We start from the raw sequence: 71,666 nt of genomic DNA on the forward strand, positions 1-71,666 counted from the left end.
TAACCCTCCCGTGACCCAAGCCCGCTCTGTATCTCCCATTTATTACCCTGCTGCTCTTCACAGCAAAACTCCACTTTTTCACCTTCCCTCTTACTCTGATAAAATCACCTCTTGCCAAACCAGTGCCCAGTTTGCAGTCCTTCTCTTATTTGATCTCTTAGGGGCTTATGGCAGAGCCCACTTGACCCTTTCCTTCATTCGGCCTCTGGGATCTTTCTAGCTCTTCTCCTGTTCTCTGGCTGCCCTCTTGATTTCCTTTCCTGTCTCCTCCTCGTTGGGTGCCTAACTTCTAAATACTGGAGTCCCCAGGGCTGAGCCAGGGCACCCTTTTCTTCTCTGTGTATTTGTCCCCTCAGGTGACTTCATCCAGTCCATGGCTTTCAATAACATCTGTATGTAAAAAGAGAGCTGTCTCCAGTGTTCATTTTTTTAAATTTCTTTTTTATTATACAAGTAACACATTTAGTTATAGAAAATATGTAAAAGTCAGAAAATGCAGATGATCCAAAAATAGGAAGATAAAATCAGCCATAAACACACAACCCAGAAATAATCACTATTATCATCTTGGTGTATATACTTTTTCTTCATCCATTCACATATATGTAAATATATATATATGTGTGTATATATATACACATATATATATACACACATATAGTAACAAAATAGAATCATACTGTAAATATTATTTTGTAACTTGCTTTTTCAGTTTAAGAATGTTTTTGTGGATGTCCTTTGATAGTAATATAAACCTGTCTTCAGCATCTTTAATCTTTTTTAAAACATTTATTTTTTATTTTTTTAAATAAAAAAACTCTGTGGGTACATAGTAGGTGTATGTATTTTATGGGGTACATGAGGTGTTTTGATACAGGCATGCAATGTGTAATAATCACATCATGGAGATGGGGTATTCATCCCCTCGAGGGTCTATCCTTTTGTTACAAACAATCCAATTACACTCTTAGTTATTTTAAAATGTACAATGAAGTTATTTTGACTATAGTCACCCCTGCTGTGCTATCAAATAGTAGGTCTTATTCTTAGCATCTTGAAATTGCTACATAATATTTTTATAGTATGTGTGTTTCTACAATTTATGTAACCTAACTCTTTCTTGTCAGAGTTGTTTCTAACTGTTTGCTATTACACAAAAAATAGTGGTGCTGGCGCTTGGTTTGTCTTTGGACCATTCTGAGTGACACCCCAGGATGTACTTCTAGGAGAGGCGACTTGCTGAGTCGGAGGCGCACACTTTAATGTGCACTGTCAAGGCTTGCTGGGGTCCCAGGGCTCACGCACCCCTTTTTCTCGCTGAGGGCCAGTCCACTCACATCAGCCGTCAGTCCCGGTGCCAGCCCGGAACGGGAGGGTGCCCAAGCCCGCAGCACCCGGCGCCCTTTGTGTGGCCCGAGCCCCGGAGAGGCTGAGGGCGCGGCGGGCATGTAGCCTGCGGATGGCCCTGACCCGCACCTGCCAGAAGTGTGTCGCGTCGACCCGGTGCGGGGCGGCCCCGCTGCGCTGCATAAATGCACAACCCGCCGGAGCGGGCGGCCTTTGTGCATGCCAGACACCAGATGGGACACCATTAAGGATGTGACAAGCAGGGCCGAGGGCAGGCTCCTCGTGGACCTGCTGCTGCTGCTACTACTACCGACATTTTGGCGGGAAGAGAAAATCATTTAAAAACAAAATAAATAAAAGAACGTCTTGCCTGTGACAGGCCCTTCGGACAAACGTCTTTTTGACTTTGTGTGTGCTCGGGGGCGGGGTTGCCGCTCAGAACCGGCTCTTTCCTCTGGGATAAAAGGCTTTTGCTCTGTCAGATCTGAGGCAGCAAATGAGGGGGAGTTTCCATCTGGCCTTTGTGGGCAGAGACTAGAGCGATGTTTGCACTCGGGTGAGCGCGGCTGGCCCCGGGCCATTGTTAGAACTCTTCAATGCAGGGTGTCAGCCAGGATGGATCTGCGCTGCATCCTTCTGTCCAGGGCCCGCCCCAGGAGCGCCCAGGGTGTGTGCATCTGCAGACAGACAGGACGCCGGGACCCCCAGAGAGAGTCTCCCAAGGTACCTCTTGGCCCAGTGTTCCCGCCCTGAGAAAGACCTGGCAACTGGGAGGCATGCGCCCACCCCTGACCAGGTGTGGATGTGTGGTGTGTGTAGGGGAGGGAAGTAGGACACAGGCAGGCAGAGCCATGCTCTAGCTGTAGCCACACGTCCCCTGACCTCTGCCACCCCTGGTGGCCGTTTCTTCAGATCTGGCAGCAGAACTGATGATAGTAAGCATGATTTATCTAGGGCTGCAGCTTGACCACCGTTTACACATATTGGGAAATGCCCCGTTTGGATTTGAATGGGGTGTTCTGTTCTAGAACACCAAGGTCCTGGGCCAGTAGATGTGAGGGAAGCTGTATGAAGGCCCCTTCTATGTTCTAAGCATCTGCTCCACTGCCTTGTCCTCTTCAGGTCTAGGTGCTCTCTCCAGAAGGCCCTGGTTACATCTGTGGTGGTGACCTGAGTCTATTAGCTCGCCTCATCCCTTTAGCAGGGACCAGTCATTACATGCAGGCAATGACTCTTGGCCCAAAAGTACACTGAGGCATGAGAACCGGGAGAGGTCTGCAGTTAGGATGAGAGAGAGAGAGGACAGGCAGACCTGGGTGAAAGCCCAGCAGAGGGTCCCTGCTGTGGGTGGTGGGGCAAAGAGAGAAGGCTCCACAGAGGAACCCCAAAAGCCACTTCTGACATATTTGCCCACAGCGAGCCTGTTTGGATCTCACCTTCCCACCCAATCCTGCATTTCTAACACAGCATCCTGGGTGGTATGCACAGATGTCCATCTGTGTTTGCATGGTGTGTTGTTGCTCTTCTAAAAAGAGAGTGATGGCCAGGTGCAGCGCTGAGTGTCTGTGGTCCCAGCTATTCAGGAGGCTGAGGCTGGTGGATTGCTTGAGCTCAGGAGTTCCAGGCTGCAGTGAGCTATGATCGCACCACTGCACTCCAGCCAGGGTGACAAAGTGAGATTCTGTCTCAAAAAAAAAAAAAAAGGAAGCAATAGGTAAATCTACCAATGACCTTTATGCCTTATTTAACTGGCATTTCCTTTTTTCCTTTATATCAAAGCATAAGACAGTTAAGCCCTTAGGAGATATTTTGACATTGTGAGACCTGTGGCCACAACTTGGAGAAAGAGATGTCCTTCTTTCCCTCTTGAGCAAAGGTAAGCCCCAAATACTTCATTAGGAAGGATTTTACTGCCCTATACAGTGATTCTCCACCAGCATTCTGCAAAGAGAGAAAAACTCCTTCTCACATCCCTGAGAAGCAACTGAGCATGTCTCACTTAGCTCCATTCCTCCCAAGAGAAAGCCATTTCACACCAATCTCTTTGTACTTTGGTGTAGGCCAAGCAGAAGAAGTTGCATTTTCTTAACACAAAGTTCTCTTCTGAACAGTTTAAAGTCCTGTTGCATGTCGGTTTTTATGAGTGAAAACAGGCATCTCAGAACACAGGATGGGAATCAGGATGGGGTGGGGACATCCAGGCTGGGTTGTGCAGGCAGGCAGCCTACTTGTGGTCAGAGGCACTCTCCCCCACCCCGGTACCGTGTGTGGAGGCCCTTTACCCCTGGCCTGCAGCCCAGAATGAGGCTGGAAATGGCCCTCCCCAGCTTGCAGCAGTCTAGAGGGCATGTGTGACAGAGAAGCCCCCACTTTCAAGAATGGGAGGATGCCAGAGACGCTCCTCCAGCTTCATGTTTGATATGTTTTTTTATTTTTATTTTTCACAAAGGCCCTACTCTAGGCTTGGCCAACTGCAGAGCTAGACAAGTCATTTGGCCTCTCCATTAAATAGGGAAGCTGTGAGCAAAATGGATCCTAAAGTTCCATCTAGTTCCCAAGTCTGTGTCTACCATGAGAAAGAAGCAGCAGCAGTGTCAGAGGAATCAGATTCCTAGAAAAGGGAACTGAATGTTTCTTCCTAGAACAACGCATACCCAGAAACAAACACAGGTAGAAGGACAGATTTGACTGTCAAATGAGGTTTCTTATCTGATCATCCTCTCCTTTTTGACGACTATGCCCAATGATAACCATTAAAACCCCGGACTTGAGTAAATCAGTGGCTTTCATACTTACCGTCTTTCATACTTACCATCCTAGCTTCCCCGGTCTCCTTTGACTGTCTTCCTGGGAACCAAGCTCGGGTGACTTCCCAAGCCTCAGACAAGGCCTTAGTAGGGGCTGGACTCAACTCCAGCCCCGGTAACTTGGATGCTGCATACTTGCTGATCGCATGGCTGGCAGGAAGGCGGAGGTTAGTGGGCTAGAAGAGAATAACTATGTCTTCAACTAGGAGTGGTAGGGGAGGATAGGAGAATTTTTTTTTTCTTTTTTTTTTTTAGACAGAGTCTCACTCTGTCACCCAGGCTGGAGTGCAGTGGCATGATCTCGGCTCACTGCAACCTTCACCTCCAGGGTTCAAGTGATTCTCCTGCCTTAGCTTCCTGAGTAGCTGGGATTACAGACATGTGCCACCACATCTGCCTAATTTTCGTATTTTTAGTAGATACGGGGTTTCACCCTGTTGACCAGGCTGGTCTCGAATGCCTGATCTCCGGTGATCCACATGCCTTGGCCTCCCAAAGTGCTGGAATTACAGATGTGAGCCACCGTGCCCAGCCACAGGAGAATTCTTAACCATCCCACTTACTCCCTGACCTGCCAAGAACTCCTGGCGTACAAGAGCTCCAAAGTCCAGACAAGATCATGTCACTCCTCCACTCAAACCCTTCGGTAACTCCTGCTACTCACATTTGGGCACTAGGGGCCACCGTGAGCTAATCCCAAGCCTTCCTTTCTGGCTTGCTTCCTCACATTCCCCAATCAGATCTTTTCATCTCCTCAGAGAAACCCTTTATCTTCTCACCTCTATTCTTTTTCTGAGCTAGATGCCCTTATAAAAATGCCCTAACCCCATAGCTCCCTCTTCAAATCCTAATTATCATGCAAGGCTCAAGGCTCAACTGGTTCTGCTGCCTCCTTCATGAAGTCTTCTTGGATCTCCTGAGCCAGAATTTTCTCTCCCTTATGTCAACATTCACAGTCTTTGGTTTGTACCTCTCTTTTGATACTACTTGCTTCCTACCTATTCTTATCATTATTTCTACTCATCTTCGATTATGACTTAATGTACCTTGGAATATTTAGCTCATGCAATGTATTTAGTAAGTAACTGAACAAGTGTCCCTTGATTGACATATGAAATGAAGCTGGCACAAACATGCCTGCCCTGATATTGATGAAGCATGCAGCATTACAGCTATGAGGCAGGTGAAATGGAGATCTAAGAGCAAATGACCCCCCAACCACCTCAAAGCACATGGGCTTTATTTTCCACAACTGAATCTGCTGCTAGCTTGCCAACCCTGTCTGCCTTCCAGAAAGGACCTATTTTCTTTCCTCTTCTCTTTGTTTTTTCCTTCTTATTTGAGGCCCACACACCTGCATACCTCTCAGGTGGAATAACGGAAGAGTTGGAAATACAAGATGTATTTAAGGAAAAGAGGTACTAATTTTGAAAGATTATATTGTGGTTAGGTTAATCTCACAATACAAGGAGTGTAGTTTTGATCACTTTCTGCTTATTATTTATTTTTTTCTTAGACTATTTACAGCAAGCTTTAAGGCCTCATGGGCTGCAAACCAGTGCTTCTCAAACTTGAATGTGCATACACACCACCAGAGGATCTCATTAAAATGCAGATCCACTTTCAACGCCTGTAATTTTGCATTTCTAAGGAGCTCCGGGGTGGTGCCTTTGCTTTGGTTCCGTGGGCCATACCTCAAAAAGTAAGGATCTAGAGATAATTTTCCAATTTTGTACAGTAATTAAGGTTCTCAAATCACCTTTCTCACTTTGAATTCCCTTAATATCTTGTTTGTGTTGTTCTAAAGGCCCATGTAGCAGATTTCATTTTATTATAGCCATGCCATGCATTAGAAGTAAACTCCTTGAAGACAGGAGCCATCCCTTTCTTATGTCTCCATATTTCTCCTTATAGCTTTCATACTGCTGGCACAGAGCAGGTCTTCACAAATGTTTGTTAAATGAATGAAAAAATGGGTGAAATAATTGGCAAAACAAAACTATAAGACTATATTCCAAGCTGGGCGCAGTGACTCATGCCTGTAATCTTAGCAATTTGGGAGGCTGAGGCAGGAGGATTGCTTGAGCCCAGGAATTTGAGACCAGCCTGGGCAACATGGTGAAACCCTGTCTCTATACAAATTTAAGAAGTTAGGCTAGACACAGTGGCTCATGTCTGTAATCCCAGCACTTTGGGAGGCTGAGGCGGGCGGATCACCTGAGGTCAGGAGTTTGAGACCAGCCTGGCCAACATGGTGAAACCCTGTGTCTACTAAAAATACAAAAAAATTAGCTGGGTATGATGGCATGTGCCTGTAGTTCCAGCTACTCAGGAGGCTGAGGCAGGAGAATTACTTGAACCTGGGAAGCCGAGGTTGCAGTGAGCCGAGATGGTGCCACCGAACTCCAGCCTGGGTGACAGAGTGAGACTCCATCTCAAAAAAAAAAAAAAAAAAGAAAAGTAAGAAATTAGCTGGGTGTGATGGTGTGCATCAGTAATCCCAGCTACTTAGGAGGCTGAGGCAGGAGGATTGCTTGAGTTCAGGAGGCTGAGGTTGCAATGAATTGTGACTATGCTACTGCACTCCAGCCTGGGTGACAGAGTAAGACCCTATCTCTAAAAAAAAAAAAAAGAAAAAAGAAAAAAGAAAGAAAAGACTGTATTCTTTATTCCAGGGCATGATTGTGCCCTTCAGAGAAAGCTAAGTCCAGGAAAAGAAAGCAAGATGTTCTATGGAAGCCTCCCTCCCTCAGGAGCTGACCTCACTGCCTAGGAAGAGAGTCCATTCTGGATGGCCTGCACTGAATGCTTGTTTGGATGCTGTAGGTTCCTGGTCACAGTTTGGAATGCGCCACCAGGGAGGACACCTGAATTAGCATATGGCAGTCACCTTATATAAGGGGCCTCTGGAGGCTTCTCCCTGTAATCCCTGTACATGGATTCATGTGATTATTCAAGTGCTAATTATAGAACCTATGGAGCATCCAGGCTTTTAGCATTTCTTTTGTTTTTCTCCCTCCTTGTTTTTTTCAGTCACTCTCAACATGTTGGCACTATCCATCATGTCATTCTCAGAGCTGCCAGTGAGGGCTTTTCTGAGAGATCTCCTCAGAGCACCTCACTTTTCTTGTGAGCTTCCTATGACACCCCACTGCCAGCCAGAGTCAAAATCATGGGCTTAGCATGGCATTCCAAGCCCCTCCCCTTCTCAGCCTTGTTGTCCACCCATCCCCATCATGCACTTTTCTCCTGTCAAATGGACCATTTTCCAATCCCCGAACACATTCTCTGTCCTCTGTGGTTTTGTTTATGCTCTTTGCTCTGCCTAAAACACCTTTTCTTTGTCCACCTAGTGACCTCTTACTCCTGGCCCTGCCCAAGCCCAGCTCCCCCGGGTCCTCTGACGCCCCAGGCAGAACTCATCAGTTCTCCTCCCCAGCCCTGCCTCTTTGCTCCTCTTGGGTTTCTGCAGTGATCACATTGCATCATCGCGGGAGCTCAGTCCGTCTGTCCACCTGCCTTCTCCTTTGTGTCTTTGGCATCCAGTGAGCGCTCAACTATGGTTGTTGAAGAAATGAAGTCAAGAGGAGAGCACTTTAACTGACTGCTGTTTATTATGCTTCTTCCTTTCTCCTGGCAATCAGGAGTTCCCATTGTTCCAGTACCTACTGTGTGCCAATGCCATTACCTCACTATCTTATTTTGTGCCTCACAATTTCTCTGTGCAGTAGGTATTATCTTCATTTTACACAAAGACACAGACACCGAGAGTCAGGGAAGTTAAAGCACTTGCCCCAGAGGTTTCTGAAATGTTTGACTGCAGACTTGGGGCCCAGAAATCAACGTTCCTCTAGAATTTGGTGCTCTGGAAGCCCAAGTTCCATTAAGTGTGCACTGATTGCCTGTGACTTCTTCATAAGGGCCGGGAGCTGTCAGTGGCCTCTGAGTCACTCATTCCTGAAACAAGACTTCAGATGTTTAATGGAATTTCCCCTTCCGTTCCTGTCGCTGGCATATTCATGACTCAAGTGGAGGGTACAGTTAGTAGGGAGCTTGCTGACTTGATAGGTACAGCATTGAGGGTGGGGCAATGTGTCTAAACCACAAGCAGCCAAATTATTTCCCCTTTCAAGAGAGGTTTTTGCTGGCCATGCTCATGTAGTCATCTGGTGCAAACATTTTCAAAAGGTTTTTGTTTTTTTTTGCTTTCTCTATTAATTTTAAATACAAGTGATTTCACGCTTTCTTGTTTAGAGTTTCAGATAGGTTGCAGCTGTAGGGTATTGGACCGATACGGGATCAAAGCAGACAGCAACACACTTAGTGTCTGTGTGACCTTGAGCAAGTTATTGAACCTCTCTAAGCCTCCAATTTCTCATTTAGAAAATGAGGTTGCTCGGAGGACTACATGAGAATGTGTATTTGTGAAAACAGGGGATGAGCCAATACCAGCCACTCACAAATATAAGGTCCCCAATCTTCTAGTTTTCCCTAATATGTATCTCTCATTGCGATCCTGCTCAAGCGTTGACTGCTTCAACAATTCCAGAAACAGGCAAGATATAAATTATAAGTAAATATTCAATGATGTGTCTTACTATTTAAATAAGGCTGTCCTTTAGGATTCAGCTTCTTTTCCAGAAAAACATGGGCCATTGTGAAATGAAATGAAAGTGTGAAATGAAGTGAAAGTGAAATGAAGGCAAGTGAAACTCACTCACTCACTGACAATTTAGGGCCAATTGGACCGATAGCATCTGAATTCCTTGTGGGTTTTTTTTTTTTTTTCTCCACCCTAACCTATGATAATCTGAGATAGGGACCCAGGAATTTGTATTTCTACAAACTCATCAGGTGATTCTTGTAAAGATTAAGGCTTTAGGGTGACCCAACTGCTTTTCCTAATCCTGAAAAACTCACTAACAAAAGGTGCTATAGGCTGGGCATGATGGCTCACATCTGTAATCCCAACAGTTTGGGGGCGGAGGTGGGAGGATTGCTTGAGCCCAGGAGTTTGAGACCAGCTTAGGCAACGTGGTGAGACCTGGCCTCAACAACAACAACAACAAAATTAGCCGATTGTGATGGTTTGTGGCTGTATTCCAAGTTACTTGGGAGGCTGAGTTGAAAGTATTCCTTGAGCCCGAGAGTTCAGGGCTGCAGTAGCTATGACTGCATCACTGCACTCCAGCCTGGGCAACAGAGCAAAACCCAGTCTCTCTCTCTCTCTCTCTCTCTCTCTCTCTCACACACACACACACACACACACACACACACACACACGTGCGTGCCTTATTCCAGACAGCCAATCTCCTTGCTCTGGTCATGTCACAGCCCTTTCTTTAGGAGACCCCAGACCCACATTTCGCGCTTGTCATACCCCTTGCAGGTTTCTGGAGACAAACCTTTCAGTCCTGAAGGGAGTTAACATGTGTTTTGGTGGGAAGATGATGGAGCTGTAGAACTGATCTCTAATCACCACAGCTGCCTACAGCACCAGGGTTTTAAAGCACAGCATATAAGTAAAAGCAAGAGAAAGATTGAGTTTGATAATTCTGGTATTGATATCTGGCATTGATTTTGATAATTCAGAAATTCTGATAGTCTCTAGAGGGAATGCATAATGAGTGAATCTGCTCTGTTGGGGTGAGCATTTAATCCTGTGTGTGTGTAAAACACGACACATATTATGGGGCCACAGTATACCTGAATGTTTGATCCCCTCTGCTGCACACTGGCTTCCCACTGTGAAAGGTCCTTCCCCCTGTGCATGCCTCTGTTCCCTCTCCTTGGAGTGACAGGTGGGCTAGCATCTCATTAAGTCTGGGAGGGCACCTGGCATTTTGACATTGTCATTTTGGCACAAGCATATTTGATACAGCCTTTTAAAAGAAGCCTAAAAAAGTCATTAAAAAACCCCACACAACACTGATTTTTTCAACTGACTTTATTATCCATAAAGGAAGAGCTTCATCCATCCCAAGCTCCATCTGGTCGCTGAACCTCCCCTCCATGCCAATGCCCCGGATGCCTCTGAGACAGGGACTGGGGAAGGCGGGGACCAGGGCTGTGTCAAGTCCCCGGAGCAGGCAGTCTCTGATGGAAAACCACGAATAACAACACCATGATTGTGTTTACCACATGTGTGCCCTCAGGAAGTGCATCATTATGCTTGGTGAGGGTTGCTTCTTTTCTGAGAATCTGCTTGAGTCCTGAGAATTCTACATCTCACGTCCTCTGATTTTGCTCTTTGAGTTGCAACACCCATATTTTATGACAGATTTGCAAATCTGTCTGTTTTTTCTAAGTTTCTTGGATATGTCAGTGGAATTATTTTTCAGACGCTAGAGGGGGCAGGGGGTAGGAGGCAAGGATACTGGAGACAATGTGATCCTTTTTCCTTAGCAACAGGCTGCCCAGAGAATGCTCAATTACATTTCTAACAGTTTTCTCAATATATTTTGTATTGGCAATTAGTTAATAGGTTACATTCCTTTATGATGACGGTTTGGAGGAGGGGCGTCCCCTGAAAAGCTAACCTAGTTTGAATGGACTTTTCAAAAATATTCTTAACATTAAAACAATTTTTTTAATAAGTAAAGATGCACAAGTTAAAACAAAAATCAAAGGCAAAACTATGGAGACGATAAAAAGACCAGTTGTTGCCAGGGGTCCAGTGGAGAGAGAAAGGAAGGGAGAGATGAACAGGCAGAGAGAGCACAGAGGGTATTTATGGCGGTGAAACTAGTCTGTCTGATCCTGAAATGGCAGATACATGTCATTACACATTTGTCGAAACCCATAGAATGTACAACATCAAAGGTGACATAATGTAAATTATGGACTTTGTTTGTTTGTTTTTTGAGACAGGACCTTGCTCTGTTCCCCAGGATGGAGTGTAGTGGTGCTATCATGGCTCACTGCAGCCTTGATCTCTTGGGCTCCCCTACCTTAGCCTCCCCAGTAGCTGGGGCTACAGGCTTGCACCACCACACCTGGCTAATTTTTTTGGTATTTTTTGGTAAATGTACATGTTGCCCAGGCTGTCCTCAAATCCCTCTGCCTGCTTTGGCCTTCCAAAGTGTTGGGATTATAGGGGTGAGCCACCTGGCCTAGAGGACTTTAGTTATTAATGTACCAATATTGGCTCATCAATTGTAACACATGTACTACACTAATATGAAAGATATTAATAATAGGGTGTGGGAGGGGTGAGTGAGTATGTGAGAGCTCTGTGTTCTGCCCATCTTTTCTGTAAATCTAAAACTGCTCACAAATAAATTTTAAAACAAGATTAAAATCAGATGCATTTGATACAAAAAATATTCAGAGTTCAAAAGGGTGTATCTTGAGCAATACAGTTCTCACTATACCTCCTCCCAAGTCCCTAAGATCCCACGCTAGAGGCAATGAGTACTGCCCGTTTAGAAAGCATCCATCTGGGCCGGCCTGTAATCCCAGCATTTGGGAGGCCAAGGGGGGGCGGATCACCTGAGGTCAGGAGTTCGAGACCAGCCTGGCCAACATGGTGAAACCCCGTCTCTACTAAAAGTACAAAAACATGGTGGCACATGCCTGTAATCCCAGGGAGGCTGAGGCAGGAGAATTGCTTAAACGTGGGATGTGGAGGTTGCAGTGAGCCGAGATCGCGCCATTGCAGTCTGGGTGACAAGAGTAAAACTCTGTCAAAAAGAAAGAAAGAAAATATCCATCTAGGGAGTTTCTCTAAGTACACATCAAAGTGATAGCCTACCTTTTTTTCACACAAATGTTGCATGTTATTTATACATTTCATTAAGAATAAATAAATTAGATGACTAATATGGAACCAAAAGCAATAGAAGGAGCAAAAATCCTCTATAAACCATGGTGGCCAGAGGCAGAGCAAGCATCAGGGATGCTTACAGGGTTCTATGACACCAGACGGAAGGAGGCTCCATTTCATGGAGCAGTTTCCATGAGGCTCTGCCAAAATAGCTGTCCTGTCAAAATAACTGCACCACAAACACTGTAAACAGCATGCTCCGTCTCTGATTAGAGACTCGTAGGGGGATTGTATGAAACCTGTGGGGTCTAATGAGGGCTGTTCTCTTTAAAACCGTGGCAAGCAGTCCATTCATTCCGGTGACGTCATCTCCCAAATGTCTTTGGAACCTCTCCTTTGTAATCGCCCTTCAGAGTCTGCAGAACAATTTGTTTTCTTGCAGTTTTTTAAATAGCAAAGCCCTTTTAGACCCTAAGAGCGCAAGCCCTGAGACACCTGGTAGATCTGCTTGTGCACCTGAATTTGCCAATGTGGTCATTCTGTTATTTGCTTTTCTTGTTACATAAAAAGCAAACAAATCAACCATCCTAGCCTACTCCTACCACCTGCAATGTGGTATGAAAAATGTAGATTCAGATGGTTGCTTTGCATTTGAGAAAATGAATACAAATATGTCAGCCTGATTTACTTGTGACATTTTTTCCAAATTAAATTAAATGAAATCCAGGGAACGAAGACATTAGACCTGTGCTGTCCAATGCTATTGCTACCAGCCATATGAAGCTGTTGAATACACTTGGACAATAAACAATGTACTTATTTATTTGTTTATTAATTATCTGTCTCTCCTTACCCCTACCTCAGCCCCCTACCCCACCCACTAAAATATAAGCTCCAAGAAGTCAGAGATCTTTGTTTTGTTTACTTATGTACTTAGAATAGCATTGGCACATAGTAAATTCTCAATAAATACTAGTTGAATAAATGAATGAAAGGCCTCACCTCTGTGCATGAAGCGCTTTCATTTTGGTTGGGAAGGGAGCAAATGTACATCCATGAAACGTGTAGGGAAAAACTTGGAACATAAATAAAATTAGGCTGGGTGCAGTGGCTCACGCCTATAATCCCAGCAGTTTGGGAGGCCGAGGCGGGTGGATCACTTGAGGTCAGGAGTTCGAGACCAGCCTGGGCAACATGGTGAAACCCTGTCTCTACTAAAAATACAGAAATTAGTTGGGCATGGTGGCGGGCGTCTGTAATCCCAGCTACTCTGGAGGCTGAGGCAGGAGAATCGCTTGAACCCAGAAGGTGGAGGTTGCAGTCAGCCGAGATTGTGCTATTGCACTCCAGCCTGGAAGACAGAGTGAGACCCCATCTCAAAAAAAAATAAACAAATAAAATTAAATTTCAGATTGTGTGGTGTAGATTATAAATGCTATTAGAATTCATAGGAGGGAAATAGCAGTGAGGTCTGGAGACAGACTTGAGCTGAAACTTGAAGAAAGTGTAAGACTTGAGTCTGGAGTTTGGGTGGGTGTCAAGAAAGGAGATGAAATTTGAGTTAGATAGATGAAAGGTAGTGGTATGAGGGTTCATTCTCCAAGAGAGTGATTGTAATGCAGGAGGAACAGAGGGCTGAGGCCTCAGTTTTAGGGGGCACCTACAGTCACAGCCTGGAAGCAGGAAGAAACACCAGCCAAGGAGCCAGGAAAGAGGTCAAGGAGATGAGGGGGACCCAGGAGTGCCCTGCAGCAAGAAGCATGGGAAGAAGAGTTTGAAGAAAGGGGATGTGTGTTCTCAAGGGTCCCATGCAAGAGCAGTGCTGGAGTACAGACATTGACTTGAGGGGCAATTTTCACCAGAAGGGAGTTCCTATTTGTTTTCACTTCATAGATTTTGGGTTGCCAGGCTGTTTCTTGGTGTAGCGTTTACAATTTGGGTAGCGGCCAGTATAGGTGCTACCTTGCTTAGGTTTGATTGATGCATGAATAACAGAGATCACAGATCACCCTACAATTCAGACTCATAACATTTTCTTCTAAAAATATATTTCTTTTATAAAATAGGCTATTTATGGTTGGGTGCGGTGGCTCATGTCTATAATCCCAGCACCTTGGGAGGCCGAGGCAGGCAGATCATTTGAGGTCATGAGTTCAAAACCAGCCTGGGCAACATGGTGAAACCCCGTCTCTGCTAAAAATACAAAAATTAGACAGGTGTGGTGGTGGGCGCCTGTAATCCCAGCTACTTAGGAGGCTTAGGCAGGAGAATCGCTTGAACCCGGGAGGTGGAGGTTGCAGTGAGCTGAGATGGCGCCACTGCACTCCAGCCTGGGCGACAGAGCAAGACTCCATCTCAAAATAAATAAAATAAAATAAAATAGGCTATTTATGATTAATTTCTGCTTATAAACAAAAACTACATAATTTAAAGTAACTCAACATTAGTTAAAATCCCATTGTTGTTAAACTCAATTATTATTAGTCACCACTTAGCTAAATTTTGGCTTTCTTTCTTTTTTTTTTTTTTGAGGTGGAGTCTCGCTCTGTCGCCCAGGCTGGAGTGCAGTGGCGCAATCTCGGCTCACTGCAAGCTCTGCCTCCCCGGTTCACGCCATTCTCCTGCCTCGGCCTCTTCGAGTAGCTGGGACTACAGGCGCCCGCCACCACGCCCGGCTAATTTTTTGTATTTTTAGTAGAGACGGGGTTTCACCGTGGTCTCGATCTCCTGACCTCGTGATTCACCTGCCTCGGCCTCCCAAAGTGCTGGGATTACAAGCGTGAGCCACCGCGCCCGGCCGTATATTCTTACTCTAACTTTGCAGAAGGGCAATTATTATCCACATTTTTATGGGTAAGTAATCTAAGATGAGAGCCTATATGCAAAGTACAGTCAAAACCATTCTCTCTCTCTTCCCCAGTCCATATCCCCTTGAGTTCTGGCTGACCTATATTTCACAAGCTCCTTGCCAAAGGGCCCAGGCATTTTGCCCAGGGATGCTCCCTGTTCTCACAGTAAGAGAAATCTTCCCGAACTGGGTTGTGTCGCCTTTTCTTCTAGTGCTTTCTTTCTTTCTTTTTTTTTCTTTTTTTTTTTTTTGAGATGGAGTCTCGCTGTGTCTCCCAGGCTGGAGTGCAGTGGTGTGATCTTGGCTCACTGCAAGCTCCACTTCCTGGGTTCACACCGTTCTCCTGCCTCAGCCTCCCGAGTAGCTGGGACTATAGGCGCCTGCCATCGCACCTGGCTAATTTTTTGTATTTTTAGTAGAGATGGGGTTTCACTGTGTTAGCCAGGATGGTCTTGATCTCCTGACCTCGTGATCCTCCCACCTCAGCTTCCCAAAGTGCTGGGATTACAGGCGTGAGCCACCGTGCCCGGCCTCTTCTAGTGCTTTCTAAGTGACTTGTCTTTGGAATGCCCTTAGGCCTTTGCCCTTTCTTTTCTTGGCAAAACTTGTACTTATCTTTCAATACCCAGCTCAAAAGTCCCCAAATCTCCCAGTCAGATACTGACTGTATTTTCCCTTTGCAAGGTAAACATGTCTAACACAGATCACATGGTTTTCTTGTTTGTTTCTGTCAGTATCTTCCATTAGACTGTTACACTGGCCAGGAGCAGGAGCATTTCATGTTTACACTCCCAGTGTGCAGCATGGTTTACTGAATAATGAGTTAATTGTGTCTGAAATCATCTAAGCTGCTTCAAGCTCTTCCCTTTTCTGTTCTTCTTTCTGATCGCCAGCTCAAATTCCCACATCTAATTCCCAGCTCACTTCTTCTAGTACATAACCTCCTCTTCCTTTTGCCTGCCCTGTAAGTCCAACTTAGGCACTGCTGAATTCTGTGTTTCCTGAGGGTGACGTTTGCTTTTTGTTATAGGAAACACAGGATGCCGGGCGCGGTGGCTCACGCTTGTAATCCCAGCACTTTGGGAGGCCGAGTGGGCGGATCACGAGGTCAAGAGATCGAGACCACGGTGAAACCCCGTCTCTACTAAAAATACAAAAAAAAATTAGTCGGGCGTGGTGGCGGGCGCCTGTAGTCCCAGCTACTCGGAGAGGCTGAGGCAGGAGAATGGCGTGAACCCGGGAGGCGGAGCTTGCAGTGAGCTGAGATCGCGCCACTGCACTCCAGCCTGGGCGACAGAGCGAGACTCCGTCTCAAAAAAAAAAAAAAAAAAAAAAAAAGGAAACACAGGGTTTGCATTTCAAAACACAATATTAAATTGTGGAGGAGGGTGTGTTTCTTAAATCCTTGTCATAAATCTAGATTTCATGGTGGTGAAGGGGACCTCTCATTCTGGAGCTTCCCAGCACTAAAATAATCACTTGAGTGGGAATTAGGCTCATGGCTTTATTGACTGCACTTTCAGGCAGAGGAAAGAGACTAGAAATGCCCCCAGGCTGGAGAAAGAAAAAAAAAGCCTACCTGTTTTTTTTCCCTGTGCCCTGCTCCTCCCACTGCACAGGCTTGGGAGATTTTATGTTGGGGAGGCCAGGGCGCTGACCTGTATGGCTCCGCACTGTTGTGCTGGTGCCCCGGACACTGGGATGAAAGTGAGCTACTGTCTTTCGCAAGCAGCTCACCTGCCGAGTAAGGGGCTGGCTGAGGGCCTGCCTGGTCCTCCTGCCTCCCTGAAGCCACAGGCAGCATTTCCTCCTTCTGAACATGAGCTGTGGTTCTGGTCAGGAACACTGAAGTCTCCACCCTTCTTTTGGTCCTTAGAATGAAAAATTGTGCAATAGTAACAGATCATTGAAAATGGGGAAAATATCTGTGGCCTTTGTCCTGAGTCGAGAGAGACCCAAAACAATTCAAGAGCAGGTAGGCACAATCTTCATGACGTGGAAGTTGTGCAGGGACCACACTCTGATAGCCTGGACATTCTTGGGTTGGGGATGCCGCTGTTGGACTTGGCACGTTCTCACCCCTCTATCCCTGCCACGTTTCTCCATCACTATTAACCAGGGCCAGAAAAGCCCCTGCGTTATGGACAGGGAACCCGGAGTACAGAACCAGTTCTTTTTTAGAGTGGTTTTCTATTGCAATCAATAAAATGTGAAAAGACCCTGGCAGGCATTTTTGCCTGGGGGATGGTGTGTGGATGCAGGGCAGTGAGTGTCTAGGAGGTAGAGAATCTGGAGTTGGAACTTCAAGGTGCAGGGCTGGGGGAGGAAGGAGACCTGGGGGTGGACCCCACCACTCCCAGGGAGCTCAGAGCATAAATAGGGAATGGAGCATTTCCAGGCAGCTTGGCTTGGGCACACGTCCCACACGTTTTTACTTTAGTGCCTCTACAGCAGAGAAGATATACCCTGGGGGGGTCAACCTAGGAGCAACTTTTCTTTGAAGACTTTTTTTTTTTTCTGATTTGTTTTCTTGTTAACTTAAAAAAAAAAGCTAACTTTGAAGCAATCCTAAGCTTACAGATAAATCGAAAGTATAGTTCAAATAACTTTTTCCCATCTGAACCATTTGAAAGTCAATCATATACGTGTTTGTGTTCTATAAAAATACCACTTTGATAGCAGTGGTGACCTTTGAGAAAGGGGCTGAAATTGAAGGCGTTAACACATAAACTTTGGACAAATTAAATTTAACAGAGTTTAATTGAGCAAAAAGCTGTTTGTGAATGGGGCAGTCCTCCACACCAGAATAGGTCTGGAGAGACTCTATTGGTATTGCCGTGTGGTTGGAGGGCATTTATGGAGAGAAAAAAGGAAAGTGATGTCAGAAAATGGGAGTGAGGACCAGACACAGCGGGATTCTTGCCTGGTACAGCTACACAGGGTACAGCTGGGCCTTTGCATTACTTGAACACAGTATGAACGGTTGGCCGTCTGTGATTGGCTGAAACAAGAGTAGGTTATAGTCTGTTTATATGTCCAGTTTAGGGTACGGTTCACTGTGTAGGGAGAAACCTTTAGGAAGATGTAAGGAGGCAGCCGTAGGCTAAACTCAATTTAACTCGATTTAACAGAATATTAAATTAGTACCAAAACACCAATAACAATATGTAATTATATGACTACATAACAGTTACATATAGTTATAGAGTGTATGTATATAACTATATGTATATAATTATATGTAACTATGTAACTACATAACAGTTACATATAGTTATATAGTTACATATAGCTATTGGTGTTTTGGTACTAACACTGCCAAACAGAACTCAACCTTTAACTGAAATATTCAAGTAAATTTTGCCACTTTAGGAAGCTGACCCCTCGAAGCAAGTGGACAGTGCTGTCTTTGAGTGGAGGCAGTGCCCATGCACACAGCACTTGCTGCTAGTAGGGCACCTTCGGGCAGTGTACAAATTGGACATCTACCTGCAGTGGGCTCTGCAGTCCAACATCCTGAGTCCATCTCTGGGCCGCCACCCATAGCTATGTGACCTTAAGCAACCTCATGAACTCTCTAAGCCTCTGTAAACCAATAGGGTAAATGAAAGAGCCATCCTTTGGCGTTGTTTGGAGGATTGCATGAGCTAAGGCACATGATGCACTTGGCACAGTGTCCGGCACATGTAAAGCATAAATGTTAGCTTCTGTTAATACAGTTGTATTTGTCTTAATGTGATAAAGTCCACCGTGGCCCAACTGGAGGGCCCAGGAAGATGTGTGGGTTTAACCTATAGCTTCAAGTAGCCTCCAGCACACAGGTGGGTACCTGGTGGGTGCATTTACCTAGTTTCAGAGACAGGGTGGCTTTCTGCCCTCTCTCTTCTCAGGGTGGAGGATCAGGGAATAAACAGCGAGGACTTCCAGGCCTCTCTTCTTCCTACTTCCTTCCCCAGTCTCCACCTCTCACCACATCCTGAGGAAGAACAAAGCAGCAGATGGGGGAAATGAAATAGGACCAGGCTGACTGGTTTTGCAACAGGGCCCAGCGCTTAGCTCCCAGCTCTGAGCTCCAGCTCTAGCTCCCAGTGGCTGCCAAGGCACCATGCTGTCACAGAGCCTGGCCAGGACCCGAAAGAGCCAAAATGACAAATAGTTTCTGCTTTGTTCTGCTTTCTTTCTGTGGTGGCAACAGAGCAGGACCCACAGAGGGCAGAGACCCTCTGCACTGCCCACTCCTTGCTCCTGGGATGGTGGTATCTTTAGGCAGCTGGAAAAAAGCTCCCTCCCTGCTCCCAGCCTGCTTCTCAACTGGCTACCTGCTCCCTTTACAGGGGAGTGCCTCTTGGGGATTTTTCATGACACGCTGAGTCCGGGATATATGGGGATGTGGGATTTGTGTGTGAGATGGAGGAGCCTGCTTTCCTGGTGAGGTCACTGTTCCTTGAGTTATTACCTTGCTTTCCTTGGCCTGAGCTAGCAGCAGAAATGCCTTGAAGGAATGTTTGTTTATGAAACATCAAGTCTCTGCCTAGTTACACCCACACAGGCCAGCTTGCCCCGGACCTTGATGTCTCAGTAGTGCTTAGTCCTGTGGGTACCGGCCCTGTTACCTGCCTCAAAATAGGAGGGCTGGGGCTCAGCTAAGGCAGGATGAGCAGGGGACACTTCCCTCGTGGGGCTGGAGCATGCAGGCAGCGCCTGTGGTCTCCTGGGCCAATGTGCTTTGTAGGTTTCATCCGTGGGCTAATTTTGCTGGTAGGAATGCAGGCAAGAAGCCAAAAGCCGCATTTGGCAGCAGGCAGGCGGCTCCAGGAGACAGAGTCATTTGAATTCAAAAAACTGGTCATCATCCTCCACTTCTTGCTTGTGAGCAGAGGTCGCTGGACTGCACTGACCAGGCGGGGCGTCTGGCCACCTCGGGCTGCAGCACTGGGGAGCAGGTAACTGGGGCCTGGCCAGCCTGGAGCTCCTGCCTGCCAGCCGCTGGCGAGCCTGGTCCCGGGAACCTGGCACGGGAGCTCTGAAAACGGTTCTATTTTCAGTCCCCGCCTAGCTTTTCAGCCCTCACTCCTGTCTTGAGCTGCCTGAGTCACTTCTCCCCACGCCCAGCTCTGCTTCTTTCTGAATGGAGTGGATTAGCATAACACCATATGTTAGAAGTGCAATTCACAATTTACAAAGTCCTTTTATATACCAGCTCTCTTCTGATCTTTCATCAGCCTGTGAGGTTGGCTGGGCAGGTAATTTAATCCACATTTCACAGATGAGGGGAAATAGAGACTCAAAGAAACTCAGGCAGCTTGACCAATGACACACACACACACACACACTCTCTCTCTCTCTCTCTCTCTCTCCAGTAAGTGTGGGGCTGAGTCTTGGGGCCAAGCATTCTGCCTTGAATCTGGAGCTCCTTCGCCATCCAGGGTCCAATGTCCCACCCATCTACGCTGTCCTGGGTGTCCGTGGTGTCTGTGGCTGGCGAGTGGGACTCTGCAGCACCACCTGTGGGGCCCATTTCCCTTCTTCTTCATGGAGGACATCTGCTTCCAGGGAGTATTGCACCTTGAATCTAAGGAATTTAAAATGCTGGTGGGGAACAAGTAGGGCTTGGAGGATAAGTAGGGCTCTTGGCACTGAGGAGAAATAGCCTGAAGTTGTTTCCCCATTTGGGCTCTTAACCCTTCCTTCCCTTGGTATTTCACCTCCTTCCTTTCACCTTACCTGCCAGTCCCTACAAAAACCTCCTCTCCATTCCTTCATTCACTTACTCTAAGGTATAAATGACTGATGACAGTTTAAGGGGTGACCCCTCTCTACCTTAGCCTGCCTGATAGTTATGTGGTCTATAATTCAACTTACAAGACAGGTGCACCCAAATGCATTGCTTCCAGAGGACAGTCCAAATTTTTAACACGAAGAGCATGGACAAATGACCAATGAGGACAAATGCCAGCCACCATGCTGGGCAGGTCCTGAAACCACCCTCGTCTTGCTGCTGCCCATCGCCCCCTCAACATTGTGCCAAGCATTACCCACAGCTGCTGATCCCTGGGGAGGTCAGCGAGAGTCCTGGGGAGGGTCTGGGTAATCAGGCCAACAGGGGACAGGGGATGCTTCAGGGAGCTCTGGGATTGGCTGGTACCAGCCAGTGTTGAGGCATGCGGACATTTTCACACATGTGCAGTCGTCCTGGTGTGTACCAGCTGCATGTCAGCATTGATTATTTTACTTAATCTTTCCTAGGACATTTGGAGAAAGATACAACATTTCCTTTTCAACTCCTGAGGGCTGGGTGTGGTGGCTCACACCTGTAATCCCAGCACTTTGGGAGGCCAAGGCGGACGGATCACTTGAAGCCAGGAGTTCAAGACCAGCCTGGCCAACATGGCAAAACCCCGTCTCTACTAAAAATATAAAAATTAACTGGGCATGGTGGTGGGCACCTATAATTCCAGCTACTCGGGAGGCTGGAGCAGGAGAATTGCTTGAACCTGGGAGGTGGAGTTTGCAGTGAGCTGAGATAATGCCACTGCACTCCAGCATGGGTGACAGAGTGAGACACTGTCTCAAAAAAAAAAAAAAAAAATCATTCTTTCCAACTACTGAGGAAACTGGGTTTCCATGACGTTCAACAGCATCTGAACCTCTCAGAGCCAGTGAGTGTTTCTGGCAGTTGGAAGAAAGTTCAGAGCCTGGGGCACCCGGGATGGAGGCCCCGAGTGGGAAGGAGGAGGTGGCAGCCCTGGCAGGCAGAGGACATGGTGAGGGCTCAGGCCCTGCCAGAGGTCAAGGAGCAGAATGTGGGGGAAACCAGGGAAAGGAACAGAAAGAAAAGGGGTGTGTGTGTGTTTTGAACAGGGAAGATGGGGGACTGTGGGGTGTGGGTGAAGACACTGAGAAACTGAGAGCAAGCCTACCCTCAGCAGGGTTTGCTGTGGCCAAACTAATCCTGGCGAGGCAATAAAACCATTCCCACTGTTTGCTTTCCTGCTTGCCTTTATCTGAATGTTGTCACCTGGGAAGTGTGGTCACACTTGGAGCAGTCACCGGGGCATTTGTGATATTAGAAATAGCTGTGTCTTGTCCACTGGGGGCTGCTGATTAACTCCCGATGTCCCCAGACCCTGTGCCAATCATTCAATTGCCTGGCTGAGGTGAATCCTGAGCTTGGTGAGTCTGGTTAAAGATGAAGTGGGGCCTCTCTCTGAAGAATGCCCCGGGCTCAGGCAGTTGAATAGAAAACTCAGTGTGCTTCTCTGTGGATCCAGTTCAAAGCGTTGATCAGCATTTGCTCAGAACTCTGGGTACTCCTGCCTAATTGGGGCCAGGCAGGGTCCACATCCTGGTCCTTCCTGGAAAAGTGAGGCCCCTCCTATCCCACCTTGGGCTCCTCTGGGCAACTTTTCCGGGGCAGGCAGATGAGCCTTATGGCAACTGTGCTCCAAGGGGCCTACCCAGGCCTGGGGAGATGGTGCTTGGCTCTCCAGAACTGCCCAGGTCCTGAGAAGTCTGAGGGGTGTGGGAAAGGCCCGTAATGGGGGCAGTGGGATCCTCTTGGCTTGGCTTCCCGACGAGGACATAGGGACGTGGCTGGTGCAGCTCAGCTACCCAACTGATGACCTGCTGCATGTCAGGCTCCTTCTGCTGCCATTCCTCACCCTCCCTGCTCCCTCCCGACCAAGGGTATTAAAAGGTATGAATCTTGTCCCAGGTCCAAAGTAACAAAAAATTTAAATAAATTTCTAGGCATGTGGCCTGATCTGCAGAACGAGAGCCTTCTTGCTGTGCATTGTGGTGATGGATTCAACCACAAAGCTCTCAGTGGTTTGCAAAACTTAATGCAAATTCTAGTCCTTAGGAGAGTCATCTTTCTGCCTGTGTTTTTTCCTTGCTTGTCCTTCGGTCTCTGCCAATTTCAAGGAGACAAAGTGTCACATGATTCCTTTTAAAGTCGGGCTCTGGCTGGTGCTGCTTTTCCTACCCACTGCCCATCTGCCAGCTCAAAAGACAACCTGAGTGCCGGGTGGGGTGGGGGAACAGCCACAGTGAGTGCTCAAAAAGTAAGAACAGAAATATTTGACTGGACTGGGTCCTAACAGAGGCGATTTTATTACCCTAAATGTCCTGGAAACCCTGTTGCCTCTGGCTCGAGAAGACTCCAGGCTTGGTCATTCCCGGACAGCCTGCTGCAGCGAGCCTTGGCGTCCTTCTGCAAGTGGCTGTGACATGAGTCATGGGGGCAGTCTCTAGAGAGGCTGAACAAGAGGTGGGCACAGAGCAGGAAGGTTGCATCTTCCTCCCATCAAGGGTGAGAGACTAGCAGGCTGGCAATAGCCACTGGACCCCCTGGGGCTTATGGTGGGGACCAAGGAGTCAGCATCAGCAGGAGGAGGCTGAGCCCAGGGAGGACAGGTCAGGCCAGTCCAGGCCCTGACAGAAGTGACCCTGCTGTTAACTGCTGAGCAGTGCCCGTAACATCAAAACCAGACATTGCCTTAGGATGGAAAGAACACGCTGGGTTCTTTCTTACCATCCCTCTCATTTAAGGGAGCAGTGAGGGACAGGCTCCTAATTCTTTTCCTTCGTGAAAGTTGCCTCTTTTATTCAATAAGGGAGCCTCAGGCATGCTCTTACGGTGGTGCATTAATGTCACAAACAAAGCCGACTTTACTTTTATTTGAATTGGCCAAGTAAAATGTTCTATACAAGGCAAACAGTTCAACATGAAATATTTAAATTAAAAATAAATTACTTCCATCCTATATAAATCTCTAGCTGCCACATACAAATGAAAGACACCAGTTATAAATGAAATAAGTTAAAATAAATGGTTGTAAGGAGCTAGGTGTGGTGGCATGTGCCTGTCATCCCAGCTTTCAGGAGACTGAGGTGGGAGGATGGATCCCTTGAACCCAGCAGTTTGAGACCAGTCTGGGCAACATAGCAAAATCCTGTCTTAAAAACAAACATAATTGTAGTATCCTCTGTTGCGACTAGCATAGGTTACTGGTTTGTTCCCTAACTTTGTTGGACTCCAACATCTCTATTGAATAAGAATATTGAACAGTCCTTTGAGATAGCCCCTTCTTAAAAGAGCACTTGATGCCCAGGTCTCCAAATCACTTTCAGATATGAGAATCTCGTGTTCAGAGTCTGAAACAATGGTTGAAGAGCAGAGATAGCAAGGTGGAATCCCAGAAGCCCAGGCCTCTCAGCCACCCTCTGCCTTCTTATGGTTCACCTGGAGATATGGAAACAGGGAACTCAGCAAAAAAGCAAGACATAGGCACAGAGCTGCAGTCACACATAGCAGTTGAGTCCGAGACCTGTAATGTGGCCAAACACTTCTTTGTACCAACATATGGCAATTTCCAGCCCTGTCTTAAGCTAAATTTCCCATGGGATCTCTGGTTTCATTAAGTGGGCTAGATTAATTTAAACCTCTGAATTAGAAAACAAACCTTCAGGGGCAGAGTTTAGGCCACAGATGACAAATATACAAGGCATGTGTCACTAATCCCTCCATGGGCAAGCATTACTAATTGACCACTGCATTCTTCTATCTCAGATTCCATCTTTACACAGTACTTCGGGCAGCCTCTACCCATCAATCATGTTTAGTGTTTGGGATGAAAATCACTTATTAACCTTGGTCCTTCTCTATGTTCTGAACTATTCTGTGTGAAGGAGTAGCTCTAACACAGGCATTGAAGCCTGACACTCACATAAGTTAGGTGCCTTAGTCTAATCATTTAACCTCTTTGAATTGGCATCTATTAAATGGATAGGGCCACCTAATAGAGTTGTTAGAAAGATTAGGATGATATATGTAAATTGCCTAGTATCATGCCTGAAATATAGTAGGCATTTAATAGATGATAGCTATAACTATCATTATCATCATTATTATTATGTTATTGTTTTAAGGCTACTAATGTTGACAATGGAATTGATGATGACATTTTCATTGACAGAAGAAAAGCATAGTATCATATATGAGTTTGAACCATATAAAACTGATGCTCAATTGTTTTTGACCTACAACAATGGCAACTTTTTCTGGTTCAAGCTAACATATAAGATATAATAATGTATTTCATTCAAATCCCTTACTTGTTCCAACATTATCAGAGTCTTCTTTTCAATGGTTGCCCCCAGAGACGCACTCTCACCATTTAAAAACTTCCCCAAATCAGTTGCTAGAGAGTAGGCAAAGCAGGGAGTCCACTGGAGAGAAGTTAAGGAGCTGCTATCTGGTTCCACTACCTGGCATCTGGTCCTGTAACCTCTGAAGGCCCCCATTTCCCCCTCTGCAGATTGGGAATAACTGTGCTTTCTTCCACAGAGCTTTTGTGAAGATAAGAGATAATGGATGAGAAAGCACTTTCAAAAGTTCAAATTATTATACCAAAGCAAGGGATTATTGATTCCACTAGACTATGCCACTTCAGAAAACATTAGCAGTCAATATTTAACCTTTAATGTTTTTCTACAGAAAAACTGCACATAAAAGAATAGAGAATTCATGCAATCATGCCAAATGGCCATGAAAATCAATCTTGAGTATACTCTCAAGCGGATATTAGAACTACTAACTTAATATATAGTGCTTTGTCCTTGAAAATTGTACCTTGTCAAGGTGAAGTAAATGCAGTAATGGAAACAGTAAGAACCATTGTGTTTTACAAGTGCCTCAAAGTCAATTTACACTAGAAAATCACACACTTTAGAGCAACTCACAAGGAAGACAGAGGAATTGCTTTTTTCCTTCCTTGGAGGTCTTTAAAATGAACTGGGAAAGTTTAATTTTTTGCTTAAAGATAGAGATACAAACTTTATGACCTCCCAAAGTCACTTTCAGACCAACGGCTTTAGCAATTCTAAGAAGGGGCAGTTTTATGTTGCCTTTGAGGGACATTTCTTTCCTGTGCCCTATCCCAGGGTGATCAATGAGTGAGGGAGGATAATGGGTTTGGACCAGCCACTAGCGGAGGTGCGTGTGGCTCAGTTTCAATCCTGACGGTTTTTCCTCTTGTCCGGGGAACCTCGGCCAAAACAGGCACCTGAAGAGGGTCCCCTTTAGTCGGCCTCGAAGGCGCTGTTGGTGGCTCCCACATATTCAGACTTCTTCTTGTGCCTTGTCCACATTTTCCGGAGGATGCCGGGGACGCCGCAGGAAGCACTGCCCGTCAGTGGTAGAGAGGCTTCCGCTCCTTGGGGAAGGGCTGGATACTCTTCAGTCATCTTCTTGAGATGTCTGGATCTAAAGAAAAGCCAGGAGTGGGTGGGGAGGGTGGTCCGCTCACAAGCCAAACTTCATTTTTGCCCTCGAGAAGAGTGGCCAGAGCTCTCTCTCCTCTGCTCCTCCTCCATGACGGGGATCCACATAGCTGTAAGGTCACTGTTGGGACCCTCACAGGAACGGCTTCCCTTGGGGAAAGCTTCCCGTGGCATGAATGGAGGAGGTGGCCCTGGACACACTGGTCATGGGATTTCAAGTTCTGCTCCTGTCCCGGTGCTCTGGGTCTGGTCTTGCCAAAGGCTCTGCATCCCCACCCCTTCAGCCTCTATGTGAACAAACTTGCTGGAAAGGACAGGTCCCCAAGTAGTAGCTATTGAAAGAATATGAGGTCTGGGATGGAATCCTGCTTCCCATCTGCTGTGTGACCTCAGGCAAGTGACTTAACTTTTACCAGCCTCAGTTTCTTCATGTGCAAAATGGGGATAATCTCATCTAACTCATGGGGCTTTTTGGAGGAGGAAAATGAGAGAGTGAAGCATCTGGCACATTGTGGGCCTCAACATTGTGTTCACTCCTTACCCCCTGCTCCCCTTAGGTGAAAGAAATGGTGGCCTTACTTTTCTTTTCTGTAACTAGGGTCCAGGAACAAACTGAAATGACAATGACTGAGTTTAGAGAGAAGGGGGCCATTTAGAACCCTTTGCAACGCAGCCATGTGGACCGAAAGGTTGGCCTCCGTCACGGCACAGTGAAGTTTTTGCTGGTTTACACCAGCAGCCAGCAACAGCTATTGCCACTTAAAAATTGTACCTCATTAAGGTAAAATAAATATGATCCGATCTTTTTGGATATTTATTGGATATAATAGAATCAAAGAAAATTTTTTTTTGTTTGTTTTCTTCAATTAAGTCCCCATACATTGAGTAACACGACTTGGTTTTTATAATTCTTTCTAGCCGATCTTCTGTCATTCAGAAGTGCTCCCCACTAGCCTGTTCTTGCTCTGACCTCCCAGTGCTTTCAAAGGGTGCAGCGCTCAGGCCGACAGTGTAGTCTGGAGCCCCGCCTGCTTGCATCCAACATGTTCCCAAGTGCATAGCTTCCCAACTACTACATAAGTTTCCTGAAACACGTTGACAACAGCTTGTGCTAAGCTCTCCACATATTATCGCTTTCAATTCTCAGGCCAGGTGTGGAGGCTCATGCCTGTAATCCCAGCATTTTGGGAGGTCAAGGCAGGCGGATCACTTGAGGTCAGGAGTTTGAGACCAGCCTGTCCAACATGGCGAAAACCCAACTCTACTAAAAATACAAAAATCGGCTGGGCATGGTGGCGGGCGCCTATAGCCCCAGCTACTTGGGAGGCTGGAGAATTGCTTGAATCCCGGAGGTAGAGGTTGCAGTGAGCCAAAATTGCGCCACTGCACTCCAGCCTGGCGACAGAGTGAGACTCCCTCTCAAAACAAAACAAAACAAAAACCAAAAAATTAATTCTCACCACAACCCCCAAAGATGGGTACCCCCTGTGATTCCTGTTTTACCTTTTTGTTTTTGAACAGATGGGGACAGGAAGGCTGAATAACTTGCCTGAAGTCATGGTGGGTTGGTGGCAGTTCCAGGCTAGAAAGCAGATCTGAGAAAATAACCCAACCCTTCGCCACCCTGAAACGCCTTTTCTGCTGCCTGCGGTGTGGAGGACGTAGTCCGGGGCATACAGGTATGTGCTGAATCGAGTTGAAGACTCACTGTCTTGGTGCAAGGCAGAAGGCAGTGTCACTGAGGGGTGTCGGGGGTTATCCGCTCCTGCCTCCTTAGCTGCTGGTTCTGGATGAAAGTGAGCAGTCACACTGCAGTTGCAAGTGTGGTTTGAAACCTTTGTACTTGACACACTTCTTAACCAGTGGGCAGGGGATCCTGAACTTACTCATGAGACATTTCTGATGCCTGCATGCCTACGGGAGGTTTTGAATATGGCTCGTGATTACATTCATCCAATTAACCAAAAAACCTCCCAAATGACTTCTCCAAGCCTAAAGAGTGGCGTTAATGAAGTGGAAACCATGAAAAACCCTCCTGCTTAATCCTAGGGAAACAGTTGATGAGGCGCTGCAGAGACCCAGTATTATTGGCCTCATTAAAAGGTAATTTGTAGCTGGCATGGGTTTGTGTCAGCCTCTCGAGGGTCTATCAACCAGGTGGCCTGGTGCTCTTCTGGGGAAGGAAGGATCAGGACAGTGGGAGGCCACAGGCGGTGGGGCCAGAGATGCAGCACTTACCCTCTCATCAGAACAGCTCCCTTCTCTGTACCCATGGCTGTTGCCTCCAATGAGGCAGAGGCCGAAGTTTTCACTGAGATCCGGGGCACTGGCGGAATCTGTCATGAGGAAGTGGGAGGGGGTGTGAGGATGCATCTGCCTTCCCACTCTGGCCCTGACTGAGGCTGTCTGCAAGTGGGGGTGACTGAATGGAACCACCACCGCCTGGGCATAGTCCTCATCATTCAGCAGGTGTGGGACTGCCCTGGAGGGCTTGATAAACAGTGCCGGGCCGCACCCCAGCTTCTGAGTCCGCAGGTCTGCTGTGGGCCTGAGAATCTGCATTGCTAACAATTCCCCAGGTACGCTGGTGCTGCTAGTCCTGGGACTCCACTTTGAGCCACTGACCTAGAGAAACTCAGGAGAGAGAAACGAGAAACTGGAGACTGCGCAGCTCAGTCTTATATGGCAACTGCCACCCTCACACCTCCATCATCACTGCTGTCCAGTTTGTTACAAAATCCTGCAGATTCTTGCTTTGATTAGGCTGCGTAGGGTAGGGCCAGCCCAGCCTCTCCGTTTCCTCCGCTGCAGCCTTCAAGGGACAGTGACCTCGGATCTCCTTGATTCCGACCAGATCCACCACATTCCTCATGCCCCTCCTTGGACTCTAGAAGCATAAGGCACTCCAACCCCGCCCACCCACCTTGCAGGGCAGATCGACTCTGCAGCGGCTCCTCCAGGCTCCTCAGCACAGGACGCCCTCTATCTACGTAGCTTGGCCTCCCATTGGTCCCCGTGTGTGTCAGTAGCTCCGCTCCCAGCAGCGGGTGCTCCCTTCTCTGATGCTCGCACAGCAACATCTCCTCCTTCACCCTCTGGCTTGAGGCCTCATCTGTCTCCCCTTCAAGGCTGTTTCCTCTAGGAAGCCTTCCCTGAGGCTGGTGGCCCCAGTTGATCTTTCTCTGTCCTCAGGTCCCCACAGCACTGATTGTCTATGTGGATAACAGGGTCTAGGACTGGACCCCTTGGCAGCCCTCCTCAGCCCTCCCAAAGGAGTGACAAGTACTCAGGAACATGGAGAGTTAACTGAAAATTAACCAATGGCCTAAACAGGGCTAAGTCCAGAGGCTGCTTAGACAATAGACACACTCTGTGCTGTGTTCTTCCCCCTAAGCCCTATCCAAGGCTTCAAGTCACCACATTCCTAAAATTGCTGGAAATTCCCGGTCAAGGGCACCTTCTTCACCCCTCCTCCCACCCCAAGCTGGCCGACTGTGGGCAGAGCTGCTGTGCCACCTTGTGGTCTGCCCAAATGCTTCCTTCCCATTATGCCATGGGCTGGTGAACTCCTGCACCCCCTTATCTCTGGGTGAAAGGACTTGTTCCCACTCTTTTCCCCTTTCCTTAGGCCTATCTCACCCAGCACACTTCGCACTGACTTGGATTTAGCCGTGTGGGCCCTGGATTGCTCTCCCATGCTGGGGTCACAGATTTCTGATAAGCTGTGGGACCCTAGCCCCACTGTCTCCAGGCCTGAGGAAGGGTCTGTTGTGCTGCCTCCTCTTCCTCTTCATTCTTTTTTTTATTTTTTGAAACTGAGTTTCGCTCTTGTTGCCCAGGCTGGAGTGCAGTGGCAGATTTTGGCTCACTGCAAACTCTGCCTCCCGTGTTCAAGTGATTCTCTTGCCTCAGCCTCCTGAGTAGCTGGCATCACAGGCATGGCTCACCACGCCCGGCTAATTTTTGTATTTTTAGTAGAGACAGGGTTTCACCATGTTGGCCAGGCTGGTCTCAAACTCTTGACCTCAGGTGACCACCTGCCTCCACCTCCCAAAGTGCTGGGATTACAGCTGTGAGCCACTGTGCCTGGCCTCTTCCTCTTCATTCTTATTCCCTCCCTTTGTAACTACATCCCCATCACCACCCTATCCCCTCCCAGCTTCCTCTGGACTCCTGCTGTCACTGCCTGTCTGCCAAGGGCACTGTCTGAGGCCAGCTTAAGGGCTTGGGCCAGGCAGTCCAAGATCATAAGCTACCTGCCTCCTCTTGACCTTGCTTTTTCTCTGGCTCAGGTGAGGGCAGCTGTTGGAGCTGTCATAGCCTGATAATCTTCCCTCGACATCAACTGCCCCGACCTCCTGGTTTCCCCTAAGTACCAGGTTGGGGAAGGGGAAACAGCTCTGTGTGTGGTTTTCCTAGAATAGTGATGACCTAAATGAGATTCCCTGGATTAGGTCTCCCGCCCAGAACAGGAGCGAAGCACCCATATCTCTGTCCAATTTGTTTGTGACGATGAGGGCCTGGCACAATAACTTGGGTCTCTTCTGGTTCTCACATTGCACCACCTATGGATCTTGACAGCAGATACTCAAAGAGTCTAGGATGCCTGAGCTGACCTCACCTCCAGCCACTGCTGACTCTGCTAACCGAGAGGGAACCCGATATTCATGCCCAGAGATGAGGGAGATGTACTGACAGGCCTGAAGATGTGCCACCCCATCCCCTTCAAGGAAGGACAGCTGCCCAGCTGTGGGAGGGAAGACAACAGGGTGGGTAGCAGAAAGCTCTTAGTTCCTTCAGGTGGGCTTGGCTGTAGAGGGCCACCTTGTCAAGGTCACACCCTTCCTGGAACAGCCCACATGCCTTGATGGAGTGAGAAGGGAACATAAAAGCTTGGTCATTTTGGCCTGACTCAGACCAGTCTGAGTGGGTAATGCTTGTCCCGGAGCCCCCTACAAGGTGTTGAAGCCCTAGTCCTGGATGTGATAGTATTGGGAGCAGGGCCTTTGGGAGGTGATTAGGTTTAGATGAGGTCATGATGGTAGAGACTCTATGATAGGATCAGTGCCCTAATAAGAAAAGGAAGAGATGCCAGGGATCTCCCTCTCCCCACATGCACAGAGGGAAGGCCATGTGAACCCACAGTGAGAAGGTGGTCATCTGCAAGCCAGAAAGAGAGCTGTCGCCAGACACTGAATCTGCTGGCACCTTGATCTTGGACTTCCCAGCCTCCAGAACTGTGAGAAATTGTTGTTTTAGCCACCCAGTCTATGGTATTTTCTTATAGCAGCCTGTGCTAACTAAGACACTGGTGTTTTGTGTTTCATAGTGCTTGAGAACCTCACATCTCTTTTCCCCTGTGGCTGTGTCTGGGAATTAGTCAGGCATTTCTACCTGGCAGGGTCCTGTGATAGAAACCAGTCCATCCTGCCCCCACCCCCCACCATGTATAAGATGTCTATTGGATAATAGCTTCTTTTGTTTGCCTAAGAGCTGAATTTCTCACAAGAAAGAGAGAAGCAGCCAGGGTTATTCCACAAGGGCACAAATTAGGGCCAACTGAGAGCTTTTGGGAGCAAAGAACTGCCAGTTAAGCTTTTCTAATAATCCTCAGGCCTGGAACAAAGAACACTGAGTCTCTCTTCATGGCACAGGAGAATCAGACATGACCAGAAGTTTAATGCACAACAGATACAACTAAGCAGGCTTATTTTACTTACCAGAGATTTTCCATATGCTCGATTCCCACACAGATTTGATGTTTTGGGTTCAGAAATCCCCACTGCAATGTTGAACAGAGGAGATATTACTCAGTGGTACTCTGTGTTCTGCCTCCCACTGGCCCTGCATCAATTACCTTGTTAGCCAATCAACCACGGCAGGGAATTTCTAAAGGCCTTTGTACCAAGCAGCAAAACCAGGCAGGAGGGTCAGGCCACAAGGCAACTGTCACTCTTCTAGGGGAGCTGGAACTAAGGCCTAAATAAGATCAGTGTGTCTATGTAGGTTCATTGACTATAACAAACATATCCCTCTGGTGGGGGATGTTGATGGGGGGAGGCTGTGCTTCTGTGTGGGGGCAGGAGGTATATGGGAAACCTCTGTACCTTCAGCTCAATTTTGCTGTATACCTAAAACTGCTCTAAAAATAAAGTCTATTTAAAAATAAGATCACACGTGTGGATCATTTAGCACTGTGTCTGCATGCAGTAGGTGCTCAGAATGTGCCTTCAGCTCTTCCTTCCTTCCCAAGGCCTCAGATCACAAGAGGTTAAACAGGTTCTTGGAATTAAGTCTTTATAGCTGGGATCAGTTATTCAACACGGTGCTCTGGACACCCCTCTAAAAATGAGCAGAGAAGTCATGCCTGTGCTGGGAAGGAAGTGCAGCCCCATAACATGGAAGGACTGGAGTGTATCAGATCAGAATCCTGGGACACTGGCTTTCGAGATGTATGGGTGGAGAACCTTAGAGAATCTTCTTTCTAATGCCTTCATTCCTGATGCCCCAACCTAATTCTGAGTAGTTTTTACCCCCCGAAGCTTCTAAGGATTCAGGTGTTGAGCTGAGGTAGCTGACAAAACGTAGGGGAAAGCTGGCTTTCAGCACAGGTCTCTCTGGGGGCAGATGTCCCAGGACAAGCCCCATCTGATTGTACTACAGCATCTAGAAATAACTCCACTTCCACGAGAAAACACCTCAATGCAAATAAAATCAAGTACTACAAGACTACCAAGATTAAACTATAATGAATGGAGCCCTGGTGTAACTAATAATAATAGCAGCTCACATTTTTGTCTGTATGCCAGGCACTGTGCTGAGCATAAACCATAAAAGTATTATCTCATTTAATCCTCACCACAATCTTTCTTTTCTTTTCTTTTGAGACAGGGTCTCATTCTGTCATTCAGGCTGGAGTGCAGTGGCATGCGTAATCTCTGGCTCACTGCAGCCTTGACCTCCTGAGTTCAATCAATTCTCCTACCTCAGTTTCCAGAGTAGCTGGGACCACAGGTGCGCACCACCGCGCCTGGCTAACTTTTGTTAGTGGAGATAGGGTTTCGCCATGTTGCCCAGGCTGGTTTGGAATAGTCTGCACTTTCTAGTCAAGGAGACGAGGCTTTAGAGATACATAACAGTTATGATGAAGCCAGGTAAGGGTGATTTAGGGAATAGCGAACTGACTTTGGGTGGTCTTACAGGGTTGAGGAGGCTTGACTGAGTGACCCTCTACCCCGGCTAGGAGAAGGTGGAGTTTGCCAGGTGGAGAGACACAGGGAAGGCAATCTGCCGAGACAACAGTGTCAGGGAAAGTCCTGGGAAGCAGGATATCATGGAGCTGTCACAGAACTACCCGCAGCTCAGGGCTGTTCTACGTGATAGAACGGTGGGGACAGGGGTGTCATAGGAGGTAGCCTTGGAGACGTCAGTGTGGTCTGGAGGGCAGGGGCCAGGAGCGGACACAGCACTTAAAGCTGAAGGAGCACAGGGGCAGATTTCTGCTCCAAGTGGACCTCTCTGGTAGCCTGGTGGGAGGGGCTGGAGGCTGGGCCCTTCACTGACGATGTTCTCTACACAGCCGAGATGAAGGGAGTGGGAGCCAGGGTGTCTCGAGGTAGGTACCAAGAGGGCTAGGAGAGAAATACCTAAGAGTTGATGCTGTCAGTGTTTCATGTCAAAGGTGTGGGGAGGACAAGGAGGCATTAGGGGAAACATCCCGGGGACTTGCTGGGATGGTGGATAATGGCCCCTACTGAGAAAAGAGGAAAGGCTTGAACAAGTTGGTTCTGAGGTGCCTGAGGACATCTCTGAAGAAGTCCTGGAGGCAGCCAATTCTCCCAGGCCCAGGACTGGGGACTGCCACATTTCCAGGCACCTGAGAGTTTCTCAGTCAGGTCTCTGCATTTAGAGTTCCTACAATTCCCAAGATTCCCCAGAGCCTCTTTCTCCCAGGTGAGATGGCTACTGCGTCCAGGTGCCGTCTGTGGCTCAGGAAAAAAGCAGTTCCAAAATCTGAGCTCCCTGGAGACAGGCACCTTTCTCGACAGAGGGATGGTCTGGCTTTGACTCAGAAACATTCCCTCCCTCCCACCCACTCTGGAATCTATCAGATTGGAGGAGGTGAAGGAATTGAACCAATCCCCAGCTCAGTCTCTCTCTCTCTCTCTTTTTGAAATCTCACTGGCATATTTCCTGCATGAGCTGACTGTCATGTGCTGGGCAGATTCTCTCCATATCATAACCTATTGCTCTTGTCTTTCAGAACAAAACACTGACTCAGGCAGCCCAAGCTTCCACAAACTACTTAGAAAGGAATGAAAGTGATCCTTAAAACTAGACAGTTGGAAAGACATTCCCTGTGGGGAAGAGGCACTAGCTAGGGAATCAAAAGACCTGAGATTTAATCTTGGCTCTGTTGCTCACAAGCAGTGCAACCTTGGGTAGGTCAAACGGTTTCTATGGTTTTGGTTTCTTCTGGAAATTGGCAGAGGGGCAGTTACAGTAAATCAGAGGCTCTCTAAAATCAGGGTGCAGTAGAATCACATGGGGCGGAGGCAGGGAGGGGTGGTGGGGAGAGGGTTGTTAAAATACAGATCAATGTTCCCTAAACCTGGAGTTTCTAATTCAATAAAATTTTCATTTCGCACAATTTTCCAGAGACTGCTGCTGCTGCTCCTGGGACTCCACTTTGAGAACCACCACGTTAGATCCTGTCTAAATCCTCGCTGCTCAATATGTTGTGCCCAGAGCAGCAGCATCTGGAAGCTTGTTAGAAACATAAAATCTTGGGGCCTACCCAGTGCTACTAAATTTGAATCTGCATAAAAACAAGATTCCTAGGTGATTCTTTTGCATATTAAAATTTGAGAAGCATGGCTCTAAACTCACTTTATGATTTTATAGAAAAGATAAATATTCTGTCTCTTCTTCTTTCCACTCACACATGCACCCACCCACCCACCTATATATAGACACAGAGAAAAATCTATCTCGTCTTAATTTGCAAAGCAGATTGTGGTTTTCCTAATGCTTTCAAACTCTGCATACAGATACGTGTATGTAACCACTTAATAGAGGATATAGCTTGATGTATGAGTTCTTATGCAAAGGATCAGAGGAGCAGGATTAGGTTCTTAGCAATCAAAGAAATCTTGGTGGCCTGGTCTAGCATCTACAAACGGAAAACTCAAAGATGGATGGAGGAAGGGACTATACTCAGTAGAGTCTTACTTCAGTTCTTGTAATATGCAAAATTGCCAACGCCCGAAGGCTTTCAGAAGGACACCCTGAACTTTCTATTGTGTATTTTTGGAGTTAAAATACGAATAACTTTAGGTTGTGGGCATAACAGAAATAACCTAAACCAGCAATTAAAGGCAAAATACCACCATAGACTTGGGTGGGCTAGAGGCAGATTCCTGGTTAGCTGCTTGGGGTGGAAGCCATTAAAAAAAAAAAATAGCATCCAAGGTGAAACTATAATGTTTCCAGTTTTCGAGACAAACTTACTCCTACATTCTTGTTATAGATTGTTGTTTAGGTTATTCAAATTTAGAATGGTAAGAATTTATGATGGCAGTTATGAAGAGCCTGTACAATTTTACACACACACACACACACACACACACACACACACACACACACACACACACAGTCTCTCTCTCTCTCTCTCTCCCTCTGTTAAATAAATTATGTGAGCCTCCTTTGCTTCATGGGTCATGATTTTCTCTCCCCTAGAGCATTCTGATTTACACTGTCTCTAGAATACAGTAGGGCCTCCTGTGGAGCAAGATAGTAGCTAAGGGCCCATCTCAGTGGGTCATGCCTGTAATCCCAGCACTTTGGGAGGCCTCAGCCAGTGGATCACTTGCGTTCATGAGTTCGAGACCAGCCTGGGCAACATAGCAAGACCCCCGTCTTTTAAAGATAAAAAAAAATTAGTTGGCCATGGTAGCTGTGCACCTGTAGTCCCAGGGAGGCTGAGGCGGGAGGATGGCTTGAGCCCAGGGCAATGAGCCATGATTGCTGCCACTGCACTCCAGCCTGGGCAACACAGTGAGACCCTGTCTCAATGAAAAAAAAAGAAAAATAAGATTAGATAAGAACATCTTTACGCATACCTAGGAGTGACTGTTTTACAGGTAGAAGATGTTGTGTGGGGCTAAGGTGAGGCCTGAGAGCAGGTGCTTTTGTGGCGGAAACAGCATTTACTTGGGAAAGCACAGGTGCTTGGTCACCTGGCGCGACTGAGGCCACAGCCACTGCCAACGCTGCCCTGACCTGGGTGTGTGGGTGGCTCTGAGTGGGTCCCTGCGCCCAGGGAGGTGTGGGGAGCTGGGGCCGGGACTCACGTACCGGGTCTGGCAGAGGCTTTGGTGGGGTGGGCTGTGGGCGGCCGCGCCGTCTGGAGCCTCCCGAACCTGCGGCTGTCGCCAGTGTCCCTGCGGTCTCCGCGGTGGGGCAGCAGCTCCAGGGGCTGGTGCGTGTACAGGTCCGACTCGATCACCACCTGCCGGGCGGGGGAAGCGCGGTGAGCCCACCCCTCTGCTCTGGCCTCGGGACCCACGGACCCCCAGGGCAGGAGCTTTGCAGATGGAGCTCGCCTCGAGGGAGTTTCTGGATCCTTCGTGATTCCAGTGAATTCTAGGAGTAGCGACAAAATCTGGGCAGGAAACCGGCCAGAAGTGACTGTTTTGTTTGACTTCAGACTGCCAAATGGTGCCATGGGGTAAGCAAACGAGGGTTCCGGAGGGGGCAGGGGTGTTCCTCAACGGCAGGCCCTTCACAGAGTCAGGAGCCTGGGCCATCAGGCCAGAGATAAGGGCGGGTCAGCTGCCCGGTCGCCTGACGTGTTTTGACAACAGGACAGGCTATGAAACTGGACGGTTCTGGAGATCGAGGTCTTACAGTCTTTGTAGCCGAGTGGACAACACCCTTGTTCATGCAGAGGACAACTTTTTGGATGCTCTGGCAGAGCGAAGACCTAGGGAGAGGGCTCAGGCCCAACTTAGTCTCAGATTTTTAAAAATACAGAAGCTGCTGACAAAATGGAGCAGGGGGCACGGGGTGCTCTCCTACCCGAGTCCCCACTTCCCAGTGCAGAGTGCCTGGGTCAGGGTGGAGCTGGGAGATGAATTTCCACCGTGTGTGGTTCTGTGCACGGAAATCTTGATAAGCCAGAACAAAGGGCCCAATGCTAAAATGTTTTCAGTCATCACCACCTGCTGAGTAGTTATATTGGGAAGTTACTCTGTTAGAGTCCACCAAAATGGGACTTAAAAATGGTATTTTTTTGGAAAAAAATTGTAATAAAAATACTTAAATCATTGAGATAATTTAAGTGTAAAAACTTGAGACAAATAGTAGCCATCTTATCTTAGTATGGAGAGTCGTGAAGGGGAATCTTGGTAGTTTGGGCTCCGATCCTGCATGTTTATACATAGGCAGGACACTGGGTCATTCATTCTGGGAGTGGGGAGGGGGTGGGCAGCCCTTTCATCACAGTTGTTCCGGATTTTATTTTCATTCTCTCAGCATCGCTCTCGGAGAGGAGGAGTGAGGGCTGCTGTGGAGTTTTCAGACCCACTTTGTAGAAGGAGGAAGTAAGGCAGGATGTGAAGCCTGGAGTCCACAGGAAGACTGCCGCTGCCTTCCAATATTTCTTCCTCTGAAAGGGAGACAAATGTTCCCTTTCAGGAACAAGAACCACCACCTCCCCATCTCTTCTCTGCACAGTGGGGAGGGAGAATGGGGAGGGAGAGAGTGGAGTGGCATTAGCTGCTCAGCCCAGCAGCCAGATGGATGTAGGAGGTTTCCTGGGGGTGGCAAGGAGGCCAGTTATTTCCCAGGTCGCGACTGGGGATAGTGCCTCCTCTTCTCCAGCCCACCAAAGGATGCCAGTAGCAGGAAAGGAAAGAGGAGAAGGGCCCAGCTCTGAGCCTTCCTGTTTCTTAGCTGGGCCTGATACTTGGTTCTCATTTTCCACAATAATGGAGGCTCTGAGATAGTTGCAGCTCAGTGTGTTAGGCCCGTCCCAGGGAACAGACAGCTGAATGGATGGATGTGGCCTCCTGAGAGGCTTCTGACAGCCTGGTTTATTTTCTGGTCTATAGGACACAGTCTGGGCTTGCTGCTGATGGTCTTAGAACACACTGGTCTGAGTGGAGGCTCTTTAGCATCCTGAGTATAGGAGCGAGATGAGAGAATTAGGATGGTGGTATGGGATATTAATGAGCAGGGAAGAGGAGAGATAAGGGCTGAATGCTGGAATTTTCCTTTCCTAGGTCAGCAAACTGCCAGTTGAAGTTGGGGAATGTACTAGAGTAACAAGCATTACCACAGTAAAGTAATACCCCCTTGCTGGTCATAGAGAGGTCAAGATAGGAAAAGCAGAAGACATGGGCTAACACACAAGCCTCAGGATCCCATCCTCTACATCTTTGATTCACACTTCTCCTTATTTGTCACCTAGATCACTGACAGGCAGTTAGAAAGACAGTCAAGAAGATGGAGATAATAGAGAATCACAATGCTTTGGGGCTGAGGGGATCCACAGAAATGTTCTAGCCCAGTTCTAGCCTAATTTTATACATAGGGAAACTGAGGCTAAGAGAGGCCATGTGTCTTATTCAAGACCACACAACTGTAAGGGACAGAGCCAGGATGAGAACCATGGTTTCATGCCTCCTAAGTGGGTGCTCTTGGTAAACCCATAGAAGTGCCTACATTCAGGCCGTGCACAGTGGCTCATGCCTGTAATCCCAGCACTTTGGGAGGATGAGGTGGCGGATCACTTGAACCCAGGAGTTCAAGACCAGCCTGGGCAACATGGCAAGACCCTGTCTTTACAAAAAAATACAAAAACTAGCTGGGCATGGTGCCACATGCTTGTAGTCCCACCTACTTGGGAGGCTGAAATGGGAGGATCACCTGAGCCCAGGAGGTGGGGGCTGTAGTGAGCTTTGATCATGACACTGCACTCCAGCCTGGGGGACAGAGTGAGACCATGTCTTAAAAAAAAAAAAAAAAAAAAAGAAGAAGGGCCTGCATCCAGATAGGAATTTTCAAGTGCAAGTGCAATTGGTTGCTCTGTGCATTTCTTTTCTTTTCTTTTCTTTTCTTTTTTAATTTTGAGACAGAGTCTCACTCTGTTACCCAGCCTGGAGTGCAGTGTGGCATGATCTTGGCTCACCACAACCTCTGTCTCCCGGGTTCAAGCAATTCTCCTGTCTCAGCCTCTCAGGTAGCTGGGACTACAGGCGCCCACCACCGCACCTGGCTAATTTTTGTATTTTTAGTAGAGATGGGGTTTCACCATGTTGGTCAGGCTGATCTCGGACTCTGACCTCAGGTAATCCACCTGCCTCGGCCTCCCAAAGTGCTAGGATTACAGGTGCGAGCCACCATGCCCGGAGCTCTGTGCATTTCAAAAAATCAGAAGAACCCCACATATATTCCTCCTCACAAGCTTGAAATCTGAGAAGAATGTGACCTTTGCAATCTCATTTATCCATCTTTTCTGATGGCTGACCGCCTGCTTCTTCTGAAGGGGCTACGAATCTTCATTGTCGTGGCTCCATGCCAGAAGGCTTAACTGACCCACACCTTTGTGTAAGTTTATCCCCTTGAGTTACTCCTATGATAGTGGGCATCAGGATGATCAAAATGTCAATAAAATTGTCTAAGAATTAAAAAAATTAAAGACTAGAGAGGCCGTCTAGAGAAGGAACAGTGTGAGGCTTTGCCTTGAATTTGGAAGAAATACAATTCAAGAGGAGTCAGAGAGGAAGGAAAGCAGACACTAAGGATCTCTCGGGGAGGAAAGAGGTATTTGAGAAGAAGGAACCTGACATCCATTCACATGGTAATCTAAGGAATAAGAAGAGATACAAATACAAATTTGAGGACATAGGAAGTTGTAAATATGGGTACAGTTGCAAAATAAGAATGATTTTCCTCACCAGGATAATCAATCACAGTTGCTTTTAGATCACCAAGTTGGAGAAGGCAAAGACTGAAAGGGAAGCCAAGGGTCAGTTAGTTGGGGACACAAGAGACCAGAGACAATTCTTTCCTTTCTGGGACTCACTTTTCCCATCTGCAAAAGTAGGAGGTGCACTAAGAGACCTTGCCTGTCTTCTCATTTGAATGGTCTGTGTGGCTGGGGCTGAGTTTTACAAGCAGAGGCTGGGCTGAGCTAACTGTTAGGGGAAATTAGAAATTCAGAGGAAAGTGCAAAACGCGAGAGAGCACTCCTGTGCTGTCCACCTGGAGGAAGACTGAATATGGGAAGACAAGAGCCAAACTTCTTGACCAAAAGACTGAAAGATCTGTGGTGAAACTTTCTTAAACTCCAAATTACCCACAGACAACCCCTTCTCTTCACATTTTTGAGAACCTCACCCATTGCTCCTTGAAAGCTGGGAGCATTTTCCTTCTAGACTTTGGGATTGAGTTTTCAGGGACCATGAGAAGGATCAGAATCAGTTGCCCTACAATCAAATTTTCCATCCATTAAAAACCCTTCTCTTTCTTAACATACAAAAGGTTCTCGAAAAAGGCATACAGTGCTCGCTTCAGCAACACATACACTAAAATTGAAATGATATAGAGAAGATTAGCATGGCCACTGTGCAAGGGTAACATGCAAATTCATGAAGTATTCCGTATTTTTACTACACGGCCATAAAAAAGAACAAAATTGGCTGGGTGTGGTGGCTCACACCTGTAATACTAGCACTTCGGGAGGTCGAGGTGGGCGGATCATCTGAGGTCAGGAGTTTGAGACCAGCCTGACCAACATGGTGAAACCCCGTCTCTACTAAAAATACAAAAAAAATTAGCCAGGCATGATGGCGGGCACCTGTAGTCCCAGCTACTCAGAGGCTGAGGCAGGAGAATCGCTTGAACCTAGGAGGCGGAGGTTGCAGTGAGCTGAGATCATGCCATTGCACTCCAGCCTGGGCAATGGAGTGAGACTCTGTCTCAAAAAAAAAAAAATATCATGTGCTTTGCATCAACATGGATGCAATGCAGCTGGAGGATATTATCCTAAGCAAATTAACACAGAACAGAAACTGAAAACTATATACTACATGCTCTCACTTACAAGTGGGAGCTAAATATTGGGTACAGGCAGACACAAAGATGGGACTAATAGACACTGGGAACTCCAAAAGGGAGGAGGAAGGGAAGAGGGAAAGGGTGGAAACACTACCTATTGGGTATTATGTTCACTACTTAGGCGATGCTATCATTAGAAGCCCAAACCTCAGCATCATGCAATATACTCATGTAAAAAACCTGCACACATACCCCCTAAATCTAAAGTAAGAAAAAGGCATGTAACTGAGAGAAATATAGGCAAAAGACATGAGTAAGAAACTGTAGGGAAAAAAATGTTGAAATGATCAATACATCTATGAAAAGATGAAGAATCACATCAATAATTATAGAAGTAAAAATTAAACAGGATATGTTTACCTATTTGATTGTCAAAGACTAACAACATTGATGCCACACAGTATAGGCTCAGCTGTTCTGGAAAAGATATTTTAAAATGTAATTGCGGGCCGGGCCCGGTGGCTCACGCTTGTAATCCCAGCACTTTGGGAGGCCGAGGCGGGTGGATCACGAGGTCAGGAGATGGAGACCACGGTGAAACCCCGTCTCTACTAAAAATACAAAAATTAGCCGCGCGTGGTGGTGGGCGCCTGTAGTCCCAGCTGCTCGGAGAGGCTGAGGCAGGAGAATGGCGTGAACCCGGGAGGCGGAGCTAGCAGTGAGCCGAGATCGCGCCACTGCACTCCAGCCTGGGCGACAGAGCGAGACTCCGTCTCAAAAAAAAAAAAAAAAAAAATGTAATTGCTAGGAATTTGTCAGTGGCTATAAAATGGTTTCAATGTTTATCTCTTTTGGCCTCTAGGATTTTCACATCTATGAATTTATCCTCAGAATCATTTAAGAACATAAAAATATGTTCAAGAATTCGTTGTGGCATTGTTTAATAGAAAAAATGGGGAACGCTATTTATTGATAATTTGGTTAAATAATGGATCTAGAAAACTTCAGGTTTGGTTTGGGTAAAAAAATTATAGAGCATTCATACAATGTTGTATTATACAGTCGCTATAAAGAATGAGGTAGGCCAGGCACAGTGGCTCAGGCCTGTAATCTCAGCACTTTGAGAGGCTGAGACAGTAGGTTTGCTTGAGCCCAAGAGTTCACCACCAGCCTGGGCAACATGACAAAACCCTATCAAAAATAATAATAATAATAAATAAAGATTTAGAAATGTGTATATAAAGGAAGAATAAGGTAGAGCTATACAGATGAATTGGCATAGAAAGATATTCAAGATTTATTAAGAGAAAAAAGCAAATTGCAAAGCAGTACATTATCAGACAATAAGGCATAATACAGGTTAATATATGGAAATTTTTCACTTAAAAAAGAAAAAAACAAAAAAACCTGGACTGGGCGCAGTGGCTCACGCCTGTAATCCCAGCACTTTGGGAGGCCGAGGTGGGTGGATCACCTGAAGTCAGGAGTTCGAGACCAGCCTGGCCAACATGGTGAAACTCCATCTCTACTAAAAGTATTTTAAAAAATAGCTGGGCGTGGTGGTGGGTGCCTGTAATCCCAGCTACTCGGGAGGCTGAGGCAGAAGAATTGCTTGAACCCAGGAGACGGAGGCTGCAGTGAGCCAACATGGTGCCACTACACTCCAGCCTGGGTGACAGAGTGAGACACTGTCTCAAAAAACAAAAACAAAAATAAAAACAAAAAAAAAACAAACAAAAAAAACAAAACTGGCTGGGCACGGTGGCTCACACCTGTAAATTCCAGCACTTTGGGTGGAGGCCGAGGCAGGTGGATCGCTTGAGTCCAAGAGTTTGAGACTAGCCTGGGTGACATAGTGAAACCTTGTCTCTACTAAAAGTACAAAAATTAGCTGGGCGTGGTGGCTCATGCCTGTCGTCCCAGATACTTGGGAGGCTAAGAAGGGAGGATCACTTGAGCCCAGGGGGTCAAGACTGTGGTGAGCCGAGACCATGCCACTGCACTCCAGTCTGGGTGACAGAGTGAGACCCTGTTCCAAAAAAAAAAAAAACAAAACCCAATACTTATTGAATGCTTATATGTATCAGGCTCTGGACTAAACATTTTATATGCATTAAATCATTTGCCAAAAAAAAAAAAGAGAAAAAAATAAAAAAATAAATGTGGCTTTTGTTGCAGAAGAAAAGAAATCATTTGCTCCTTCCCATGGTTCTTAAGATATGTTCTCTTATTATCCTCGTTTTAATGCTAAGGAAGTTGAGTTCCACAATAGCTAAGCAACTTGCTCAAGGTCACATAGCTAGAAATGGATAGAACTGGGATTTAAACCCAGGCCATTTGACTCTGAAGTCTACATACCTAACCCCTCTCTTCTGCAGCTTCTCAGGATTTGCTGATAGTATACAGTAGTCCCCTTTCATCTATGGTTTCAGTTACCCTTGGTCAAGTAGAGTCTGAAAATATTACATGGAAAATTCCAGCAATATTTCATAGGTTTTAAATTTTGCACCATTCTGAGCAGTGTGATGAAATCTCACACCAATCCGCATGGCCCCTCCTGGGGCATGAATCATCCCTTTGTCCAGGATCTCCATTCTGTGGACAACCCCCACCTGTTAGTCACTTAGTAGCCATCCTGATTATTAGATTTTAAGGACATAGTGATACAGGGTTCAGTACTATCCATGGTTTCAGGCATCTGCTGGAGGTATTGGAACATATTTCCTGCAGATAAGGGGGGGGGCACTACTGTATTGTATAAAATTTTATATAGCATATAGTGCTTTTGGAAATAAAAAGGTAATACATTTATATACATGTATACATTTACATGTATAGTATATGTACATGTTATATACAAACAACAACTAGTAAAACTCCATCTCATTCAAAGGACATTAATTTTTTTTTTTTTATTTGAGGCAGGGTCTCACTGTTTGCCCAGGCTGGAGTACAGTAGCATGACCATGGCTCACTGCAGCCTTGAACTCCCTGGCTCACATGATCCTTCCACTTCAGCCTCCCAAGTAGCTAGGAGAACAGGAGCATAGCACCATGCTTGGCTAATTTTTTTTTTTTTTGAGATGGAGTCTTGCTCTGTTGCCCAGGCTGGAATGCAGTGGCACGATCTTGGCTCACTGCAACCTCTGCCTCTCAGGTTCAAGTGATTCTCCTGCCTCAGCCTCCCGAGTAGCTGGGATTACAGGCATGCGCCACCATGCCCAACTAATTTTTGTATTTTTAGTAGAGATGGGGTTTCTCCATGTTGGCCAGGCTGATCTTGAACTGACCTCGGGTGATCCGCCCGCCTCAACCTCCCAAAGTGCTAGGATGACAGGCGTGAGCCACTGCGCCTGGCCGCCTGGCTAATTTTTTGACTTTTTTGTAGAGTCGGGGTCTCATGTTGCCCAGGCTGGCCTCGAAGTCTTGGGCTCTAGCTAACCTCCTGCTTCAACCTCCCAAAGTGCTGGGATTATAGGTGTAAGCCACAGTGCCCAGTCGAAAAAAATTTTTAATGGAGAATAGGCTTTTGAAATTTGAGATACTTCAAAAATTGAAATGCTATCCTATGAAAAATTGTCATAGAAATAGAAACTCCAGTACAACCAAGAGGAGACAATTCAGTTTCAACTTTAAAGTGCGAAGATGTACTGACAGTTTTATGTAAAGAAATTTATATATAAAATGGGAATTGCACAGCATTATTAGGTTCTAAAGACATGTAAGCTAATTTTAGAGTAATGCATATGCATGTTAAAACAGCAAAACATAATACGAAAAGAGGAAAGCCAATGCTGGTGATGTTGGTGGTAAATGGACAAGCATTACTGGAAGCCCCCAAATTGTTCAGAATTCCTGACAGTATGTGACAAAACTGTAAAAAGAACTAGTTTGAGCAAATCACAATTCTCTACATCTAGCACAATGTTTGTCACACACAGGAGGAATGCAAATATTTGATGAAGGCGTGGATGGATGGATAAAATTGTTCTTATCCTTTTACCTGTTTATTCTACTTTGAGGCCTATGCTCTGAGGAATTAATCCAAAAGAATAGTATTTTGGCCAGGTGCAGTGGCTCACGCCTGTAATCCCAGCACTTTGGGAGGCCAAGGCAGGTGGATCATGAGGTCAGGAGATCGAGACCATCCTGGCCAACATGGTGAAACCCCATCTCTACTAAAATACAAAAAATTAGCCAGGCATGCTGGCGTGTGTCTGTAGTCCCAGCTACTTGGGAGGCTGAGGCAGGGGAATCCCTTGAACTCTGTAGGCAGAGGTTGCAGTGAGCAGAGATTGTGCCATTGCACTCCAGCCTGGTGACAGAGAGACTCCGTCTCAAAAAAAAAAATAGTATTTTATATAAATACATTCATTGCTGTGCTATTAATAATAGTAAAAAAATGGAACATTACGAATGCCAACAATAGGAAAACACCTAGATCAGGAATGCTATGTCCACATCATGGACTCTTTTTAAACAAGAAAAAAAAATGTGTGCATAAAACAAGGCTTACTCTCAGTGCCTGGAGAAAATGGCAGAATAAGAGGTCCAGTTCAGGGTCACTTGGTGTCTGGTTGACATTTGTCAATTATTTTGGTTAAGTGGAGAAGGGAGAGTGCAGCACCCACCACATGGAACATTGAAACCCTCCTGGCCACTGAGAGCTGGGGAGGGAGAGTGAAGAAGAAGCCTGGCATTGCTTTTTAAATGAAAGTCAACCAAAGAACATCAAAACTAAAGTTTCCTTACATTCTTGGTCAAGAGGTGTTGAGAGCTTTTGGCTCTTCTTCTGGCTGGACTGGATACTGCAAAGACAGAGAGAAAGAAATGGTTTTAGACAACACCAGCGAGGCTGATGTAGCTACAGTAACAACACTGAGAAGGTTTGAATCTGTGGCGAGGCAGGGGCATAGAGGAGGGGATGGGAAAAAGAGACAAGGTCATTGCGATTGAAGATGTTACTTGGCTTGAGTACAAAGTTCATAGCTGCATTACTCACAAGAGCTGAAGCTTGGAAACAACCCAAATGTCCCCCAACAGATGAATGAATAAACAAAATATGGTATCTGTATGTGATGGAATATTACTCAGCCTTGAAAAGGAATGGAATTCTGATACATGCTACACATGGATGAACCTTGAAAACATAGTACTAAGTGAAATAACCCGGACACAAAAGGTCACATAGTCTACAATTCCTCTTAATATGGGGTTCCTAGAGACAGGAATTTAAGAAACAGAAAAACAAACAAAGGGACAAAAAACCAAATTTGTAGAGACAGAAAGTAGAATGGTGGTTACCGGTGGCTGGAAGAGTGGGGGAATGAGTTAGTGTTCAATGGATTCAGAGTTTTAGTTTGGGATAATGAAGAAGTGCTAGGATGGATGGGGGTGATGGTTGCACCACAATGTGAATTGACTTAATGCCACTGGCCTGTACATTTAAAAATAGTTTTTAAAATGGTACATTTTGTTATGCATATTTTACCACAATTATAAAAAAGCTTAAAGAAATTAACCATTAAAAATGTTACTTGGTTGGGAAAATGTTTTACAGCAACTTCACAAGGTAGCTACTTTTGTACCACAAGGAGGTGGCCATGAATGAAAATGGCAAGGAAAAAAAGATAAGATTAAATATTTATCTTTGACTGATCATGTTGATTATTCTAAATACAAAATAAAATTGGAAATCCCTTTGTAAGTGATGTATTTAATGGTGCTTACTATATGCCAGCTACTGTTCTAGATGCTTTATATATTTACTCATTTATTCCCCATATGATCCTGGAAGATAAGTTTTTTCTCCCATTTACAGCAGTGGAAACTCAGGCCCAGAGAGGTTAAGTAGCTTGCCCAAGGTCACACAGTGCGGAAGTGGCAGCAGTCCCGTAACCACTTCGTTTTGACTTTTTTCTTCCTTTAAAAATTTTGTAAATGGAAATAAATGGTAGAAAATAAACACGTAGCATTTTCATATTTCCTTCTAATTTGTTTTCTTCTCATATACAAGAAATACAAAATCAGAGGCAATGTTTTGGTTCTCTTTCTACCCTTCCCTAATTCTCCTTCCCTACCTTCCCAAGACTACCGAGATCACTAATTTTATCTGTATCTTTCTGGTCTATGTTTTTGTATTTTTCTCTAGATACATATCCATAAACAATATAGAGTATTGGTTTATATTTTCAAATTTACAGAAATGTGATCTTACATATATAATTTTTCAGCCTGCTTGTTTGGCACTCAGCATTATGCTTAGATCTACCTATGTTCATATGCATACATCTAGTTTATTCCTGTTGACATTGTATAGTATTCCACAGAATGACAGCACCACATTTTAACCATTCCCCTCTTCATAGACACTCAGGTTATTTTCAGTTGTGCCCTCTTAGAATCAACGCCACCCTGAACATCCAGGGGTAAGAGGAGTTCCACCCAAAAGCGAAACTGCTGATTCCGAGGGTCAACTTGGACTTTCGGAGTTTCCAGAGGGAATTCCAACTGCTGCACGTGGGCAGCAGACTCCCAGCTCTTTTCCCTCTCTCTGGATCTGGCAGTAAATGTCTAAAGCTTAATTTATGTCCTGCAGGCTGTCTCTTTGTGGCCAAACGGAATCTCTCCCTCCCCTGCTGTGCAATGGCCCTGTCAGAGGCTGACACAGGGGAAGAAAGGAATTGTTTGAATGTGGACTCACAACACCAGCAAACATCCAGCCTACTTCATTCAAGGCTGACAATGAGACCAGGGGCTAAGCCTGAGTCATGGAGGTGGATGGGAGGGGGCAAGACAGGAGCGCAGGCAGACAGCAGAGGCGGCAGGAGAGGGGGCCATGCTTAGGAGGGGGTGAGGAGACTGACCAGGAACCAGACACTTGGAGTCATCAGAACCCTCACACAAAGCCCTTAACACCGTTCACTGAGGACCACAAGAGCTTATAAAGTCAAGATTCTCATGTCGCATTCTCTGGCAGCTTTAGTTCCAGGTTAAGTTTGCAAGGTGGCCCGGGGTTCTGTGGAGAAGCCAGCCCAGGGTCAGGGCGCTCTCTGACTGCTTCACTGGTCTTCAAGCAGCCACCGGGGGTATTTCACCGCACTTACGGTGGCATCATAATTTTAAGCCAGCTGTTCTCATTTCAGAACCCACTTGCTCACCGGAAAAATGAAAGTCTCTATCTAGCTACCCTGGGATTTTGTTTTCACCTGTGTCTGTAGCAATGGCTTGCTGTCACTTCCATTGGTGTACTGGACTGTCGGTACTGAATTAAATGAAACAGGAGTATTTAGCTGCTCTCGCCTTCCCCTTGATGGATTGTTTTCTCAGTGATTGAAGTGTATCCTTGTGCCTCTTTCCCACCTCCAAAAAATCAAATACTATCAAAACCGAGAGTCCTTCGGACCCCAGAGACCTGAGGATAAACCGTAGTAAGGCAGCACGTGACTGTCCTTCCCCTCCTGCCTAAGATGCCACGTTAAGGAAACAGTCAAGGGCAATTTCACTCACCCTTGGAAGGAATCACGGTGGTGAAAACTTCTATGTTCTCGTCACTGCAGCTGTAAATCTGATGCATCATTTCAGCCTCCTCTTCCCGAAGTGCCTGGGAACTGGAGGCCTCTGTCTCTGGACCCCTAATCGCGAGGCATCCTAATCCAGTCTGGCTCAGGGATCATTGTGCGGGTCCACAAAAGACAGGCTGGTGCTATGAGCTCATCTCGTTCCAGTCTTCACTGCAACATTTTCTAAACCCATCTGTCCTTTTTTTTTTTTTTTTTTTAAATGAATCCTATTATTGCAAACCTTTGATTGAGCCTGGAGGCTTCAATCCCCTCCCAGCTAGGATGTATTTAACATTTTTATTTTGCGGTGTCTGCCGCAGTGAATTTGGAAGCCTTTTGTGAGGTGACGATGAAGTGAAATCGCCTACTCCGTTAGCGCCAAGCTTGGCTGGAGAATTTCCACCAAAAAGGAAACGTGAATTTTGGTACCAGCAATTCCCTTTCTCATTTCACAAATGAAGGGGCTTTTTTTTTTTTTCTCCCCTCCAGGAGAACGGGATATTCAGTAATTTGTCATGTGCTAACTTGGCTCCCTTAGAAGTTTCTATTTTAAACAAAAGGACTGTTTCTCCAGAGTGTTTTCCCCTCATGCCACTACATGACAAGGCTGACATTTCTCAAGGGTCGTGTGTTTGGTACCTCCACGTATAACCCTTAGGTGCTCACAGAGACATGGCAACAGGCAGTGCCCCACGTTCAAGGAGCAAATTACAGAAAGTTATATTTGTATTACCCTATATATCCTAATATATAAACCCTATTATGCTACATATACAGGTTACAGGTTATATACTGTCCCATATATCATATTTATTATATATGTACGTATATCATATGTATATATGTATGTGTATATATCACATATATTTGTGTATGTGTATATATATCATATATATTTGTATATATGATATATAGCATATGTATATATTTGTATTACCCTATATATATATTTGTATTACCCTATATATCCTAATATATTTATCCTATATATTTATTACCTTATAATCCTATTATGCTACATATACAGGTTACAGGTTATATACTGTTCCATATATCATATCATGTGTATATATGAGATATCATATATATCATGTGTATATGAGATATCATAGATATAATGTATATATGAGATATCATATATATCATGTGTATGTGAGATATATATATCATGTATATATGAGATATATATCATGTCTGTATATGATATCATATATATCATGTGTTTATATGATATCATATATATCATCTGTATATATATGATATTGTGTATGTGATATATGTACAATGATCCCTGAGCCAGACTGGATTAGGATGCCTCACGGCTAGGGGTCCAGAGACAGAGGCCTCCAGTTCCCAGGCACTTCGGGAAGAGGAGGCTAAAATGATGCATCAGATTTACAGCTGCAGCGACAAGAACATAGAAGTTTTCACCACAGTGATTCCTTCCAAGGGTGAGTGAAATTGCCCTTGACTGTTTCCTTAACGTGGCATCTTAGGCAGGAGGGGAAGGACAGTCACGTGCTGCTTTACTACCGTTTATCCTCAGGTCTCTGGGGTCTGATGGACTCTAGGTTTTGATGGTATTTGATTTTTTGGAGGTGGGAAAGAGGCACAAGGATACACATCAATCACTGAAAAACAATCCATCAAGGGAATGGGAGAGCAGCTAAATACTCTCTGTTTCATTTAATTCAGTACCAATAGTCCAGTACACCAATGGAAGTGACAGCAAGCCATTGCTACAGACACAGGTGAAAACAAAATCTCAGGGCAGCTAGATATACGATATCATATGCATATGATATCCTATGTATGCCCTGTATTTTATATATTCTCTATGTACATACACACAAATAAGGTAATGGTTGAAACATATGTATCATGCCAAACCCACTGCATTTTATTACACTGTTACAGCTTCATGTCTTCATACTAATACTGATGGTGATGAAATAATAATAATGAGAGTTGCCACTTATTAAATGCTTGCTATAAGTTAGGCAGCCTGGTATATAATTTCATTTAATATCTACAACTACCCAATGAGACTAGCTATTATATTTGCCATCTTATAGGTGAGAAAACTGAGGCATAAAGCCACTGAGTAATTCTTGTGAGATTAAAATATCTAGTTTGTGGTAGAATTAGGATTTAATCCCTAGTTTGACTCCAAAGTCAAATGTACTTAACTGGGCCAGGCGCAGTGGCTCATGCCTGTAATCCCAATACTTTGAGAGGCCAGGGCAGGAGGATCACTTGAGCTCAGGAGTTTGAGAGCAGCCTGGGCCACATGGCGAAACCCCATCTCTACCAAAAATACAAAAAATTAGCTGGGCATGGTGGTGTGTGCCTGTGGTCCCAGCTACTCGGGAGGCTGGGGTGGGAGGATTGCTTGAGCCCAGGAGGCAGAGGTTGCAAAGAGCCAAGATTGCACCACAGCACTCCAGCCTGGGCGACAGAGCCAGACCCCATCTCAAAAAGAAAAAGTACTCACCCGCTAAATTTTACTCTATTCTTTATCTCCTGTCAACCCAAATAACAGAGAGAAGCTCTCTAAAAATATGTAGTTTAATTGGGAATTGCAGGACACAGATGCTATGACAAATCATAGGCACATCCAGGGAGGCTGAGGTAAGGGGAAGTTTTAAAGGCAAACAAGTACATATAGATTGTTTTGAAACAAACAGAACATTGGTTACAAGGGTTTATGACAGGAGTTGTTGTCAGTTCTTTAGTGGAGACAGTGTGCCAGGCAAGTGTTCTTGTACAAGCCGCTAGCTGTCTTTGTGTGACTCATGTAGCGAACTGTGGTTTGATAACATTTCCTGCGATAGTTCCTTTTATCAGGTAAATCATGCCTGAGAGCCTCCCCCTACCTCCATGACCTCCTGGCTCTATTTTGTTAAGGCTGACATAAGTGACTCCATTTTGATTCTGACAACTTTCCCACTGCAAAGCTTTCCATTACTTTGAACTTGGGTGGACCTGATCCATATCTCTTAGACTTGGAGTTGGCATCCATTGATATCTCTATAGTAAACAAATTGAGGCATTTACTCATCAAGTAGTTGTCAATATTATATACCTCTTTCTTTGAGAGTTGCATCCGGTCACAGAGGATGGCTCTGGGAAGCCATGTTTATTCTCCTTGAACTTTTCCTCTTGCCACCTTTGCCTGGACCACGGTGGACATCTAACCCAAACTACTGCCTTGTGGAAACAGAAATTGGGCTTTGGTCTGGGGCCAGAGGAAAGGTGTAAACTCTGGATATCTGGGATGTTTCTCAGGGCCCAGGGGGTAAAATTGAAGGGAAGTCAGTATAAATAAGTGAAACTGGTGGTCTGGCAGAGGCCTGGGGCCTGAATGCACATCCAGTGTAAAGAGTTTTAGCTGGGAGCGGGCACAAGTGCTTTTACCATGGTCCACACTTGGTGGGTCTGTGGCCATGTACACACGCCAGTAAGGGCCAGTGGGACGGGAGGGTGGACTGGGGGTGAAGGGAGTGTTGGGAGAGTGAGAAGGGGTGTTGGGGATTGAGACAGAGAATAAAAAGGCCCAGCTCAGGAGGGAGGGAGGATTGCCTGTCTCCCGCCTTGCCTCTCTCAGGCCAAAGCCATGCCTATCTTGGAGTCAGTGAGATAGCTCAGTCTCCATCTGATAAAGTTCCTGTTGGCTTAAGTACACGTAGGTTTTCGTCATTTTCAACTAAAAAGGAGGGCTGGGTGTTGGCTCACATCTGTTATCCCAGCACTTTGGGAGGCTGAGGTGGGAGGATTGCTTGAGGCCAAGAGTTTGAGACCAGCCTGGGCAACACATCAAGACCTCTCTACAAAATAATAAAATAAAATAAAATAAAATAAAATAAAATAAAGATTAGCTGGGTGTAGTGGCACATGCCTGTAACCTCAACACTTTGGGAGGCTGAGGTGGGAGGATCCCTCGAGCTCATGAGTTCGAGGCTGCAGTGAGCTATTATATGATTGTGCCACTGGACTCCAGCCTGGGACACAGAGTGAAACACTGTCTCTAAAATAATAATAACAATAAATAAAAAGGATAGCGTCTAAAAGTCTTCTTTGTGCCTGCTGTCTATAAATTTTATGATCTCCCCAGTGATACATTTTTAGATAATGTAAAGTTTAGACGAGTACCTATTGCAATAGAAGTGAAGATCTAAAATTGTTTTAACAGACTGGACTGTTGTACCAACATCTACAAGATGAAATTTAACAAAACTAAATGTAATCATCTATCTTTGCATTAACACAAATAATTGATTTGGTACAGAATGGGGGTGACATGCTTTAGCAGCAAATTAATAAAAAGGAATCTAGGGTTTTGGTTAACCACATGCTTAATAGAGCCAATATTAAAGAGCAGGGCCTAAAAGACACAACGTTTCAAGGACATAATGCTAAACTGAAATTAAGAACACTCAGGGAAACGCAAAAGCCAATCAGGATTACTTGGACTTAATCCCAAGGGATCCAGACTGGATTAGGTGTTAGCTAAGAAAACCCAGATTTAATCAATCACAGTTATTGAGCCTGAAACACATAGGTAAATGGTTAATGCGAAGAAGCATGTCCAGAGCAAAACAGTTCTTGGCGGGCTGCAGTGGCTCACACCTGTAATCCCAACACTTTGGGAGGGTGAGGTGGGTGGAACACTTGAACCCAGGAGTTCGAGACCAGCCTGGGCAACACTGCAAAACTTTGTTTGTACTAAAAATACAAAAATTAGCTGAGCATGGTGGCACTTGCCTGTGGTCCTAGCTACTTGGGAGGCTGAGGTGGGAGAATCGCGTGAGCCTGGGAGGTCAAGTCTGCAATGGGGATTGAGACAGAGCATAAAGTGATTGTGCCACTGCACTCCAGCCTCAGCAACAACAAAAATAAAAACAAAAAAAAAAGAAAAGAAAAAAAAAAAAAAAAGAAACAGTTCTCAAGAGATCATTTTTACTTGTTTGAAATATTTTTTAAATAGTAAAAATAGTACACACTTATTATAACAAACTCAAAAATTATAGAGGAGTATACAGAAAAAGTGAAACCCACTTCCCCCAACGTAGTATCACTTCCTAAAAGCAATAATTGTTTACAGATTGGTGATTTTTTTGCAGATATTTTTCATGCTTAGTCACACATATATTTACATATACATGAATGAGATTTTTAAACAATAGAAATGGAGTCACACTATGCACACACACATGTGCGGACATTTATAGTTCTTTTAGCAGAGATGTAGGAGATCACTGTGTTATAGAAATTTCTCCACTCTTCTTGATAGATCCGTGGCTTACTTCCATTATTTAAAATTAGACACAATGCAGCAAAGTACATCCTTGTGATGTATCTTTATACATGTCTTCTAATATTTTTATAGGTTACATTACTAGCTGCAGAAGTGCAGGTCATAGCATATGCATGTTTTAAATTTTGAGGGTTTTTGTTTTTTTCCAAATTGCCTTCCAAAAATTCTTCATCTGTTGACACTTTCAGTAATAGGCCATGAGGGGCTTACTCCTCACACCCTTGGCAATACTTGATATTATCAGTCTTAATTTTTTGCTGAAATGATCTTGTTTGGCTTTTATACTCAGAGCCCAGAATCTTGATCGTATTTGACAATTAGGGTCCTCCTAGCCCAGGTACTTTGCAGTTCGTGGAGAGGTGGATGGCTGAGGCCTCATTTTGGAATGCAAACAGTGTAACTCACATGCAGCAGTAAGTATATGCCACACCTGTGAGCACTGGTGACAGCTCCTGTCCAGGACGAGGCTAAGCCTAAGGTCAACCCCGGGTTTTTTTTTTTTTTTTTTTAGACGGAGTCTCACTCTGTCACCCAGGCTGGAGTGCAGTGGCGCCATGTCGGCTCACTGCAACCTCTGCCTCCCAGGTTCAAGCAATTGTCCTGCCTCAGCCTCCTGAGTGGCTGGGACTACAGGCATGTGCCACCACACCTGGCAAATTTTTGTATGTTTAGTAGAGATGGGGTTTCTCCATATTGGCCAGGCTGGTCTTGAACTCCTGACATCAAGTGGTCTGCCTGCCTCAGCCTCCCAAAATGCTGGAATTATAGGCGTGAGCCACCACACTCGGCCTCAGTTCTGATTTTGATGTTTTTTTGCCCAGTGTCTTTTTCCAATCTCTGGTTTATTGGTGAGCAGGATGTTTGGAAGCAACATGGTTCCTCGCTGTGATGGCTTTGAGTGCCTTGCTCACGCACCCTACCCTACACACTACCCAAGCTTTTTCAAAAATCTGTCTGTCCACCCACTCCCTCATCCCATTTTATTTTGTAGCCAATTCCAGACATTGTATGATTACATCTGTAAGTATTTTAGTGTGGATCTGAAAATGTTTTTTTTTTTTTTTTAGGTTTTTTTTTTTTTTACTTATGCTTTTTTGGCTTCCTTTACTACTTCTGGTTTTTTGGTGAGATCAGAATTGCAAGCCAGGTCTCTAGGCTGAATGTTATGGCAAACTCTTATGTATTTAAACGGATGGCTTGTTAATGACAGGAGCAACCAGAGTTGCTATTAGCTCTTGATTTATGAAGCCACATGTTCAGCTTGTATGACGGATGTCATTAACATCAGGAGTGGCGGGCTCATTCATCTGTCTCTGCCCAGCGCTCTGCAGTCCTGAACGTGCTCAACAGATGGGAAATTTCATGGCCACAAATGGAATTGTTTATCCTCTCATTGTTCCCGTGTCAGCAATCAAACTAAATCCATTACTCACCAATAAAAAGATCAGCCTGCTGCCAGTTCAGCTGTGGAAGGGGCCAAAGCTATGTTGAAGGGATTTAGAGTTTTAGAAGGGATAAAAAAGTAATAAGAAGCCACATAAAAATTAAGATCCCAGAGAAGAGTTTGAGTCTTTCATTCTAAAGCTGAAGGCTTTAAGGGATTTAAAAGGAAAGGCCTAGTAATTCAATATTTTCTTTAACATAAAATATACTCTGGAGACCCCTGATTATAGATAGTGCATAGCTTTTATTGTTTGTTGATGGCTTTATTATCTCATTTCAAAAAATCACAAGCATTCAAACTAGGCTTTGAAGAAGGAGGAAATGTCAGATTCATAATGGAAAAGCTGCTGAGATGTTAATAGCGTTACTATTGGTAGGAAGATTTTCTTTTGGGTGGATAAATAGCTGTCTGTTCTTATAAAGTTGTTCCTCTTTGGTTTAGCTAGTGGGTTCTCTGTACACTGATTTGTAAAAGGAGGTTCCTCAGTTCTGTGGATCCCCCAGGCTGCCCTCCCAACATTCTCAATGGACTATGGACCGTAAATTTTTATTTGTTTATTTATTTATTTATTTGAGACAGGGTCTTGCTCTGTTACCCAGGCCGAAGAGTAGTGGCACAATTATGGCTCACTGCAGCCTCAACCTCCCAGGCTTAAGCAATCCTCCCACCTCGGCTCCCCGAGTAACTGGGACTACAGGCATGTGCCACCATGTCCAGCTAATTTTTAAATTTTTTTGTAGAGATGGGGTCTCACTTTTTTTCCCAGGCTGGTCTTGAACTCCTGGCCTCAAGGCATCCTCCTGCCTTGACCTCCCAAAGTACTGGGATTACAGGCTTGAGCCTCTGTGCCTGGCCTGACCATGACTTTTAAAAGTGGACCTTGGACGTTTTTTCCTTTTTGCCAGATTGGTTTTATATCAGGATGTAACAGGCAAGAGACCTTGGTGTCATCATTCATTCATTATAGCTGAGTATCTGGGGCATGCAGGCTTCACATTTATTTACTCAAAAAAGTCAGAGACTTTAGCCAATGAAAAATCAGGTTATCTGTAAGAAAAAAAAAAAGACTGGTCGTGTTGCTCTCTTTTTCATTCTATTCTGCAAATACTTAATGTACTGCTGCATATGGCAGCTATTATGCTAGATGATAAGGATCTGAGATGATTAAGACAGTCTCCCCCTCTTAATAGATTAGATGGGGAGATAAGACGAAAACACAAATGCCTGTGAGACGTGTTTACAGCACAGTGGTAAGTGGAGGCCTGCAGAGGATGTTCTGAGAGCTCAGAGGAGACCTCAAATTAGGGTTCCTTGACTTCCCTGGAGAGAAGGGTGGTGAAGAGGTGACAGGGCTAAGGAGTGAAGAATGGGCAGGAGTTTGCCATGAGGTTTGGAAGGTTATTTCAGGCACAGGTAAGAGCCTGAACAAAGCTATGGAGGCCTGAGATGGTTCCTGAGGGCGTGTGAAGCTGGGGAGACAGAAGGCTGAAAATGGGGGAAGAGGCTAAACTATGCTGGCCCTCCTGTCTGATGGGGCCATGTACCTTCTCTTGAAGTCAATGAAAAGCCACTGAAAGATTTTTCAGTAAGGAAAAGCTATGGTCAATTTATCTTTTATCAAAACCCTCCTGGATGCAGGGTGGAAAACCGATTGCAGGGGGTTAAGAAATGGAAGCAGTGGGCCGGGCACAGTGGCTCATGCCTGTAATCCCAGCACTTTGGGAGGCCGAGGCGGGCAGATGACCTGAGGTTGGGAGTTCGAGACCAGCCTGATCAACATGGAGAAACCCCGTCTCTACTACAAAAAATACAAAATTAGCCAGGCGTGGTGGCACATGCCTGCAATCCCAGCTACTAGGGAGGCTGAGGCAGGAGAATCACTTGAACCTGGGAGGCGGAGGTTGCGGTGAGCCAAGATCGCGCCATTACACTCCAGCCTGGGCAACAAGAGTGAAACTCCGTCTCAAAAAAAAAAAAAAAAAAAAAAAAATGGAAGCAGCGAAAACATTAGGAAGCCAATTGCAGTTATCCAGGTGAGAAGTGGAGAGCCTGAATCAAGGGGGCATGTGAGTGTGTCTGTGTGTTTGGGGTGAAGTGGAAGGTGTGATAATAACTCATAAGGTTGTTGAAATGACAACATTGAAAAATATGTAAAGTGCTTAGAATAGAACTTGTGTAATCTACATTGAATCAATGTTAACTCATATTTCTCTTTTTCCTCTTTGGGACTGTCTTAGTTAGCTTGGACTGCTATAACCCATAACCTGGGTTGCTTACTATCCATTTCTTACAGTTTTGGAGGCTGGGAATTCCAAAACCAAGCTCCCAGATGATTCAGTTCCTGGCGAAGGCTCTCTTCCCTGTTGGCAGGCAGCCAACTTGTTACTGTGTGTTCATGTGGTAGAGACAGAGTGCTCTGGTCCCTTATCTCCATTGTAAGGGCACTAATCCCACCACGGGGGCCCCACCTTCATAACCTCATCTAAAACTAATCACCCCCCAAAGGCCCCACTTCCTAATACCATCACATTAAGGGTTGGGGCTTCAACATATGATTTTTTGGACAACGCAGACATGCAGTTCATAGCAGGGACTGAGTAAATCCCAGTGGTAATAGCATGGCAGAATGGAAAAACAGGAAGAGGAGTAAATGGAGGCCTATGAGGAGCCAGGAAAGAAGAAGGTCATAAGTGGGAGGGGAGAGCATCCCTCCACAACATCTCCTGGAGTCTCTGTCCTGTGGAAAGAAGGGGAGGTGAGCTTGATGTTGGAGGTCTTGTGAGATGGTGGGAGTTTTGGGAACATTGAGATCACAGCTACCCTGGGCAGCAGCTGTAGCTGAACTTGACTGTCTCATGGAGCTGTGAGTGAACAGTTTGCTGTTCTTTCTGGATGACCAGTTTATGCCATCTTTTCTCTTTTGATATTCCATGATATGGCAGTCTCTTTCTTTATATTTAAGAGTTTTTAGTCATTATTGCCTGGCACAGTTGTGCAAACTGATCAGGATAACGGGAGGCAGGTGGATGATTGGGTTTAAGGAACTCTTTCTACCTTCTGCTAGAAAGAATTATCTTTTACATAAGGTATGACAAACATTAGATCTGTCCAAGAAGCCAGCCATTCCACTTAGCCATTCAGTCAACAAATATTACTGAGTGCCTCTAATATTGGTAAGGCATCTAACCACCTGGGGTTGCTGCTGCTTCAGGAATCAAGCTATGAATATGATTGTTTCCCCTGATGGATTGTGTGCTCCTTAAGGGATGGGACTGAGTCTTATTCATCTTTGTAGCTGCAGAACCTGGTACAGGAGTTGACACTAGGTGGTTGTCAAGAGCAAGATCTATGTCTAGGTCCAAATCACTTGCTACCACTTGTTAGTAGTGTGACTGTGGTCAAGTTATACAGCCACTCTAAGGTTTGGTATAATCATTTTTAAAACAAAGATAATAGTAACATCTGCCCCATCATAATATTATACCATCGGATTAGGGTTTAGGGCTTCAACTCATGAATTTTGGGAGGACACAAACATGCAGTCCATAACAGGGACTGAGCAAATCTCTATGGTAACAGCATAGCTATGTTTTGAGCATTAAATAACACAAACATGTAAAGCAGCTATAGTGTCTGGCACATAGGGGTTCAATCATATTATGAGTATTAGGTTTACAATAAATGTAATTGAACTGATGCCCTAGGACCTAGTCTGACAATGCTCCTTTGTATATAAATTTGGGCAAGATATTTTACCTCTTGGAGTCTCTGTTTTTAAAAAGTTTATCTGTCAAACAGAAATACCTGCACAGGTACCTAACAGAATTATAATGAAAATGGAAAAGATTGCTCTGTTTCTTGATTACAAAAATAACCTAAATCCAGTAAATTATCTAAGCATAAATATCAGAGAGTAAGAAAAGCTACCATGCTACTATAACACCTTTAAAAGATGACACAAATTCCTTAACTTGATAAAGAGAATCTATAAAAGACCTATAGCTAACATCATACTCAGTGTGAAAGTTTGAATGTTTTCCCCCTAGGATAGGGGACAGGACAAGGATATCTGCTCTCACCACTCTTATTCAACACAGTAGTGGAATAGTATGCCAGGGCAGGAAATAAAAGGCATACTTATTAGATACAAAGAAATAAAACTGTCCCTATTCACAGGTGGATAATTATAGAAAATCATAAGAAATCCACAATGAAACTTCTAGGATTAATAAGTAGTGCAACAAGTTTGCAGGATACAAGATCAACATATAAAAATCAATCACATTTCTGTATACTAACAATGAACATGTGAAAACCAAAATTCAAAGCACAATACCATTTACAATTGCTCCAAAGAAAATGAAATACTTAGGTAGAAATGTAACAGAAGGTGTAGAGGATCTGTGTCCTGAAAATTTTTAAATATTGATTAATTAAATCAAAGAAGACCTAAATAAATGCAGAGATATACTGGATTTGTAGACTGGAAGAATCAACATACTAAAAATGTCAGCTCTCACCAAATTATCAATAGGATTAGTGCAGTTCCTATAAAGTCTCAGCAAGAATATTTTGTCAACATAGATAAGGTTATCCTAAAATTTATATTGAAATGTGCAGGACTAGAACAGCCACAACAGTTTTGAAAAAGAAGGATAGGCCAGGCTACCTAGGAGGCTGAGGCAGGAGAATCACTTGAACTCGGGAGGTGGAGGTTGCAATGAGCCAAGATCACGCCATTGCACTCCAGCCTGGGCAACGAGAGTGAAACTCCATCTCAAAAAAAAAAAAAAAAGAAAAGAAAAAAAGAAAAAGAAGGGTAAAGGAGAGGAATCACTCTACCAATGTCAAGGGTTACTATCTAGCTGTAGTAATCAAAACAGGGTGGTATTGGTGGAGACAGACACATGGAGCACTGGAACAAAACAGGGAACCTAGAAGCAGACCCACACAAATATGCCCAACGGATTTTTGACAAAGGTATAAAAACAATTTAATGGAGGAAAGAGTATCTTTTCAACAAACGAACACATGATACTAGAGATAGCCTAGGTGTGCTCATGTGTGCATGCATACACACACACACACCCCTAAGTCTCACACCTTATACAAAAATTAACTCAAAGTAGATCACAGACTTACATGTGAAACTAAAGTTTTTAGGAAAACACTTAGGAGAAAACCTTAGAGATTTATGGGTAGGCAGAGTTCTTTGACTTGACATCAAAAGCATGATGAATAAAAAGGAAAAGGTGATAAACTGAACTTCATCAAATTAAGAACTTTTCGTCTGTGAAAGACCCTATAAGAGAATAAAAAGACAAGCCACAGACTGGGAGAAAAGATTCACAAACCACATGTCTAAGAAAAAAACTTGTATTTAGAATATATAAAGCATCATCAAAATTCGACAGTAAAAAACAAAACAAAACAATCCAATTAGAAGATGGGCAAAAGACATGAACAGACATTTCAACAAAAAGGAGATACAGATAGCAAATCAGCATGTGAAAAGATATTCAGCATCACATGCCATTAGAGAAATACAAATTAAAACCACAGTGAGGCTGAGCGCAGTGGCTCCTGCCTGTAATCCCGGCACTTTCACGGGCTGAGGTGGGGGGATGCCTTGAGGCCAGGAGTTTGCGACCAGCCTGGCCAGCATGGTGAAACTCTGTCTCTACTAAAAATGCAAAAATTAACTGGGCATAGAGGCAACACGCCTGTAATTTCAGCTACTGGGGAGGCTGAGGCAGGAGAATCACTTGAACCCGGGAGACAGAGATTGTGGTGAGCCAAGATCGCGTCATTGCACTCCAGCCTGGGAGACAGAGTGAAACCCTCTCCGAAAAAAAAAACCACACACACACACACACACACACACACACACACACACACATACACAGACTGAGAGCTCACTACACACCTACCAGCAACACTAAAATAAAATAAAATATAGTGCTTTGTTTGACAAACATTCTTTTCTTTTCTCATATGCAATACATGGTATGAAGTTCACCCTGGTCCCAGGTAAATGTTGCCAAAGCCATCATAGGACCTATGTGCACAGTCGCAAAGGTTTGAGAGGTTTCTGATTAGAGAAGCAACTTAGACCCTTGGAAGGGATCTAGGTGGGTGTAGTTCCTTGGTCTCACTCACCTGCCTTGCAGTGCAGCAAATCATTTGACTCACAGGCCTGAGTGGTTTTAGAACACCCTTGTAGAAAATAATGTTACTCCTTTGGGTCTTTTTTCTTGGCCAGCAAAACTGAAAACCGTGAAAGTAATAACACAGACCTATAGGCTTAGGGGCCCATAGAGGGCTCTAGAAGAAAAAAAAGTGAGTAAAAAAGAGATTTGGGGTCTTAAAGTTTCACTTAAGAGGCAAAGATATAACACCAAATTTTCCTAAGTTTATTTGAAAATTTTAATCCCTGTGAACTGTTAAGCTGTACTGACATAAATAAAACACCATTGACTTGCAGGTTGGCACAAATAGTCTTGTCTGGTCCATACTTGCAAATGAACTTTGTTTCATTTCTTGTTGCTTTGCACTAGCATTTATTTTGAAGAGAAGATTAATGAGAGGGGAAGCAACATTTAAGGCAATTCTGAGTTATATGTAATTTGACACTGTGAACCTAGAGTCATAAAAATGTCTACATCAGGCCAGGTGTGGTGACTCACGCCTGTAATTTCAGCACTTTGGGAGGCCAAGGTGGGAGGATCACTTGAGGCCAGGAGTTTGAGATCAGCTTGGGCAACATAGCCAGACCCCACCTCTACAAAAAAATTTTAAAAATTAGTCAGGTGTGATGGTGCTTGCATATACTCCCAGCTGCTGGGGAGGCTGAGGTGCAGGAGAATCTCTTGAGCCCATGAGTTTGAGGTTACAGTGAGCTATGATCACGTACTGCACTTCATTGTCGGTGATAGAATGAGACCTTATCTCTTAAAAAAAGAAAAAGAAAAAGGAAAAAAAATCTGTATTGTAATGTTAAAATTGACTTTAGGGGAACCTAACCTAAGAAATTAATTTAAAATGTGAAAGATGCCATATAAACATTATTCATCTATTCATTGCTAAGTTATTGGTAGGAATAAAAATTTGGAAGCAATTTGATGACCTATAGTAAGAATAAATTATTAAATCCTTATTTAATAAACGATTGCATACATTTGCATATGATTATGAAGATTATGCAACAACATGGAAAACCCTTAAAATGTCATGTGTTAAGAGAAAAGAGCTGAAGATTACACCACCCAAATGGAAAAGACGGAAAGGAAATAAATCAAATGTTAACAGCTGTGTTTGGGTAATAGGATGATTAGTTGTTTTTTTCTTCCTTTTCTCTCATGATTATTTTAATCAGTTTCCAATTTTATAAATTGGAAAACCAATTTAAAGCACCCAACTGAAAAAGACAAAAACTTAAAGCCAGAAAAAATGAAGGGGGGTTATTTTGAAGTTAGCTGTTGTGCGCATAGCTTCATGAGGCATTTCACAGGTGATGAAATCTCAAAACAGTTATTGCAATTTGTTAGGCGATTGCATTTATTCTGAGAGTGATTGGAGTGGCTGGAAAAACAGTGGAATAATAGCACAAGAAACTAGACCCTCCCACCCCCAGCTGCCAGTAATTCAACCTAGGGCTTTAAGAACCAATTTCTGTCCATTCAAAGTGCGCTTGGCCCTGGAGACTGCCTCCCCCAGGCCATTGTGATGGTGATGGCTTGGTCCCCTCAACAGCTCCCGGAGGACCAGGCACTTACTGGCAGAGCTCAGGCAGCTGTCTGGCGTGGTGTTGCGGGTCGTTGGAGACTCGCGGCCTGTGCAACGATGACCTGGAGGTGAGCAGTCCCCTTTCTCATACCTACTCCCCGGAGGCAACAGCCCCCTCATTAGGGTACAGTTTCTAATCCAAACAACCATTAATCTTTCTCAGGGTTAAAAGGCCAGGAAAGCAATTTTTGCTCGTTTGCGCTATTTTGATACTGTACTTGTCTGTGTTTTACAAGAGCAGACTTACTTCCCTGACCACTTGAAAACACCCCACAGCTGTGTCCACAGCTACTCGAACAATGCCGTAGAGAGGGACAGGAGTGCAAAACGAGCCAGCTATTTATTGTGGCACTCAACAATAAATAGAAACATGACCTATTTGGAACAAACCAGTATTCTGTATCAAAAAAAAAAATTAGGGATATGCATGTATTTTAAGTGAAAATGCCACCATATTGTGATAGTTTTATGATAGTTTTATGAACATAGTATTTTCCAAACTCTCGAATACCATTCTATTAAATGTCCTTGCCTTGGTAAGTATTTTAATCCATATAAACGGAGCTGTGACTCTTCAGAATTTTTCTTAAAGGACATCTATAGAAAAATAGGGTACAGAATTACAAAAATACACTTAATTATTGTCTCTGAAACATGAAAGTGTTTGATTTACAGAAATGGGCCTAATCTAGCTTATCCTCTTTTAATAGCTAGTGAGTCACAAAACTCACCTTTCCCATATTCTCTGATTGTAAGGGCCAGAATGATGGGTATCAAGATAAAAACACCAAGGCTTCCTAAATCTGTTTCTTCATGCTTGACCTTTAAATTCTTCCTCTACAGAGGCATCATCAATATGAATACCAAACACTCCTCCTGGTGAGTCACATTCAGACGTCTGGCTACTGTTAGCAAAGGCATTGAACATTTGAGAGATGGGGGGGAGAATGCATATTTGTATCTCAAATTATTTTACATCAACTTTTCCCAATTCAGAAATCTCACATTAAGGACTAGGTAATACATAAAACCTAGTCATAGCATTTTCTTTCTTTCTTTTTTTTTTTTTTTTGAGACAGAGTTTTGCTCTGTTGCCTAGGATAGAGTGCAGTGATGTGGTCTCAGCTCACTGCAACCTCCACCTTCCAGGTTCAAGTGATTCTCATGCCTCAGCCTCCTGAGTAGCTAGGACTACAGGTGTGCACCACCACACCCAGCTAATTTTTGTATTTTTTGTAGAGATGGTGTTTCACCATGCCGTGTTGCCCAGGCTGGTCTCAAAACTCCTGGACTCAAGCAATCCTCCTGCCTCAGCCTCCACTGTGCCCGGCCTTATAGCATTTTCAAGCTGGAAGAGGCCTTAGTTGAATGAACTAAGACTCAGACAAAACTGAAACAAAATCCAGGGCCCTTGAGCCCTAGCCTAATGCTCTTCTAATAATGCCATATCACATTGCATAATATATTATGTGTTCTCAAACTTACCTAGACTGCTTCTGAGGTGGGGGTGGTGAGGGAAAAATATATGTGTATGTGTATACATATAAGTTTTTGCCATGCTAAACATATTTTGAGACTCTTATTAACAACTTTTACTAAAGTTTCCTGGAGGATCTCAGATTGGCAGAGTTTAGCTGTTCTCTGCCTCGTTCATGCCCAGCTTCTGCCCTCATCTCCAGGATTCTCCTGAAGAGCTGGAAGAAATTTTAGCTAGCTATGATCTGCAAGGTGTAGCTGAAATTCTATTGGCACCATCTTAAGCCTACGTTTGGGGCACTTGGTATAAAAAAATTAGAATGTTCTGTAGAAATTAAAATTACACCTTAGTAATACCATTTCTAAGTAAAAAATGTACACATATATAGCTAGTTATACAACATATATTTATGCATACAAAATTACTGGGATAACATATACAAAATTTTTACATAGCTATCTTTTGGATGGTGCAGTATGAACAATGATTTTCTTTTGTGTTTATCTTTGTATTAACAGTTTTTGGTACTGAATATATTTTATGTTTGTAGTTAGAGAAAACCCCCAATAAACATGATTTTAAAATCTCAACAAAATAAAGACTATGGAGATCAAGTGGCCTAGACAAGTTGAATGACACAGTAATGCTTTTCTCATCTGTTTGAAAAAAATCCGGAAGTAATTATATTACTCATTTATAAGATTAAAATTTTAATTCAATTTAAAATGTGAGTAAATCTGCAAGTACTCTGAGATCTATACTGCGAAAGCTTGGGCAAGAAAATGTCAGTGGGTTAACTTTTGAAAGGAAAAATGAGCTGTCCAGGTTTCTGTAGCCTGGGAATAAAAGGGAGGAAGAGTATCACACTAGTCAGATTCTACTTGCATGCTGTAATCTGTAACCTACAAAACTGCTTCCTTTCGAATTAATGTATTCAGAACACCAGAAACATTTTTCCAGAGGGAATAACCATGTAGGATGTTACTGTTTTTGCTTTCTGTTTTTGTTGTTTTTTAAAAAACAAACAAACAAAACAAACAAACAAACAAAACAAACAAACAAAAAACAACTTATTCACCAGAGGATTGGTCTCTAATATTTTACCCTTGTGGATTTGTTTTTACCTTTTAAATATGTTACTAGTATTTTTATAAAATAAAATGAATCTGACCTAAAACATTAAAATGACATTTTTCTTTCCTTTCCCTTCCCTTTTGTAAAAGTTAGAAAAGTAATACATGCTTGTTGTAACAAATCCAAACAATACAGAAGTTTATAAAATAAAAAATGAGGCTGGAAGTGGTGGCTCATGCCTGTAATCCCAGGACTTTGGCAGGCCAAGGCGAGAGGATCACTGGAGCTCAGGAGTTTGAGACCAGCCTGGGCAACATGGCGACACCCTGTGTCTACAAAAAATACAAAAATAAATAAATAAATTAGCCAGGCATGGTGGTGCATGCCTGTAGTCCCAGCTACTCAGCAGGTTGAGGTGGAAGGATCACCTGAGCCCTGGAAGCGGAGGCTGCAGCGAGTCATGTTTCTACCACTGCACTCCAGCCTGGGCAACAGAGTGGGACTCTGTCTCAAAAAATAAATAAATAGCTACTCAGGAAGCTGAGGCAGGAGAATCACTTGAACCCAGGAGGTGGAGGTTGCAGTGAGCTGAGAACGTACCACTGCACTCCAGCCTGGGAGACAGAGCGAGACTCCATTTCAAAAAAATAAATAAAAATAAATGAATAAATAAATAAAATAAAGTAAACATTTTCTCTTAGTTCTCCACACCCCAAATTCCATTTCTCCAGTAATAACTTTTAAATTTTGATGTTTTTTTTCATGGTATTTGAATGGTTTTTATTTTATTTTATTTTTTATTATTATACTTTAGGTTTTAGGGTACATGTGCACAATGTGCAGGTTTGTTACATATGTGCCATGTTGTTTTGCTGCACCCATTAACTCGTCCTTTAGCATTAGGTATATCTCCTAATGCTGTCCCTCCCCCCTCCCCCCACCCCGCAACAGTCCCTGGAGTGTGATGTTCCCCTTCCTGTGTCCATGTGTTCTCATTGTTCAATTCCCACTTATGAGTGAGAACATGCGGTGTTTGGTTTTTTGTCCTTGCGATAGTTTACTGAGAATGATGTTTTCCAGTTTCATCCATGTCCCTACAAAGGACATGAACTCATCATTTCTTATGGCTGCATAGTATTCCATGGTGTATATGTGCCACATTTTCTTAATCCAGTCTATCGTTGTTGTGTATCTTTCTTTTGTATGTATATGTAGATATATATTTATGTATAATTGAAAAAGTAAAATCAGATCATACTAATATATAATTATTTGGTAGCTTGCTTTCTGCCAACTTCCCAGTATATTATGGACACATTTCCAAGAGATTTACTTCATCTTTATTAAAGTACCATAGTATTCCACTGTCTAGTATACTATAAATGATCTATATACCAATAATGAATACTTAAGGTTGTTTCAAATCTTTTATTATTAGAAAAGTGCTGCCAGAAACATCCTTGCCATGCTTCTGTATGTACTGGTGCTAGTGTTTCTATCAGATAAATTTTTAGACATGCAGTGAATTACTAGGCATAGGAAATACAATTTACACTTTCGATAGATACTGAGTTTTTGCTCATTTGCTACATGAAGCAGAGGCAGAGTATTCTGTGTGGGGTTTGGGACAGGAACACTGACCCCTGAAGTCGAGCCTGGGGGGTCTAACATAGTGGTCATTTGTCCAGCCTGTTTTATGGAAGGAACTGGACTCTGAGCTTTGGGGAATTTCCTGCAAGATAAATGTATATCCCACCTATACTGCTAACAGGTAAGTTATGCACAAAGATGAAAAGACAAAGCCCTAGCTAGATCAGCTCTTGCTCTCAGCACTACAATGGCCAGCGGTAATTCTTTCAGTTAAAATGACAATTAATACAGTTTCATTGAAGCTTCAAACAGAGCAGCCAGATCCTCTTCTGACTGGGGACGGGGTGCAAGCTTGGTGACCCTTTCCTGAAACAGTAAATGAAAGAAGTTACCCAGGGCTTTGAAAAGGCAGTTTGTAAAAGCTACAAAGTTATGGAAATTAACTTGGTCATAAGAATCAATGCCTTGATAAATGCCATATCTTTAAAAACGGTATTTCTTTTATACGTCATATGAGTTGATCCCCAACTCAGAGGTTTATCACATCATACCTCTTTCCCCACAGAGCTTTCGAAAGCCACTGCCCCTTGCCTTATGCCCTGGCAACAGCCTTCTGCCCAAACCAACCTTGGGGAAAACACCCCTATCATGACAAAACTAGGTCAGTCAACAACCTCTGCCAGGTTCTCTGTACGCACAGAGCTCTGAGAGAGAACTGGGTCATCCCCGACGTCTAAGACTATGTATTTTGCAACTTGGACTTAAGGCATATTCAAAAGGACTTCAGTAGAACATTAACTTTCATGCTATGTGCAACAAGTGACTCCTTTTTTTTTCTATTAACTAAGGTTTTATCTCTACGTTCCCAAGCAAATCCAGTGATTTGTTAATTTCTCCAATGATTATTGAGTCAATTCAGCAAAGACATCCAGCACATCCTACTTCTATTTATACTCTGGTCAGTAGCTTCTCGGGGACAGGGGCTAAAAGCTACAGCGATGACTCCCCTGGCGCCTGCATGAAACTGAGGAATGTCCATTTTGAGGTTCCATTTTCATGGGTCTCTGGGCATGTTTTCTATTACTGGCATGTGTTTGGGAGTGTAGCTAGTGGAAGGGAAGCTTGTGAGGCCAGGGGCTCAGCTGTGTGCACTGCTCTCTGCCCTGCGCCTACCGGAGGGCTTGACATAGTAAGTAGACGCTCAACAGTTATCTGCTGAATTAGTGAAGATGGTGGGGAGGGAGACACTGGCGTCTCAAAGTTCACATATACAAGATAGAACTCTGACTCTCCCACCCCACCGCTCCTCCCATTTTCTCATCTCAGAAATGACACCCAGTAGCTCAGGCAAAACCCAGGCGAGACTTGATTCCCCTTTCCCTTGCTCTGCAAGTTCAACTCATCAGCAAGAGTGTCAGTCCTACTTCCAAAATGAAGCCCCAGTAAGAGCGCTTCTCACCTCCTGTGGTACCACAACCGGAATCCAGGGCACTGCTATCACTCGCCTGTCCAGCTTGAGAAGCTTCCTGAAAGGTCTGTTTCCACTTTTGCTCCATTCTTGCCCCCCAGAGGTCATTCTCCCCACAGCAGCCAAAGTGATTTTTTTCCAGTATAAACTGAATCTTACCATTCCTGCGTTTAATGCTCGCAGATAAATTCCCGTGGCAATTGCAACAAAACCATGGCCTCTAAGGCCACCCTGATCTGGCTCTGTTTCTTGCCCCAGCTCTAACACCTCACTTAGTCCCACCATCCCTTTTAAGTTCCTTGAACATGCTAACCTTGACCCTGCCTCAGGGCCCTTACCCTCTGTCTGGAAAACATTGCCCTATCATCATGCACCTTCCCAACACCCTGGCTGGAGATCTCTCCACACTTTCCCCGTGAGATCACTCTCTATCTCATTATGCAGGTTTTCCTTCATATACTGGTCATTATCTGAAATAATTTCATTTATATCTTATTTATAGATGTTCACTGTCTCTCCTCACTAGAAGGTAAGCTTCATAAAGGAGAAAAGGGACTTTATTTTCCTTCTTTTAGTATACCATACAATGCATGGTATACAGTAGGGACTCAGTCAGTATTTGTCTGGTAAAAGGAATGAAAAGAAGGATGGATGTATTAAAAAATTCACTCAAAATGCATCAAAAATCTAAATGTAAGAGCTAGAACCCTAAATCTCTTAGAATAATTAGGGAAAATTCTTCATGATATTGGATTTGGCAATGATTTCTTGGATGTAACACCAGAAGCACAGGGAGTCCAGTGCGGTGGTCCCAGCACTTTGGGAGGCCGAGGCAGGCGGATCACTTGAGGTCAGGAGTTCGAGACAAGCCTGGCCAACATGGTGAAACCCCATCTCTACTAAAAATACAAAAACAAAAAAAAAATCAGCTGGGTGTGGTGGTGGGCAGCTGTAATCCCACCTACTCAGGAGGCTGAGGCAGGAGAATTGCTTGAGCCTGGGAGGCGGAGGTTGCAGTGAGCCGAGATTGCGCCACTGCACTCCAGCCTGGCCAACAGAGCAAGACTCTGTCTCTAAAAAAAAAAAAAAAAAAGAAAAAACACAAGAAAAAAGAAAAAAAAAACAGATAAACTAGGCTGAATAAAAATTTAAAACTTTTGTGCATCAAAGGACACTGTCAAGAGAGTGAAAAGACACCAAAATTAAAAAAAATTGCAAATCATATATCTGATAAGGGATTAATATTCAGGATATAAAAATTATTCTGGTTGGGCACAGTGGCTCACACCTGTAATCCCAGCACTTTGGGAGGCCGAGGCGGGTGGATCACGAGGTCAAGAGATGGAGACCATCCTGGCCAACACGGTGAAACCCCTTCTCTACTAAAAATACAAAAATTAGCCGGGTGTGGTGGTACGTGCCTGTAGTCCCAGCTACTCAGGAGGCTAAGGCAGGAGAACTGCTTGAACCCAGGAGGCGGAGGTTGCAATGAGCCAAGATTGCACCACTGCACTCCAGCCTGATGACAGAGCAAGAATCCGTCTCAAAAAAAAAAAAAAAAAAAAAAAAATTCTCTCAACTCACCAACAAAAAACCTTAAACAGCTCAATTCAAAAATGGGCATAGGACTTGATTAGTTATTTCTCCAAAGAATATATATAAATAGCCAATAAGCACATGAAAAGATGCTCACCATCCTTAGTCATTTGGGAAATGCAAATCAAAACAATGAGATACCACTTCACACCATTAGAATGGCTATTACACACACACACAAAAGAAAAATAACAAGTGTTGTTGAGGATGTGAAGAAACTGAAGCCCTGGTGCACTGTTAATGGCAATGTAAAATGGTGCAGCCACTGTAGAAAACAGTTTAGTAGTTCCTCAGAAAGTTAAACATAGAGTTACTATATGATACAACAATCCTACTCCTAGGTATATACCCCAAAGAATTGAAAGCAGGGACTCAAATAGATACTTGTACACCAATATTCATAGCAGCATTATTCATAATAGTCAAAAGGTGGAAACAACCCAAGTGTCTATCAGTAGGTAAATGCATAACCAAAACGTAGTATATCCATACAATGGAATATTATTCAGCCATAGAAAAGGAATAAAATTCTGACACATGCTACAACGTGGATGAACACTAAAGGCACTGTGCTGGGTGAAATAAGCCAGTCACAAAAGGACAAATATTGTATGATTTCACTTACATGAGGTACCTAGGATAGACAAATTCATAGAGACAGAAAGTAGGACAGAGGTTCCCAGGGGCTACAAGAAGGGGAGAACGGGGAATTCGTGTTTAATGGACATACCACTTGTTTGGCATGATTAAAAAAAAAGTTCTGAAAATGGATAGTGGTGATGGTTGCACAACATTGTGCATGTACTTAATGGCATGGCCTTGTACACTTAAAAATGGTTAAAATGGTAAATTTTATGTTATACATATTTTATCACAATTTAAAAGATAAGTTAAAGAAGGAAGAAAGGATAGAGGGATAGATGAGAGAGGGGTGGGGGACAATGCCTATGAGTATGGGTGAGGCAAAGACAAAGTTTCACATCCCAGCAGATTTATAAGAGACCCTAAGGAATTTTGGAAATCCGTAGCAAGGCAGAGGGTCTCATTATGTATGTGTTTGTGCAGGGTCAAGAACTGAAGTTCAGTGTTTGCTGTAACTGCAGATGATGGCAAGTTACTTTGTTCATAATGGGAGAGAGTCTTATCTGATGACCTCAAAGGCCCTTGACATGGTCCTGTTTATCTTTGGTGGAGCAGTGCAGGACTCTTAGAAGTACTTGAAGCCAAGCCTGAGCTGAGT

General features: G+C 44.6%; 2 protein-coding genes, 1 long non-coding RNA gene and 1 other non-coding gene across 7 annotated transcripts in view; 2 read left to right on the forward strand and 2 right to left on the reverse strand.

Annotated features, from left to right (window-relative positions):
* Nucleotides 1–23,409: 23,409 nt before the first annotated feature.
* On the reverse strand, nt 23,410–49,070 carry VXN (vexin). The gene is made up of 6 exons (XM_032759645.2): nt 48,623–49,070; nt 45,866–45,921; nt 36,407–36,560; nt 31,771–31,832; nt 28,289–28,386; nt 23,410–26,033 (listed from the first exon to the last, which is right to left on the reverse strand). Exons 1-6 carry the CDS (start codon nt 48,690–48,692, stop codon nt 25,850–25,852), a joined length of 624 nt encoding a protein of 207 aa, XP_032615536.1. The 5' UTR covers nt 48,693–49,070; the 3' UTR covers nt 23,410–25,849.
* On the forward strand, nt 33,499–34,926 carry LOC131384278 (uncharacterized). The gene is made up of 3 exons (XR_009214958.1): nt 33,499–33,665; nt 34,314–34,491; nt 34,709–34,926. It is a non-coding gene; the product is annotated as an uncharacterized LOC131384278 (long non-coding RNA).
* LOC116814084 (U6 spliceosomal RNA) lies at nt 40,618–40,724 on the forward strand. Its single transcript, XR_004371168.1, has one exon. It is a non-coding gene; the product is annotated as a U6 spliceosomal RNA (small nuclear RNA).
* An 18,018-nt stretch (nt 49,071–67,088) lies between the features above and the next one.
* The window catches only part of ADHFE1 (alcohol dehydrogenase iron containing 1), a 36,745-nt gene continuing 32,167 nt past the window's right edge, over nt 67,089–71,666 (reverse strand). For 2 of the 4 annotated variants that reach the window (XM_032759648.2, XM_032759649.2), the window contains one exon: nt 67,143–67,728. In XM_032759648.2, coding sequence (XP_032615539.1) covers nt 67,645–67,728 — 84 coding nt within the window. In that variant the 3' untranslated portion in view covers nt 67,143–67,644. Of the gene's footprint in view, nt 67,729–71,666 lie in introns of all 4 variants that reach the window. The other 2 variants (XM_032759646.2, XR_004370926.2) reach the window with 2 other exon arrangements.

The sequence above is a fragment of the Hylobates moloch genome, unplaced genomic scaffold, assembly GCF_009828535.3.
Source record: "Hylobates moloch isolate HMO894 unplaced genomic scaffold, HMol_V3 SCAFFOLD_9, whole genome shotgun sequence".
NCBI classification, from domain to species: Eukaryota; Metazoa; Chordata; class Mammalia; order Primates; family Hylobatidae; genus Hylobates; species Hylobates moloch.

What these genes read in the sequence shown, in the direction of transcription:
- VXN (XM_032759645.2), bottom strand. Translation starts at nt 48,692, where the DNA reads ATGATGCATCAGATTTACAGCTGCAGTGACGAGAACATAGAAGTTTTC. An exon ending in CACCGTGATTCCTTCCAAGG is followed by an intron (nt 45,922 to 48,622) that starts GTGAGTGAAATT and finishes CTGTCTTTGCAG; the next exon opens with TATCCAGTCCAGCCAGAAGA. An exon ending in CAAAGCCTCTGCCAGACCCG is followed by an intron (nt 31,833 to 36,406) that starts GTACGTGAGTCC and finishes TCAACATTGCAG; the next exon opens with TGGGGATTTCTGAACCCAAA.